The sequence below is a fragment of the Solea solea genome, chromosome 19 (assembly GCF_958295425.1).
Source record: "Solea solea chromosome 19, fSolSol10.1, whole genome shotgun sequence".
In the NCBI taxonomy this organism is placed as follows: Eukaryota; Metazoa; Chordata; class Actinopteri; order Pleuronectiformes; family Soleidae; genus Solea; species Solea solea.
Window position 1 is genome coordinate 7284468 of NC_081152.1, and position 72089 is coordinate 7356556.

The following is a 72089-nucleotide window of genomic DNA, read 5'->3' on the forward strand; positions in this document are numbered from 1 at the left end:
ATCGTACTATTCACACACAACTGCACCACATAAAGTGTCTACAGGGGAAATTGCGTTCATCAAATGAAAACTGCGGACATTTCATTGGGGTCAAAGTTGAATTTATTATTAACTTGTGCTCAATGATATTTTTGACACAGGAAAACTTAAATAAAAGCGTATAATCCTCCCCTGCACAGCAGCGCCCTCTGGTGGGGCTCCAAATGCAAAGACACCATTGGTCCTAATACATAAATGCTATCTTTTGTTGGGGGTTTTGTGACTCAATACTTATTATGACCTTTTTGAATCTTGCACCTGGCAAAAAAAACCTAACTAAACTAAAACTGATAAAAACTGAACTAACAGTAAGCAAACTAATGAAAAATCTAAAAATGAATTAAAACTAACTTATTTTAAAAATAAAAAGGTCAAAACTAAATTGAAACTAAAACTATTATAACCTACATTTTTTTATTATATTTTATTCTATTTTTATGTTTGCATTGTATGTAAGGTGACCTAGAGTGTCAAGAAAGGTGTCAACAAATAAAATGTATTGTTATTATTAGTTATTGTTATTATTATTCAACAAATTCAGTGTATTGATATTCATGTGAATGTAAAGCACCTGCAATTTAAATATATCAAAATATAACAAATGATTTAAAGAATAAAACATTTTAGCATTTCTTGGTGAAAATATAAGATAAGATAAGATAAGATAGCTTTATTTATCTCACAGTGGAGAGAAAACGGCGTTACATATTAGGTCATTACCACAGCTCCCAGCTCAAATCATTTTTAAATACATGTGAAAGCTAATGAAAAGGGTAAGAAACTGAATTTGGTTTTATATGTGATCAGTTACAAAGTATTTTGTGCAATTGTAAAATAATTCTGGCCTATAAAAGAGCAGAAAAGCGGAACATTTACAGCTGAAAGAAAAATCAAAGCAGATATTTGATTTACACATGTTCACTGAGTCATATTAAAATAGATTAACATAATTATACTGTACGATAAGTGTTTATAAATGACTTTCAACTTCATTTCTCATGTCTGTTTCTCCAAACTGCAGGTGCACTTGGGTCACACCCTCACTGTGTGCAATTTTCTGGTTCACCACATGAGGGTAGCCGTGAGTAAAAAAAATGTTCCAGTTTACTACAATAGCATCATTCATGGTGGTGGGACGCATGTGCGTGCAACAACAGGGAAGTGTGGATGATTCAGATTTCATATTAAGAGCTTATACTACTGTATGTTGCCACAAAAACACCAGTTGTTGACCATTTTTTGTTACATAATGTATTGTCCATGGTACATACTAATAATTCAGTGTGTCAAGGTAAAATGCTCAAGAATAAATTTGGCACAGCAGTGCTTACAAATACATTTAGTTCTCTCAGAAGTTCATTGCTTGGATAAAACTAGACGCAGAAAATAATTAATCATCAGAAGCAGCTTCCAACAATCCTATTGATGGTATTGTGGGTCGTGATTTGGATCTGTTCTGGACAAGTACAAGACAATGAGTACAGATGTTGCACTAGTTGTTTATGGTAATTATTTTGTATGTATTGTTTTTCTTTTTCTATTTTTTGTTTGTGGGGTTAGTCTGAAATGAAATGTATTCCAAAGCGCCATCTCACTGTTATTGTGAATAATGTGAACTTTTATTTTGAAAGGATTGACCGGAGGTTCCACTGTTAATTCTATCCGTCTTGACACCGGTGCTGAGTGCTACTGAGTGGCCCACTGCTGAGCCAACAGAGAACAGGAGTATCGCCCCGGCGGACAGTTGCAGCAGCCTGCTGGCTCTGATATTTTTTTCATTTTCTGGATTTAAACACTACAGAGAAATTCCGGGATGCCTTCAAGTCATAATGTCCAAGGTGATAAATAACTCGGCAGCGGACTGCCGTGTCTGTTGTGTGTCTATCGCTAACTAAATCTGAGAGTCTGTACAATAGAGCATCAGCAGGCCGACCAGCTATTTCACTACTCAAGCTAAGTCTGTGTCGATATTAACCAACTAGCCTCTAATTTTGCATTTCTTTTATTTCAGGGGGCAAAGCCTTTGGACTGTTGAAGGAGCAGCAAAGGCAAAAATTGGAAGAAATTAACAAGGTAGGCGTGCTGCTGTCTTTATTCGCCTTCAGTGTCTCTAACGGCACCTCAGGGAATTTGAATTTAATTAGCTCACACACACTTGACTTGGCATTGGCCTTATACTTAAACGTCAGCCACGTCGGTGATTCACGGACACCGCAATAAGAAGAACACTTTGATAATGCTGTAAATAACGTTATCCTTAAATGCACCGCGCCATTCTATTGTAGGTGGACATAGTGATGCTGCTGTTGATGCATTTTATTGATTTCACCCCCCGCTGTGTCGTGACACTACTTGTTGAATGGCTGCATGCTGTCACATTAGCACTGTTTCGACAATTAAAAGTGATATCAGTAAGGTTGCATAATTAATCACCAAATAATAAAGATTGCTATATGACCAATTGCAATATCCAAATCAAAAGAAATTACAATTATTTGATAATGATACAATTCTGCAGTGTCTACTCTTTAGATGAGAAAATATGCTTTCTTTGTTGATAGACTCAAAAACTTCATAGTGAAGATTCAAAACTGATTGAAGTCCTACCAATTTGTATCAGATTTCTTTAGGCATGGGAATCAGTATGGTCGGTAACGGTATGATACTGGTCAAAATCACTGCATTGGATAGACTTTAGATAAAAATGTAAAATCCAGTACTGTCCAAAAATCTTACATATCGCATGCTTCACTATGCACAGACTGTAAAAATATAAATTGGAGACAATTGGAGATTTATGTCTTTGAAATTACCTCGCGCAAATGGGTTGTTTACAGCTTCATTGTTCATAAATGGTCTATTGTCCCATCCCTAATCTTTTTATTTTTTTTACCTTGTCGTGCAGTTCTAGTAGCTATGCATCCCAAATTGAAAGAAAACATAGAATGACATGTGCACCTCACACCCCAACATAGATACCTGCAGCTTATCAAAATAGGCTATATATAACAGGAAGCCACATCTTCCAAATTAATTTTCAGAGCCTCTTAAAGTGCTCTTTATCTTTTAAAAACACGTGTGTGTGTGTGTGTGTGTGTGTGTGTGTGTGTGTGTGTGTGTGTGTGTTAAGACAGCTGGTGATCTGCCTGGGAAACAGGTGTCTCAATGAGTTCTTTGTCTGCCACCAGGCCCCTCTTGTCAGATAACACTGTAGTGGTTGCTACAGATAAATCTGACATCTGTTTAATTGCTGTTTTTCCTCCCTCACCTACTCTGGCTGTCTGTCATCAGCTGCCTACTGTGGCCGCATGAAAACCAGGTCACGGTCCGAGAGCAGCCGGGAGCACCTGTGACATCTCTGCGCTCACACTCCCTGTTCCCTCCGTGTAGTGTTTTGTGTTCTTCATTTGTGCTTTTGAAAAAGGGTGGAAATAAATGACCCCAGATCACCACAGAGACTGAAAGTAACAGCTGTACTGGGATTAAATCCACTGTCATCATACATTTTCATTAGTGGACCAATTTAGACTTCCAATCCTGGCATGTGTATGGCTGTGGTTGATCATCACATCATCACATCTTTAGGTCAATGCCAAAGATAAGATTTGATTTCTTGTTTACATAAAGGAGCGTCAGCAGGTAAAATGTCCTGATAATTTCACCGTCTATTTGTGGAAAAGAGGAAAAACAAAAACAAAGGAACATTATCCAAAAATGTTAATTTGTGTAATTACTTTTACACCTGTGACCTTAAAGTACTCTTTTATTGTTATTTGACATACAACTATTTGATCATCGATTTCCTTTGAACCAGAAAAAGCTGTACATTCCCTTGTCCTGTCCAGCAACTTAGGCAAGCAGTTTGACTGACTGGATGTCTTTGGAATGAAACTGTCTTTGTCCTTAACCCCTTAAATAGACATGAACTTTGACCTTTCAGCTATGCATAAACAGTATCTGATCTCTGACTCAGTGACACAGTGACTAAGAAAGGACATTTTTCTGTGTGTGCGTGTGTGGAAGCTGCAGCAGCAGTGATTCAGCACAGGCTGAGTCAGGTGTCCCTGACACATCTGGACATGCTGTTTATCCTTTTCACCCTTAATTAGGAGCTCGGGCAGATATTCAGAGGTCACCATCGAGAACGACTTCACACTCCGTTTTTCTGGAGACCAAAAGCTAAATCCCAAACGGCAGATTGCGTGATTAAATTTCCATTAGAATAACTCCCTGCAGGCCTTTTTCCTTTACACCACCCTTTTGCGAGGTGCTCCACTTAATGATCACAGTGAAAGGAAGTGACAGTCCGTGCAGGAAGAGTTTCTTATGATTGTGAGTCATCGCTCTCAAGTAGATGTTTGTCACTTCAGCTGAAGGTCCTTGGTGCTCCAATTTGTGTGTGGGCTGCTTTTGATGATGTATTCAACTGTAATTTGTCTGGGAAGTTTAGAAATGGGCTCAGGACTCTTGAGTCCTATTCACACACCTTGTATTAATATCTGTCCTCAGTGATCTGACTCACACCTGACATTAAAGGGTGTCCTGGAAGCATCTTCTATGACATACAGTATGATTGGATGCGGCTTCCCCACCCTTACTTTAAAGACATAATGGCTTCAAGTTTGTTTGTGTCAAACGTTAGTGTGTTTGTGTGTGAAGCTCCAGTGACTCAAAGCTCTACTCACACTGCTGTTACATGAAATTAGATTTTAATCATGAGAAGAAGGAATCGTGTGTCAATCAGTGTCTAAAAAAACTGTCAAACTATCGCTGGTCAGACAACGTCAGCTAAGGAGATGGCCTCTATTGCGTCCTGAGGACAGGTTGAGTTCATTCACACGCAGTACTGTGGACATATGTGTCCTCAAACCACTTGAATGTTTGAGGGTTTTTTGCAATCTGATCTGAGGGTGCGTTCAGGACGGATTTGGAGCATCAGACTTGTACTTGGCACAATCTGCATGTGATTGATCACTCAGAATGGATGTTAATACTGAGTCTGAACAGGATCAGAGGGTCTTGGTTCTTAGATCTAAAACCTGTAAAACCTGTTTATCTCATCGCCTTCACTTTATTCACCCTCCCCATCTCTGCTTCCCAGGAATACATGGAAGACCAGAAATACAGGGATGAAGAAGACCTGCCTGAAAAGTTGGAAAGTCTCAAAAGTAAGTTAATCCTGTCCTTCCTGTGTCTGTACTGTGTCAGTATCTGTTGTTTGTGGTTGTCTATTAAGGGCGTCCCTTTCTCCTGGCTTTTGTCATAACGTCAGTGTTTGTATGGTTCCTGACTGTCCACAAACACACAAGACTTCAGCATTTCGTTTTTCTCTCTCTATGGGAAAGACAGCTTGCTGTGATTTCAAAGAGATTTTCAAGGCCAAGTTCTCAGTGGCCTTGGAGGAATGTGCTGGGGCGTTTCTCAGCTTGTTGTTACAATATTCAGAACTTTGCAGGATAAACTAAAACCTCCTGGGAAAAGAAGAAACCCTGCTGGAGCTTATTACAGGAATGAAATTGCATCATTTACAAAGCGACTCCTCCTCATCCCTGGGTGCATGTAGACTAGATTTGTTTGTTTTTTCTGTGAATGTGAGTTCCATGTCTGCATTTTTCCATTCAGAATACCGTAAGGCTGTTTATTCTAAAAGGGGCCATAAAATGAGAGCTTTGTCTGCTGTCCTACTTACTGTCTTTGCTTGCTGGAGGAAATGGAGCAGTAATGAATCTAAAAGGGTACCCAGCACCCAAGTCCTGGGAGTATTTCATATTTTTTTTATTTATTTATCTTTTCCCTTCTGTTCCCGTTCTGTCCCAGTGACCCAGAAATCATATCTAAGGCATACAGTAAGCAAAGCAATGAATATATGCACATCTTAGTTGTAATTTCTTGTGTTATAGTTTATGACTTCACTTACCATACCTGTCATTAAAAATCACATTGTAAATGCATTAAACTGGCAAACTATCACAGATGTTACGGGATAGGGTTGCCCTGACTTACCTGGAAGAAAAATAAGCTTTCACAGAAGAAACTGTTAGATTTGTATGAAATATAATAATGTGACCTTTGCAGAATATTGGCGCATTATGCAGAGCAAGAAACAATGCAGTTTTGTTGCTAAGCATTTGGTTCTTGGTGCAAATGTTTTTGAGATTTATGGACGTTTTATTGTATTCTACTCTAGTTTGCTGTGCTGTAAAACTATATTATGTTCAACTGAGTAGTTTAGCGTATTGATGCTAAATGGAGAAAATATTCAAATCACTTCTCGGTATAGTCAAGTGCTCTACGTCTATATAGCTGAAAACGATGTATTAGTGTTGTTTTCAAACTGAGAGTAGATCCTGATGCAAAGGGTTACTTCCAATCTACTTTCTCATTTTCCTGTCCATATGATGTGAAAGTGTTGCAGGAACAGTGATGCTGCACTACACAGCAAACGATTGAATAACTATGCTGATTAATACCGGCTCTGATTCAGTGGTTTATTGATGGATCACGCTGTTCATTCATGTTGCAGTAATTCATCACAGGCAAACATTACAGTGCCAGGTAGAGAAGAACGTATGTGCAAGTTGGTAAAAGTAGAGACAAACAACTCCGTCATAAACATGTTTGATGTGGACATTTTGAAAACATGTGCAGATGATACTGATTTGAGTTTGCATTCAGTCACAGTGCTTTATAGCTAACTACAACTAGACAGCTTTTACATCACAAATGTTTACATCAGGGCTGAGAGAAGAGGGGAGGAGAGACTTGTAGCTTTTAGAGGGAATAGAAGAGATCAGTCAACAAAGCTTCTATCTGTCTTTATGGTCTGTTTATGTTTAGTCTTATCTCTGGCCAAGGTGGTAGAAGAGATAGTCATCCCCATTTAACCTTTTATCAGTATGTTTTTTCTTTTCTATTTACAATGCAAAAACACAAATGATAGTGTTGTTGCCAAAGTGGTGCATAGACAAACTCACGATCAGAACAAATCACTGACCTCTCTTTAGTGAATTGTGTTCATAATAATAATAATAGTTTAGTTGAAAGTATTCCTGTTAAACTATAAACTAAAAAACAGATATTTGACAATGTTTTCAATGTAATGGACATTCGTTCCTTACAAAGTTCACTTGCCTTTGTCTACACTCTTGACCTGGATCAGCAAGAAATGGCTGATGTTTTATAAGTCGATGGCACTGTCATCTTCAGTTGCTCATGGAATGTGGGTCAGGAGGAAAGACGAAAAGCTCGAGTTTTGTTTAGTTGAGACCTTTTCTGTGGCTGCAGATGATCAACAGGCTGCACGAAAAGTGGCCCACTCAAGATATGCTGTGTGTGTGTGTGTGTGTGTGTGTATGTGGAGACCCACTCTGAGTTTATGAACACTGTCAGCATTGTCCTGTCCTCCTCCCCATGGGTGCTCAAAGCTTCCACAGTTCCCTCTCTTTCTGCTTCCCAATACACACACACAGAACTGCCATTGTGGGACAGAAATAGCGAACGTAATCTGACTAAAGTGATCTGAAAAGAATAAAGACATTTCAGAGAAGCAGGAAAATGTCTGCTTCTGCCCTTCCTGTGATTTTAAAACAACTCTGATCAAACGGCACACCGCAAGTAACCTTTTGGACTCTTCCCACATACGTGTATTGTACGTGTGTGTGTGTATATATATATATATATATATTATAAAGAGAAGCTTTATAATTGGACATGTGGTTCAGGAGTTAAACATGATTTGAAATGCCCTCACCATTTTTGTGATGCTGATTGAATGTAGGGGTCAACACTGTATACCTATTTGCGTTCTCAAAAATTAGAGTTAAAGATCAATGCCTCTCACTTTTGAGCAGGCTAACGATTTTCCACTGCTCTCACTCTCCTCGCTCTCGCTGTATAATTACTGTATGAACACGAGAGTGTTATCGATCATCACTTAACTCTTGACAAGAAAGCAAATATGTCCATTTCCCAAAATCTATAAATACTACTCAAACTCTTAATTATAAATGACAGATCTGCATGTTCTCTGCAATGTGATAATGAAACGCTTAATTAAAAAATAAGCATGGCAGAAAACAGGTGACAGACATAAGCACATATACAGCAAATGACTGGTGTAAAGCTTTCTAATTGCGCTTGAATAATTTAACACATTACTTGCACCAGCTTGATTAACTTGTTCAAATGTGTTTTAATAAGCATCATTAGTCTGACCAATTAACAGCTGCGGTGTCTTTGTTTTTCTTCTTGATCTCTGTATTTGAGCCTGAATTCTCATCTGACTTTCCGACCCTCACTTTTCATTTCCCTCTCTCCTTTGAGCTCCACACAGCTGTTCTTTCCCTGCTTTCCACCAACAGACTTACAAAACACACCTGTCATTATCATCTGCTTGTCTTTTTTTCCTTCTGCCAGTGCAGCTGTCAGCAGTGAGTCAGTGTGTTTTAACATTTTGCTGACATGAGGCCAGCTGAGGACTGGTGTTAGGGTAAATGTTACACATGATGCTAGGTGTTGTGTTCATGAAAATGAATCACAGAGTTAGTAATCACCTCCTGTGTGTATTTGTTTTCCAGATAGATATGCTGAGTTTGACTTGAATGACCAAGGAGACATTGGTGAGTAAAAGCAGCACTGAAACAAAAACAACAACAACAACAACAACAACTGCACCCCGGATAACAACTGTCAGCTGACTTGTGTGCTGTGTTGACATGTGGGAACAGTAATTAATACTGTGGTGTATTGTCTGAGCAGTGTGAGCACAGGGTTCATGTGTCGCGTCTGTGTCCTGTATGTAAAGTGAGACAAACATGTGCCATGGCCTGAAAAGCTTTTAGCTCTTGAGCAGATGTGAGGTGAAGTGCAAGAGTCACACAGGAGATATGGCTTCTGTCTGCAGGCCCTGACAGAAACTCCTAAAAATACAATTTAAAATGTTTTAGCCAATTTAAACTTTGTTTTGCTAAACACATTGCCTACATGCCGATATGAGACCAGACAATATTGCGATACACTCAGTATTTGCAAAATCCTATATTGCGATATACTCTCACAACAGTGAGCACTTGGCACCATCTAGTGGACGAACACATCAATTGATTGATTTATGCTAATCCACAAAAAGATTAATGTTTATTTTTAACATCAGGTAAAAAAAATAAATCAATACTTTGTCTCTCAAAATCGTTATAATGCAAAATATCGCAATATTTCCACCACCACCCCTATGACGTACATATTTAACTGATAAAGCAAATTTTATTCATTAAAGGTCCCTTGTGTAACATCTTACTACACTTATTTTTGACCGAAATTGAATATACTACCCATGAGTGTGTTTGTATAAGTGTAAAATCGTTTTAACATTTAAAAAAGCCTCGAAATAAGCCTTTCATTTGTACATTTTGGAGGCTGCCATCATGCGCTGCCACGTTTCAAGAGCAGCTGTAACGGACAAACCATCCTAAGTGCGTGTCTTAAAGTTTGATGCAGAAATTCGCTACGCAAAACAAAGAATAAAAACATCCTTTCTAGTATGGGAGTAGAAGGCCATAGTTACCTGATGAGCACGTTGAGAAGAGTCCTCCGTTTGTTACAATCCGGAGTCTTACTCTGTGAGCCTTCAAGGATGATTTAGTTAAAAACTAGAAAAGCAGGGTCAATTATGTCTGATGTGTGTTTACTAAAGCCTTTGCTTGCATGTTCTTCAATGGTTTATTGTTGCACAAAAGAGGGACATTAAAAGAACAATGGTCCAAATTTATCCAGCAGATACAGAAATATTCCCATGGCCTTTAATCCCTAGTATGAATCATTCTCCAAAGCCAACGTTTCCCATAATGCAACTTAAAAACATATTTTATTATAGCTTTCTTGTCCTCCGCCTAAATGCCATCATCATTCAAATCCGACAAATTAGGGTTCATGCCCAAGATGAGAGATAACCCAGATGTCATTTTCAGATTAGAGGCCCAGAAAACGTTCCTTTCAGGGGTTGAGTACGACTGTGTTTGCTGTGAAAATTATGCACTTAATTTGTGGCGAATTAAGCATATAGACCATGTTCTGGTTACCTTTCAATCCGTTCATTTTTAACTAATACAGATAACAATAATATATTGATAGTACATAAAAATTATTTATGTTGGTCTGATGGTCTTCTGAAATGTGTCTCAGATCTGATGGGTCTGAAGAGGATGATGGAGAAGCTCGGGGTTCCCAAGACCCACTTAGAGTTGAAAAAAATGATCGTGGAGGTGACCGGCGGCAGCAGCAACACTATCAACTACAGGGACTTTGTCAAGATGATGCTGGGCAAGCGCTCAGCCGTGCTCAAACTGTAAGTACACGTCTGTGCAGGTTTATAGAATGACATGTATTTACAATACATCATGTTGGTGGTGTCTTTAAACCGTCGGCTAAATTACTGTGTGTTCACATGTGCAGAGAGAGAGAGAGAGAGAGAGGACATGAAGCAACTGTTGTGTCGGCCAATTGTTTCATCCACCAGCAGGGGGTTGGGAAGACTCGCTATGATGTCACCACCCACATGACGCTTTTGTGGTTAATCACCATGGCAACTAAATCCATCTATATGGCTTATCCATAGGCTACTCATCCTTAGCCGGGATAATGTCCTTAGATAACTGATTATAGCCTGATTTACCAACGTCACTCACATAGGGCTCACAAAAAAAACGCCTAAACGCATCAGTTTATTCCCTAATTTCTGGTGTAATATCGATCATGTCTTTTCAGTGAATAAGACGACATAAGAGTTGGTGTAGCCAGTAAATCTTTTAAACCATTCTCACTCTGGGTCAGACTGCAGGAGCCAGAGTGTATTGCCTGCTGTTTTTCAGATCTGCTGGATTAAGCTGGCTAGACCATTCAATTGATAAATCTCATAATCCCATAAAAACAACAAGCACAGAAAATACATAACTCTACCACCTTTGCCCTCCACCATTTCTCGAAAGTGTTGTAATCTCGCTACTGGTATTTTTAGATGTCTCATTCTGTCCCTATTTGACTTGTCCACTTGGTAATTTTCTTTATTACTAACAAATAGATCTATATGTCTATAATATTTATTGATGGTATGTTCAACTGTGCAGAAGATTTAAGAAATTACAAATTACAAATTACTTAACCTAAACTTGATTGTCACAATATAAGAACAAGTAACCAATTGTTGTTGTTCTAATGGAATAAAAAAACATAGCTCATAGTGTTTACTTTATCTTCCAAGAAAAGTGTACTTAAGAGAACTGTTATTTTTAAATGATAAAGTTTTTTACTTTTTTTATTTATTTTTTATGAAAATCCTTTTGCATTCCTCCTGGGTGAAGGTGGGCTTATGTGTATTTCGGTCGGACTTTCACTCAGTAACCAGATTTAGTCATCCAGTCACATTATCTGTTTACATATGTTAGATTGTCTTAAATTAGCAATGTGCTAAAATCAACCAACCAAGTTATCCACTTGAAAAAAAACTAGACATTTATTTGATTAGATGAAGCTGTCATGCTGTGGTAGTTGATTGATAACTGTCAGTGTTGACCTGACTGATTAGAGAAGGTCCCAGCCGTGTGAAGAGAGCAGTTGCCGTGGCAGAGTTTGAGTTGCTGAGTGCCAATTTCCACGCTGGGATCATTGCTCCTTATGGGCTTAGTGGAGCTTTGCTGACTTTTCCAAAAAAGGAAATTAAAGACAGGCATCCACTCTGAATAGCTTCTGTCAGATCCCTCACCCTAATGTGTACCGAGTAAATCACGATTCCCCTCACTATTCCTTTGTGGTTTCCTTTCACTGAGCTGTTCAGCTGTAGTTCATAGCAGACAGTAACTGTGGCTCTCTCTCTCTCTCTCTGTCTCTGTATCCGCCATGATCAGATTATCCCTCTCCACTCACACATCCTGTTTTTATTGCTTGCACTTCACTTCTCTTGCTCTAGTCCAACCTTTTGTCTTTTTAATGTATTTGCATTTTGGTTTTGTCATGTCTCCATTCATTGTTCTGAAATTGTCAGTCAGCTCTGCCCGTCTTCACTGTTGTCTGTTTAAATTCATTTAACTAAAGCTGTTGGGGTGAATTCACAAGATAATCAATCACTATTTCATTTCAATTTATTTCCAGACTTGACAGTAATGCAAGAACAAACATATAAAATCTGGATATACATACAGTAAATATATGTTAATGTCATTTATTTATCAAATTTTTTTTAAATGAAACTTAATGGTCTATTTTTAACTAATATAAAACACAATAATTGTGGGTATCAGATGAGCCAAATAAATTGTACACACTGTTCTATTAGTCAAAAGCATGAAAATGAGTTTTGTATCTAGTATTGTTTGCTATGTTGTAAATGTTAATATGATTGTGTTTTTCTACTTCTGTCCTCTCTGCAGAATCTTGGTTTTTGAAGACAAAGCCAATGGCTCCACCTGCAAACCAGAAGGACCTCCTCCAAAGCGGGACATTGCGAGTCTGCCTTAAGCGCAGATGTTGACCTCGGGACTGCTCGTGGAGCTGAGGGACCATCAGTGGATGCTTGGAACTGAACCGTTCTCGTCAAAAACATGTGCAGTGTTTGTATTAGTGTGGGACCAGTGATTGAGGATTTGAGGTTATTTTGTGAATATACGCTGTTTGAAAAGGTGTTTGCTATTTGGGAGACTGGGACCACGACTCACTAAATGATGTTCAACTGTGAATATGATTATTCATCATTTTTTTCTCTCCCTTGATTAAACTGTAGCATTGATAGTTGTACATGTAATCCACTTGATAAATTAAGTTTTGTAGGGTGTTTCATTGTTATATTTTAAGGGAAAATTCTGCAGATATTTTTTTCTCCCCACTCTTTCTTGTTTCTTTGTTTCACTTTTGTGGGGCATTGTGAGAGGACACTTTTGGAGCAGCACAAGGAAAAGAAGTAGTTCTTCCAACACATTTTTGCACTGTCCTTAGTGGTTTTGAATGAATTCCTGCCAGGCTAATCTTAGTCAGCGTTAGTCTTGCTTTAGATCAGCTGCCAGAGATTACAGACCAAACCCATTTCCTCTAAGTCATCGGCCTTTAGAGCCAAAATACCGATCTGTAATCAGTAACTAGGTTAACATGGCCACCTTATGATATGAAAAACATGTTTCCCTTTTCTACAGATGCACGTTGAATATCCATGTGCATGGGATAACGATGTTGAGATTCGTCCTATGTGGCTTGAAGTACGGGAAAGTCGACTCGCTTGTAGATCTGTTAGGTTAAGCACATGTTTAATTTGGAAGGAGTGTGATGTTTTTTCAGGCACATGAGCAGAACAAATGTACATAATAATCCACACACAGTACAATCATATTCTTTCCAAGTGCCTCAACATGCAGATTCTGCAGAGCTTCAATGCAGATTAAAAAACTTCATGCAGTCTTCTTGGCTTACTATATCCAGAAAAACCGTGAAATAACGTTCTTTGGTATTTGAGGAGACAATTTTAACGTGATTTGTTTAGTTATAATGTAACGGTGTTAATTATGGTTTTGAACGAGTGGTTTTGTGTGTCTCGTGGCTATTTTTTTCCAAACGTTGTCTTTTTTTATGTCACTGCATCATTTAACCTGCTTATCGGCTGATTTCACTTCAAGTTCGTCTATGTAATGTTTGTGTTGCGATTCATATACTGTAATTGAGTTTTCTTTGGGTTTTTATTAATACGTCTCCCATGTCTTCCATCAGCCAGCCATCTCTTTCTGTCGAAGTGAGTTCTATAATTTGTGCCTCAGTGTTCGTCTCCAGTTTAACAAGTTTCCTGTAACTCACACTATTTACTGTGACTTTGCTACTTGTAGTAGTTTTTAACACACATGACGTGTTTTTAAGTATTTTTGTCATTTTTGTTTTCAGTCTCTTGGGTAGATTTACACCTTTTAGTGTTGTTGAGGTGCACATTGTTTGCAGACACCAAAGGAATTAAACATTCTTGTGACACTGGCGTGTTACGTTTTGAATTGTTTATTGCATTAATGGAAAATTTTGTTCAAGTGAAGTAACGTGAAAAATGACAGGTAGTGAACTCATTGAGAGTAAGGTCTTGTTTTAATTAAAAGCTATCTACAGTATCAAGCTGAAGAGCTAAAAATTGACATTACACCGTGACACATTTGCCTTGTTGTAATGATAAATGTAAGGGGAAAACTTTCCATTATTGATTTTGCAGTTGAGAAACTCTGACATTTACTTTTTACACCGTTATCCTCCAGTTCTTTCACACACAAAAGATGGTGTGAGAGCATATTTGGTTGTAGCTGCTAGGTCTCTTTTTTAAGTTATATGATGTATGTGGAGCTGTGCAACTCTTAATTATTTCCGGAGTAATAGTTTGATCCATAAAATGTTGATCAGTCTTTCCCAAACCTGAAAATGAAAATGATCTCAAATGTCTTGTTTTCTCCACAAACCAAATTATTCAGTTCTAATGATGTCTTTGTTATATGGAGCAAAGAAAGCAGGAAATATTCACATTTAAGAAGCTTCAAACCGATTAATCAATTATCAAAGTAGTTGCTGATTGATTGAGTAACTGATTTATAATCGAGTAATTGTTTCAGCCCTAAGCTGTGCTATGCATCCGCTTGAGCAATATATATAAACAACTACTCCAACTTGACTGTGTCAGACAGATACTGATACCTTCCATGCGTAGCAACATAAAAACATTAGTTTTACACACTTTTTGTATCTCATCAAGTTGTGTGTCGGGCTTGTGAAAGAGTATGTTGATATTATTTGGTGGAGTTTGCGTGTTTCAGTTTAGTACAGTGTGTTCTAGTCAAAGACATTGTGATTTATCTTGATGGATTTTTCAGTTGCTGCATCGAGTCAAGACTTTATTCAACTACTGGCAGAGGCTGACAAAGAAATGATAGAGTGTAACACTATAAAGCATTGGCCTCCTGTTGCACAGACACTTCCATCTACTGGACAATCTAAGTCAATACATGAGTGAGATATTTTTTTTTTTTTTACATCAGAAATTTGGGCGTCTCAGCAAAGTAGAGAAGAACGGTGACCATAAACTAGATTCTTCCAAACTGATGAGGCACGTTTACATAATTTTAAGCAAGGGACGCTTCATTCACCTTCAATGGCTAGTTTTTCTTTTATAGTAATGATGGCATATGTATTATTTGTATTATGGAGCCATATAAACATGTAAAAGCACATTAAATATGGTTTTAAAATCCGCCTTTTGGATATAACAAACAGTCCAGTTTTAACAGGAGGTCTCCATCACAAACCAAACAATAGATTTTGGGGGATTTATGCAGATATGAAGGTGACAGGAAGTTCTATGAAAGACATTATTGTGCTGTATTGTGGGGAAATGTTCTGCCATAGCGCCACCTCTTTATGTATCTAATAGACATGTTTCCTCACACTATAAGATTTTAAAATATTTTTGTTGAAGTTGCCGCATTAAGTCTGATACTCACTGACCAAATGCAAGTAGTCCATGCATTAACACGTATTCAAGAATCAATATTCAGTATCAAAATGTCCATATTTTGGTGGCACCACCGATCTGAAATACTATGAATGGTGTAGGTGCCTTCTTTATCGTTAAACTGCTTCAGTTATTTTTACAGCCTGTTAACCTATTGCGCTTTGAATAATTGCACTACAATTACCCTTTATAACCCACACAGATATTTAATGGCCATTTTATGGGTTCATTTTATTGGAATCAAGCGACTAATGTGTTTATGAACTGAACACAACCATAACCATATTTTACAGGGGGCTCCAGAAAGACCCACAAGATGTCACCACTGAGACATCTTTGGTTGTCACATCTACTGGAGCTGTTGCTATGTGTCCATGACAAAGAAATGTACTTATAGATAGGACAGATAAACATCTACCATTAAATAAGAGCAAAAACACAATTAAGAATCCCCAGTGGAAAATGCCATGAATGAGGAGGCTGTGTATAAAATGTTCATCGTCCTTTTAACACAACAAACACACACATATGTATACAATGACAAGGACCTTTGGAACAAAATGTTAATTCCTATACGACCTCTAATGGGAGTCATGGCAACTATTGGCCGGGCCTCTTTTCTTTCATCATCACTCACTGACTGAGTGAATGTGTTTGTTCAGCCTGTACTTTGAGTTATATTTTGTGTTTGCAAAAAAGCTGTGGAGGATTTCCTCTGAGACTGAGATGTGTTAGATGGTGCTTTGAGAATGCTCAGTACCATTCATCACGGTGTATTCACTTGTGTAGTCATCTGTTACTGTCACTGAGTAGCTCTTCACACTCACTAAAGTGTCACTAAGGATTTCAAGCCACTCACGTCATGAGATTATGGTTAGATTGACCTCTCACTGAGGTTTCAAATTGAGCTCTGGCTGCTGTTGCTTTTCACCTAAAACCTTTGCTCTGATTTCAAAAAGTTAAACCACAGAGACCAACACCAGACACATTACACAAATTTGGGAGATCTGTTGGCTTTTCCACACAATCTGTTATGTACTGTATGTCTCAACAAGATGTTATTTAGACAGTAGAATGGCAATTAGCCAAAATATGACCCTGATAATTTATTACTAATCATAAGGCAATGATTTTTCATTTTATTAAAAACACTATTACATATACAGTCAGAAAAAATAATGTTTTGTACAAAAGCAGAGTAGATGGAATCAGCACATTAAGATAACTAAGAAATAATCTTTATGTGCTGTTTCTTTAATCTAACCTTAACCCTTACGATATGACCAACGTGAATTTTATATCTTGGATGTTTACATCTTATTTAGACATAAAAGTATCCACCGAACTCATTCCCTGATCGAAATCATTAATTCCAATATAAATCAGTGTGCTCCCGGGATCCCCATTCTCACATTGACTCCGCAGTCTTGATTTGAAAATGTTAACACATCTTTTAATTTACAAATACGTTTTGTGATAAGTATGAACCGGGCCAGATTTAAGCGTTTACTGACAGCACCTGAAAGCAACATCCTACGTCGCTTACGGCATTGACGAATCGCACCGGAGCCGGGGCGCCTCCCACCCGCCGCCGCCGCCGCCGCACGCAGATGAGGCGCCGAAGTACAGACGCTCACCCCCGAGTTTAGTCCATCCCTGCCCGCAGTTCGCTTAACCTAGCTGTAAGGCCACTGCGGGAAGATGGCGGCGGAAAAAACGAAACACGAAGGAAGAGTTAAAATTGGACATTACATTCTCGGAGACACACTCGGAGTAGGGACGTTTGGAAAGGTCAAAGGTATGTCTGGCTCCCAAGGCGTTTGTAGAAATATGGTGGCGGTTGGAACTGCTAGCCTAGCTAAATTAGCATGCTATCGAGGCTAACTTGTCGCAGCGCTCGGGAGGTTGCACACTTGTTGTCCCATTAGTGAGCCTGAGTTTGTTTTTGACAAACGTGACGGTTTCAGGTCGGCGCTGCAATAGTCACTGACTGAGTCGTAGTGTACGCTGTAAAGCACTAGCCTTTATTTAGCAATTATTCTCCAAGTTAACGACGATTGCGCTTGTGAGCTAGCTGTGGAGCCACAAGTCGCTTGTCATGACGGACACAGGGAAGTAAACCGTCTGCAGCTGTGTTGACACTCGGGTCTGTCTCCTTTCTATATCGTAACTCAGTATACGTCGGGGGTAATATTTTGTCTTAATTCACCTCATTAGAAGTTATAACTGTATTATCTTACAGCTTTTAAGTGTGTAGGGAGGAAGTCAATCAAACCTAGCTGAATTTCCACCCAGTGTTGTCAGCCGAGAGGGCGGCACTGTTCGCAAGTCAATAAATAGCTTTGCTTGAATCACCAATAAAATACCAGTTTTGTTTGTTAAGACGTCTATATGTACATAATTAAATCATCGTTCTGCTCCAATTGTAACACAATCACATTGAACACAGACTGCATTCTGTTTCACTTATCAGTCTATAATATTTTCAAATGTACAGTATTATGATTAAGTCCATAAACAGCCAAGATATATGACTTCTCCAAAGATTTGACTAACTGGTGTTGTTGTGTTTAGCCAGTTTCCAGTGAGTCACCCATGTTTCTTGTGTTATTGGACAGACACAATACACAGATTACAATCATTTTGAGACACTTGGTAAATAGTTTACTGCCAGTACAACTGGTAGAGCTGCAACTATTGTTTACTGACTTCAACAAGTGTCTTCTTGTGCCACCATCCACCTAGGTGTTATTGTTTATCTTCCGATGTCTGTGTTTGGGTTATGTTTGTAGACCTTTGTCCCAGCTGTCTTGTTCTGCTGTGCATTGCATCAACACAAGTGACAATTATTTTCAGTTCAGCCGACTTGCATCATTTGTTCAGATGTATAACAAAATCTCGGAATCCCCCACTATGTCCAAAAGGGAAGTATGTTTTCTTGATTATTTATTGGATTGAGTCGACATTCCTGGGTTTGAAGGATGTCATAGATGCATAGATTAGATATTTTATTGTTTGGCCGAGGCATTTGTAGCTTTTGCAAGCACACAAATTATTAACAGCATTTTAAGATGCCATTATAAATCTACTTATATCAGCAACAGATCTAATGGCTTACGGTATGTGAAGCATACCACTGTGGAGTCACTCAACTCTACAGATCCAGTCATTTCTACAGAGCATTAGCGTTTCATTTGATTTTTATGTCAACAAGCAAATATAAACTTTATGACGTAATGATTGTTTTGCTGCCTACAAGTTGTCAAGCTGTCCATTCCTGTTTAAACATACATTTATTTTGTTTCTAAAAGAAAGATGCATATCCTCCCTCATGTAGTTAAGCATTATTTTATTTTGTTAATCTTCTTTAGTTATGATGTTTTCCCAACTTTGTTGTGTCTCAAGTTGTAAATGGTTCACTCATATGCTCTGTTCTCTTTTATCATGCAGTGGGCCAACATGAGCTGACCAAACATCAAGTGGCAGTGAAGATCTTGAACAGGCAGAAGATCCGCAGTTTGGATGTGGTTGGAAAGATTCGCCGAGAGATCCAGAACCTCAAGCTCTTCAGGCATCCTCACATAATTAAACTGTAAGTCTTAGATTACATCCTGCTAGCTGCACCATAATCCCCCGCTGCCCTATCACTGCCACCCACTATGCTATTTCAAGGCCTTTAGTGGTGTGTTTTAGAATACATCCATTTAGGACAATATCTTTCTGAGACAGTCTCCCTTCCCATCAGTCCTCAAGCGAGTCTGCATTAATGGCTGTTTTGTTTATCTCCCTTTTAGGCTTTCATTTCACAATACTAAAGTGATTCATGGGTGTGATGTCATGTTGTACATATCTTTCTGTCAGGATCAGTAATTAATACATTTATTAATTACAAATTGCATATTGACTATATTTTGATATTGCTCCGTACAGTGCAGTGGCAGTTTTCAATCTAAATTAATTTTTTGATACACAAAAGCAGTGTTTTTCTTCTCTTTTTTTTTTACTTGTTGTTTATAGTGTTGCCAAAAACATCAGCACACCAGTAGATAACTAGGTGTAATTTTTTTAATGAGTCATTGTTTACAGTATGTGAAATGACTGAACCACTAATTGTTAGAGGCCAGCTTAGTACATTGTCACATTGTTTTAATGCACGGGCGCACACACCATTTATTGTCGAAATACTTCATCTGATAAACGTAAAATTGCTGTCTAAAAATATCGTTGAAAAATTGCCGTAGCACTTCCTGCCTGCTATGTGAAAGATTGCAAAACCATGATTAGGGGGTTGTGAAACTGACCAGCAGGGGTGGCTAATTGTTTGAAATACCAGCTCCGTGTCCTGCATGCACCCTGTCAGACACTAATCCTAAACATTGAGATTTTAGACTTTTCCCTGGTTATTGTTGGAGATTAACCCATGTTTTTAGGATTGTTCAGACACAGTTGCTGGAGAACGGCAGGGTTTCTTCCTGTGCCGTGGCGAGGCGAGTAGAGCCGATTGTTGTGTGTGACGTCAGAGAGGTGCGTAGGTTGAGCATGGAGTAATGTGTGCCGTGTGTTTACATTAGCGAGCCAGAGGTGAATATCTCTGTCACCCTGTATATTTCGAGTTATTTCTCTTATTGTTAGAGCCACACAATAACAAGAGAGGCTGTGTATCACCCTGCAGTGCTGTGAATGAAGTGCTGTTCAACGCAGACGAAGTCCCGTGGTTTAATGTGCTGTTGCCGTAACAAGCTAATCTGTGCTAAAGGTCTGCCGCCCCCCGATATCATCGTCCATCACGATGTTTTACTGTAAACATCGACTCTCAATTTATGGGACATCGCCCAACCCTAGTATCTTGTCATATCTGCTTAAACGTCGGTACTTAACCACTATTGCCTTTACTCCCAGGCAGAAAAATGCAATTGGTTTGTGATTTGTGGACTCATGCTAGTGAAGCATTGATAAAACAGACACGACATTGTCATTGCTGTGCTGCTGTTTTCAGATGTTTCTCAAAGAGAGTAGAGTGGCAGTGCAGTTTCTGTAAAGCCGACCAAAATTTCAGCTGTTGCATTGTATAGCTTATTCTGCTGTTTGATGTTGAAAATAACAATCATGAAGAGAGATGTGGCTTATGTTCAAGTTCAGCCACACCTCCACTGTAGTGTAAATAGATGTAGGCATGATGGATGACATTGTGGATACAAGAATAGCTCACAAAGCCTAGGACTCAGCGGTTAGGCATTGATCAACAAGACATAGATTGTGTAATTTAGTAAAAAAACCACATACGTGAGGATTAGCTCTTAATTGTGTGCCAAATATTATTCCTGAGGTCCTTGTTTCATTGCCTTGTCCATAACATAGTTTCATTTACAGATTCCACAAACCTGAGGAAACCATGAAAACAAAAACAACAAGGGTTGTTTTGAGTAAATAATATTAAATGATTGAGCTTCTCCTATCCAGGGTTGTGAGTTAAGAAATTATCTTGCTTCTGTGATTCAGCATTTGTTTAACATGTGTGCAACATTTATGCAATATGAAAAAACGGAGGTATTAATGAAATGAAAGACAGTTATGTAAACTCTATCATGCAGTGTTTTTATTAAAATTAGTTTTTTAATACCATGGCTTCCATCAGGCTGTACAGTTTGGCTCGGCTAGTTATGTCACACAATTATTTGCATTTTCACTGTCAAATGTTTAGAAGTGTTTAGAAGTGTGGAGCAAGCAAGGTATTCCTGGTCCTACGGGGCGGCTAGACACACTGCAGTTTATGTTAACAAAGAATCGTCATGTATGTGCAACAGCAGGGAAGATTCCTGTGTTTCTGTGCAGCCTTCTCTCAAACAGAGCCTGACTTCTTCTTGTGATAAATGGCAACATACCAAAAAGAAAGAACGTGGGATATGGTGGCTGTCCTCCATTGTTGCACTTTGATTACGATGTTGTGTTCTTCTTCTTTATGGATTTATTGGAGAGCTACACTGTGTCATGCTGGTATGAGGTCACACTATTTACATGGTTAGGTGCACTTGCATCAATATCGTCATAATGTACGTTTCTGGCTCACACAACAAACAGTCGATAGACAAGTCAGATCAGAGGTTAACCATTCCAAACTGCACTGTGGTGAGCTGAACTGCACTGTACCACTTTGCTTTTTTTCTATGAATTATTGCTAATACCTGTACATGATCATTGATGAACCCCCCATAATTTCACATTTTGTGCTGAATACTACAGGTATCAGGTTATTAGCACCCCGACAGATATCTTCATGGTGATGGAATATGTCTCGGGAGGAGAGCTGTTTGACTACATCTGCAAAAATGGAAAGGTAATACAAAATGTCTTGTCTGGTTTAATTATATCCCTCCCTTTTTTTTCAGGCTTTCTGTCTTATCAAATTCTTTTACACTTTGTGAGGGGGAGCAGTAGATATAAATGTATTATATGTTTGGTTTTATTGCCAGACTCTTTGAACTGTGGGAAAAGATCTCAAAGTGCTGCTTAGTCATCTGCAAAGTGCTGAATCGCAAAGACAGTCACACACCTAATATGTAATTTGTGCTTCGACAGTTGGATGAAAAGGAGAGTCGTCGGCTGTTCCAGCAGATTATTTCAGCGGTAGATTACTGCCATAGGCACATGGTGGTGCACCGAGACCTCAAGCCTGAAAATGTGCTACTTGACGCACACATGAATGCCAAGATCGCAGACTTTGGTAAGTAAGCCGCGAGGAGTCGCGACATGTTACACATGTATGTGAGTATGAATGGATGTGTGCTGCTGACCTGTCCATAGTGAGTGTACCCTGCCTCTCAATGTCAGCTGGAATGGGCACCAGCTCTCTGCAGCCCCCAAAGGATTAGCAGTATCAAGATGTGTTTTTTCCCACTGAGTTTTAATTTAATATACAAAGTGGAGTGTTTGAACTCTCATATGATCTTTCTTCACTTTATTAGTCTGTATAATTGACAGACTACGTGCAAACACACTTTTTTTCTTTCTTTCTTGAAGAAAACTTGCCAGGTTACTTTGAAGCACAACTTTCTATAATTACTTGTGCAGACCGTATTATCCTACTCATACATTCACTTGAGAGGAGTCATGGAAACGTAATACAAAACTGAAATGTTTGCAAATTCATTTGAAGATGACGATTTTGGATTTATTCAGCTAATCATACTTTGTCAGAGCAGTGTTCTTTCTTTTCTTGTGAGAGGAGATCATAGCAAATGAAAAAAGAAAAATCCCACAGTTGAAGTAATGCTCATAGTAAATCTTTGAAGTACATGTGTGTGCTGTAATAGTTTTAAATGCTGTGCAGGTTTATCAAACATGATGTCAGACGGAGAGTTCCTGCGAACAAGCTGTGGTTCTCCAAACTATGCTGCTCCAGAAGTCATCTCAGGAAGGTAATGTTTTTGTTTTTATCATTGAGCTCTCTCCTATCATAATGCAAGTAAATAACAGATCTAGTAAAACAGCTTTTCGTCCTCAGGTTATATGCTGGTCCAGAGGTGGATATCTGGAGCAGTGGTGTCATTCTCTATGCCTTGTTGTGTGGGACACTTCCCTTTGATGATGACCATGTGCCAACACTCTTTAAGAAGATCTGTGATGGTATCTTCTTCACCCCACAGTATCTGAACCCTGCAGTAATAAGCCTCCTTAAACACATGCTGCAGGTGGACCCCATGAAAAGAGCAACCATCAGAGAAATCAGGTGAGCAGGCTTAGATCCAGGCTAAAGCCGGGAAAACATTGCTAACATCCGTTTTTTGTCCATTAGTTAAGAAATTGGTTATCTGAAGATGAGTGATGTTCAACTAGTATGATACGTTATAATGTCTCCTCCTCTGACAGAGAGGATGACTGGTTTAAACAGGACCTTCCCAAGTACCTGTTCCCTGAGGACCCCTCTTACAGCAACAACATGATTGACGACGAGGCCCTGAAGGAGGTATGTGATAAGTTTGAGTGCACTGAGGAGGAGGTCCTGACCTGCCTATACAGTCACAACCATCAAGATCCACTGGCCGTCGCCTATCACCTCATCATTGACAATCGCCGCATTATGAGTGAAGCCAAGGATTTCTACCTGGCATCCAGCCCCCCCGACTCTTTTCTGGACGACCAGCACCTGACCTCATCCGGTGCGGCTGTGGCCAGTGTTACGAAGCCTCACCCTGAGCGGGTACCATTTCTTGTGATGGAGACTCCGCCCAGGCCTCGCCACACGCTTGACGAATTAAACCCCCAGAAGTCCAAGCACCAAGGTGTTAGGAGGGCAAAATGGCACCTGGGTATCCGCAGTCAAAGTAGACCCAATGATATCATGTCAGAAGTGTGCCGGGCCATGAAACAGCTGGATTACGAGTGGAAGGTATGGAAGAAACAAGAGTGTATAATAAAGTGGGCTTTTTTATAATCTGTAGCTATCATTTACCCTTCATATTTTGTTTTAGGTAGTGAATCCATATTATTTACGTGTGAAAAGGAAGAATCCTGTTACTGGGATGCAAACCAAGATGAGCCTTCAACTCTACCAGGTGGACAGCAGAACCTACCTCCTTGACTTCCGTAGCATAGACGGTAAGCTTCAATTGTATGATAATAAAATGTATTGATTTCAGTTACTGGCAGGTTATCAGAAATCTGCTTTGAAAAGCAGCTGAGGCAATCTTCTGTCCTCATATATAGAAACACAGTTAATTACCTGTTAATATTGACAAGATATTCTGCCTTAAATTCATCTCCTTGTATTGCGGTGGTGTTTTCCTGGTTTCTGTCCTGTAGTACATTGTGTCAGTGCGACTTCATAAATGATTGACTCAGTTTTGAGTGCTGAGGCTTTTTGCACGTCTGTGTAGGTACCTCAAAGGAAAATATGAGATAAGAGTGTCGTTATGTACCTTTTAATGTAGCTCAGGAATGCTCCATAGAAGGTGCATTGCAAAATCTTCCCTGTGGCTTATAGCAAAGTCATTTAATGTAGAAATATAAACAATCTCAGCCTGATTCTGAGAATATTCATCATATTAATAATTATCACATAAAATAAGATCTAATACATTTTACGTGGTAGTTGCATACACATTTAGGAATTCAGTGGGGGCCTGCAGTCTTTTTATACGTAAATATAATCACATTTATATTGAGGCCTGTAGGTCTCTTAACTTCTAAGAGGGTTTTTTTGTTTGGAAATTTTGTAGAAAACATTTTGTCTCTTGTGTTTTACAGATGATATGTTGGAGACAAAATCTGGAACTGCTACCCCTCACCGCTCTGGGTCCGTGGGAAATTACCGCACCACTGTTAAAAGTGATGTAGATGGTGGGGACACTCCACTGACACCTAGTATTGTGCACCCCACAAAGGCTGGAGAAGGCTCCTTAGCGTCATCGCTAACCTCGTCTATCGACTCAACTGGAGGGGGTGACAGTGCCACTGTCCCTCGACCAGGAAGCCACACCATCGAGTTCTTTGAGATGTGCGCAAATCTTATTAAACTACTTGCACGATAACTTGCAAAAACAATCGCTAGCCTTTTATCCTCTCTGAGTGTCTTTATAGCAATAAGCATGCAACCGACTCATGGCTCAGTTTGTCCCAGCTGAGAATGAAGTGATAGTTCCATGGCACTGATGCAGGTTGGTGATCCCTAACCTGAAGGGATGTATACTGAGCTGACAGGGGATGTAAGGGGTTATTGGAAAAGATGAATGACAAGCTACATAATAGCTAGGACAGAGCAACACATGTGGGTTATACGATTTCCTGATCAGTTTAATAGTAGATTTCCACATCCCACCAACACACATATGAGCAAGTGATTACACTGAATTTTCTGTACCATAGACAGTGATCATTTCAGTACAGAGAACTAGACCAAGTTTTTACCTGCAGAGAAAGAAGCCTCAAATTAAGGGTTGAGGAGCTGGCTGATGCAGGAAGCACTTTTGCACAAGGTTCTTTAATTTCCTGCTGCTCTTGTTTTTCTCTCAGTAGGGATCAGAGAAGTAGTGTGTGCTGCACTGCCTATGACTAGGGTTGACATGCCCATCATTCATTGGACTATAAGAAGTGCAGTGATCCCTGTGTTTCAGTCATTTGTCGGGGATTAAAGAATGCTTCAGATCATGTTTGGTTTTCTTTTCTGTGAATCTGATACTAAATTGTCACCGTATTGTCCATGATGTCAAAATTTGCTTGAAAATGATCTGTCCCCGACATTTTTTTTAATCTAAAGACGTAAATATATTTATCAGTAGAAAGAGTGTTGGTTCTATTGGAAATGGCCTTTTTTTCTTTCTTGTGTTAAGATCTATTGCTGGATGGTATATATCTTCTTTTTTTACTGTCTTTTTTTTTTTTTTTTGTAAATCTATCACAGTTTTATTTTCCTTCAATCACACTTATTCAGTCAGATACTTGATTGTTTCTTGATGAATTATAACCTGCTTTTACCATTTAAGATATATTTTGCCATGACAGTCAAAATCTAGAAATATCACATTATTTGACATATTACAATGAAAATTTCATGTAGACTTTTTATGTATCTTTTTTTTAAGTGAATTATTAGAATTTGTGAATGATTACGACATGCGTGTGTGACATGCCTTTGCCTACCTTTAATTCTTAAATGCCAATCCACAAGTGTATAGGCCTCAGGGCTCAATTTGAAAATAAGTAGCAACAATTACATGCAATGCATGGACAGTGTCATCCAAAATATATAATGTATTTTTTTTGGGATATTTTTCCATTTTGAATGCCCACACATTCCCTTGCAGGTTGACCTTGGAAAGGAAGTTGGCATATGTTTAAACCTAAAACAGACATTTAAGACTGTAATTATTAACTCTTGCTGGGTAGGTCAGAATTTTGACCTACAGGAAAAAAATCTCGCTTGGCTAATTTAGTAAAATGAGTAAAATGTCCAACAGAATCTGTTGCTTACAATCTCTTATAATCATAAGTATCTTGTGTCTCCCTCTATTTCTGGTCCAGAGTCTTGAAGTTTTAAGTGGTGTCAGGTTGGCTCCCTTACCATTATCACAAACATTTGTTTTATGTGGGTAAAAGTTGGAATTTATACTGCTTATCAAAATGATTGGAACCTAATAAAAACAAAATATTAATAGGTGTTGACATTTTGGGGTAAAAATGACAAAACTCTTAACTGCACAAAGTTTTGGTGCTTCTTGTCAAACTTCTGTAGATGTCAATAACTGCTTCCAATTTTAAATAATGGCACTAGAAAAACTAGATTTAAATTATGGTCTTTTGATAAGTTAAAAACTGGGTATCAAAAAGAAGTTTGCATGTTCTCAACATTACCTCAGCATTAAAAATCTAATATATCTCATTTACATAAACCGTTTTATATTTCATTTCACAGATGTACTACGTCTATAAAAAAAAAAATTACAAAATTATATTATGTTGTCTTCTTGTCCAGCAAAGTTATTATTTACATCCAAGTTAATGTTTGACCTTTATGTCTCACCTTTAAACTAGAGAGTATGACTTATAGAGGTCATGGAAAAGCAATGCACTATGGTCATGGAAAAAATATAATTGAACTGTTTTAGTTTGGAGGGGCAGTTGCAAGTCCTGGTGACAGAACTGTTATCATGTCTTACATGATTGGTTTTGTGGGAAAGATGAATGTGTGAAGCTGTGACCTTTTTGACAGCTCATGGAATACTTACCTTACAGACTGTAAGCAGTTGAATTCAGTTGGTCTGTCTACAGCTTAAAATGTTCTATTTTTCTGTGGCGTGTAAAGGGACCCCACCAGATTGAAGTGTAAATCTGAATGAACAGTGTTTGAATCATTTGTATACACAACTGCCTAATAAACTGCTAAACCGCACACTGTTCCGTTGACTTGTTTTTCACTGGTTCTTGTATTTTAGCAGACTTACTAGACAATAAAGATTTATTTAATTTATTAGGAATAACACAGACATAGAATAGTTGTGCAACTCTAAAGAAACTGAACATGGCATAGTTGTGACTGTTTTTAATTATTTATTTACAACGTCCAACTGCAACAAAATAAGTTGTAGTGTTCTTTAACCAGATTAATGGGGAACAGTTGTATTATAGTGTATGTCTTTAACACCACACTAATGTAATGTAATTGGTGATTTATAAGGTCCAGATTTTCTGCCTTAAAACTATGGGTTAGTGTTTCTTTAAGCATTAATAGAAACATCCACAGTTTCCGGGTCATGCTGCATTCAGGTAACATTGGAAATTTTGGAATTTTGGAAGAAAATGGAAAACCATCAGAGTTGTCAGTTCTTATGCGTTATTTTAACCATGTGTTGTCACATTGTTATTAGAAGAGGCATGCGTTACAATGTGGTTTGCTCTTTGATCTATTACAAGCGTTTACCTTCTTTATGATTTGAGTAGTAGAAATTTCGATTTAAACGAGAGGACTTGAACGTATCACCAAGGGTCGTCACAAATAAGGCTATTTTTTTAGCTTATGCTAGCTTGTTTTTGTTGCCCACGGAAACCTGTAAGTCACTTTTATTTTACTTACCTTCACATAACAATATGTATTTTGTCCTTGACAAAATTAAATAGAATGCAGTTTTATTAGCGTGTATTGTGCAAGTATAAGTAAGACAAGCGACCACTGCTAACATTAGTTAGCTTTGTTTTGACATTGTTTGTTATTGTTTTTGGCTTAATTTATCACAGTTCTTGAGTTGTGGTTTTAAAATTACCATTCATATGTTATTTACTACTGGAAAACACCAAACTGTGCTGAGTGATATACGCGACTATCCGATGAAAAACAAAAAAATGCTGCGACTTTTCTTGTAGCCTACATTTCAAACTAAATCTTCATCACATAGACATTTTCAAAACATTTTATTAACGGACTCAGTAACTTGAGGGACTTCAAAGATAGCAGACATCACGACCCAACTCTCCATATAAATTATGAAAACAGCGAATGGTTGATTACCTTGTTTTGTTTGGTTTAAAAAAAAAAATCTTACTGCCTTTTCTGTAAAACTTAATATTTTAAAAAGGTAAATCAGCTATTTCAAAAACGTACCAATATGTTTGCTTAATAAATCACATTTTAATGTTACACAAGTTTTATTTAATGTTTAGTGAAGGGTGACAAATCTGTATCTGCGGCCAGAAGGCAGCAACCTGAATTCATCTGCCATAGCATGGCTGGGGTCCGCAAGAATTGCCCTGGCCTTCTTTAATACCCTGGACTTTCAAATGTGAGAGTGATTATTCAAGGTTGAGCACACCTTTACAATGCCATGCATACAGGTCCTGTTCTTCTGGTTCCCTGCAGATTAAGTAAAAGTAAAACTGATTCAATAAAACATGAATAAAACATTTTCATAAAACTGTTAACTACCTGTTGTGAAGATGTGAGGTACATTTTGCAGCCTGTGACTCCACACTTATCTTCACAGAATGGCTTCATTTAACTGGAAGAGGAAAGTTGGTGAGAAGGTGTCAAAGTCAGTTTTGCAGCAATTCGAGGCCGAGGCAGAGAAGACCGAAGACAGCAGACCAGGTCAAGTTGAGGAAGCGGAGGATGTGGACTGGCTGCATGTTATTAAGCGGCGACGGGAGGTCCTGCTGGAGGACTGTGCTGCCAAGAGCAAGAGACTGAAGGAAGAGGGTGCTCTTCTGGCAGAAGAAGGCAGGTGAGGGAAGGTTGCTGTTTACACATTATTCCAGTGGCAGCTTTAAAAACAGCATACACATAACTAAAAACATGCGTGACTATATCTGTTTAGCAACTTCTGACTTTGATTGCCTGCATATATTGACATAGCACCATTAGTAGTTGTGATGCTCGTGGGATGAGTGAGGATTTTTTCTGATGATATTTCAATAAATAGAAAAACACACAGTGTACTCTAAAATCCTGGACAGTTAATATAGCCAATATAACCAATGCTGAACATATAAGCTCAATATGTAATCTGACTATTCTTTTAAGAGTCAATTTTCATATTCTGTCCCAGATTTGTAGCAGTTAATTATTATTCTGAGGGTTATATTGGTTTGATATATTGGTTTGATATTAATACCTCCTGTCTGCTGTGAGGCTGGAGTATTTATTTGTGTACTAATAGATAATAGTGTCCAGAGATGTTTGTATTTATTTATTTATTTTAGAGAAGTTAAACAAAGCTCAGCTTTGCCAATAATTATATGTGATATTGACGTTTCTCCAGAAGGTGGCACTATTGCACAGAGAATACATTATGTCCAACCCAGCTAGAATTCTCCTGACTCACCTCACCAGTAAAAATTACCATCAAACAAACAAACAATTATTTATGTAATATGTGTGCCACCTTAGCTTGACTTGTCCTATATTTATTTAAAAATTTTTTTTTTAAAGGACAAGGTAATATGTAATCATCATTCTTGCATAGATTTAAAATTAAAAACCCATGCAGCTTTTACTCTAAATATTGAAATCCTAAATATTTTTGGGGCATATTTAGATTGTAGTAAATCACATTTTCAATAGAAAAATGTATAACTAAATATTATATACATGATGCATGTCAAAAAGCAATTTTTAGTAATTACAGATTAGTAAATAATAATGAGCCAGTGCTGATTATTTAAGAAGAAAAAGGCAAATATTTTCCCGATAAATCAGTCTACCTCTAGTGGAGAGTTTGCATTTTGGTGAACAATGCTAAATATTGCTTCGCGTTTACTTATATCGCTCCACTTTTGAAATTTAAAAATCCATTTAGTGCGTCATTGACAATTATGCTGTGTGAAAATGTAATTATAGCATATGTGCTTTTGATAGAAGCCAATGTTAGAAAACAGAGCAAACATCCAATAATGAGATTGTTACCTGATATTTCTTTCATGGCAATTGGCCATTTAGCCAAATAACTTTCACTTTGTGAAAAACCCTGCAGTCCAGAAGATGTAATGCTGTTGCCTTCATTGACAGCCTGTAATTGTATTTGTGAGGAGAAAGTGGATCTTGCTGGGGAAATGATGTCTTGCTTGCTGCTCCATAATGACCGTTCAGAGGTTTGAGATGGTGTCTGGCAAGGGATGTCTTGGTGAGGTTTTTTTTCTCTCCTCTAACAACATTGACTTCTGATGTCATTCACTTTTTTTTTTTTTTTTAAACCAAAGTTTAGATGTTTCTGAACCAAAAACAAAGATGTTTCTGAACCTGTTTGTGATCTTAGCGTCCTGAGTCACATCATGTCTTATGTAACTTTTGGCTGTTTTTAAGGTCAGCCAGTGTTGTTTTATGTGAATTAATCAGGTCGGCAGTCGGGCACGATTTCCTGCTCTCCCACAATTTGTTAACCCTTTTTTGAAATCTGGATTTTTGAAACATGCAGATACACTCTTTGTCCTCCAGCACACTAAAAATACTTTCTTTAATCACAGTTTTGGTATGAATAGGCTGACTGACACTTTTATTGATCAACAGTACCTGAGTAATGACAGTCCATTGTCTGTCTGATTGACACATGTTTTTGAATAAAGAAAACAAAACAAAACAAAAAAATGACTGCATGTTCACTCATAAATTTTCTTTTTGAAAGGAGGGTTGAAAGCTCATTCAGAGTCTTCAGACACTACAACATTTGTAAAACAGCCTCACAAAGACTTTGGCAAGGCTCAACAGGCATTTGTAGGTAGCCTAAAAGATGATTGACAGTTTCCACCTTCACAAAGACATCACACGGGAAGAAAAAAAAAAATGAGGGCATACAGTCGTAGTATTATGTCTCATTTTATATCTTGAATAGCAACTTGTTGGGAGGTGTGGGATATTTGTGAGACAGCATTCAACAGCATTCAAATACTACACATAGTTTCCTGATTTGTTCGGCTCCCAGCCTCCGCGCTGCATCAGTTTTTTCTTTTTTCAAAGAAAAAATTGAGCTTTCGAATTCAAGTCTGGCATTCATAGTATATTTCAAATACTCTGCATTTTCAGTTTTGTGGTTTAGATTAGCCTGTCAGTTTATTGGTTGAGTTTTGATACACATGGTTACAAAACCATGTGTTGGGGATATTTCATTCTTTTGGACTGCACTGTGGCATGGTCACGATGTCCTTGCACTCTTTTTTTTTTTTTTTTTTATTCAGCTCAAAAATGTGATTCTGATCCCAGTTAGTTTCATATTTGTTCACTCTGTCTTCAAACTAAACATGAATGTGTACTGTTGTGCAGATATTTCTTTTAAACCTTCTTAATTTGTCTCTTGCTGTTTCTGTCCTGCCTTTGATTTATCTATTGTTGTAACAATAGAGGAGACATTTTATCTTTCATGCTTCATGTGGTGCATGGCTTTATTGCCAAATATTTTTTTTTTAGTGTCATTTGCTTCATCTGGTGATGAGATTTCCTCACCCCGGTCCCATTTCCTCACTCTCTGCCTGTGATATATATTTCCTCATGCTTTGGTCCTAGTGTGGCTGTAATTTGTATATTGATAACAAAGTGATGTTTCTGGTCTCAATGTGTGATTTTAATTGCTTTTGAGTGTGCCCGGATATTCATCTCAATAACGCTGTAAAAGATATAGACAAGACAGACGCAATGTCACATCCAGGATTTAAATTTATAACCTAGTTTATGAGGAGGAAGTGATTGTTGAGTCAATATTGACTTGAACAGGTGAGGCAAAGGGGTGAGCATGAACATTTGCATTGTGTCCATTCCCCATGTTACAACAAGGAAGATTTATTTACCAAATTTAAACCTTCAACCTTCAAACTAATCTATGCAAAAACAGACTAGGAGATATAGAGGGATGACGACTGAGTGGATTGAGGCGGCAGTGACCTTTAAGACTAATGCATCAGTGGACCTGTGTGTGTTGGTTTAACTTGCAGTCGCCTTTGTGCACTCTGTGTTACTACTGCCAGTCAGGTGGATGGTTGTGCTGTGGAGTAAGTTTGAAATCACCCGTTCCCTAATCTCTCTCTCTCTGCAAGCCGCTTGAACAGAAATCATTCTATGTCTTATTAGATATCTTTTAGCCCAGCAAAAATGAAATGTACACTAGTGCAGAAACGGCACAGGAACAGTAAGAGTAAACCCCAAACTGCATTCTCTAGGTCTAGATGAAGTCACACCAACAACAGGTGGCAGCCAGTCAAATCACATTTTTGTGTCTATGCTTAAACACTTCACCAGACAAGACTGTTCTCCATGTTGCTGGTGTTTTTTGTCAGTCATAAACACAGCAGACATTTGGGGTGGGTCATAATATCCGTCTGGTGATATATTGTCCTGCTTCCTCGTGCAATACAGTAATAGATACACCAGAGCAATAATTTTTTTTATTAACAAATGAAAGTGTTTAAATAAACAGTCCCTGCCAGTTTCACACGCTGGACGTCGCTACTTGATGACACTGTTCAAATGAATGAGGGAAACTTTGGCAGAAGTTACCTGACCAAAAGATCACAGCGGAATAATGGCTGAGAAAGCTACGTTAAGAGATGCCTCGTCCATGTTCAATTCATAGACTTTATGCACTTTGCTCTCTATGTTGTGAATAAATAGAGAAATCCGTCACTTTTAACTTTTCACGGACGTTTTGTTTCCTTCAGTTAGACAGATATCAAAATGTGATTGTCTTGCTATATTGATTATCACAGTATCGTTGTATCGTGATATTATTAGTATCAGAGACCATGTATTGAGAGCAATACTGTATCGTGAGGTACCCTGCGATTCCCATCCCTAGTGGACATCACATTGTTATCACTTAAGCAACATTAGCATCTCTTGCTTTGAACACAGCTTTAACAGATACACTGTCGCTAACTACCAATAGCTGCCTCCAGCATTGAGCACGGCCACCAACAAGCATTAAAGTGACACATGCATGTGAGTCTGCATTTGCTCACATGAAATAAGCTGCAGGGTCATTTGTGTTTATTCGCCATCCATGTTAAAGGGAAAAGAGGAAAGGGAAGGGTGTTTCCACCTATTTTCCACATTTTATCTCCAAATCTTAACGCTGATTGGTAAAGATATTTGCATCTATTCATGTCTTTTCTTTTACTGTGTGTAATGTCATCAGGCAAAACCTTGCCGCGTGACCCTTAGATCAGCATTACTCCTGAATTTGCTGAGCCTGATTCTGGCAGTTTGAGTCACTGTCTGTCATTTAGTTTACACTTTTCACAGTTTTCCCACCCACTCAACAAACTGACATCGTGCCAGAGTAGAGGTTCAGGTGCAGAGAGGGAATGAAAGTGCCTCCATTCTCCTGATTACAAATCAGTAACCTGTCAAAACCTGTTACTTTGAGGTAAAAAAAAAAAAGAAAAAAGAAAAAAGTTGCATAGTGTTGCTTAAAGTTCCACTCTTACTTTACTCGGACTGTTGTTGCTGATGGTAGGTCGTCCTATATCTGAAATGGGTGGTCCACAAGGGTCTATCCTTCGTCGTATATGGTTTATAGCATAATTATGATAAATAAAAACTTCTGGTCCTGACTCATCTTGAGTCTGGCTTTCATCACTTATGATTATTTTGACTTATTATAATGACAGAGAAGTGTTAAAGGCAGAAAGAGCCAAGTATCTTGTTTTCTCCTCTTCCTCAAGTGACTCTGAATCTGGCACACACGTAGCTCGTGTTGAGTCATACAAATGCTTAGGTATTTGGCTTGACAGTAGACTTTAATTCAAGACTCATTATGATTCAAAAATTAAAAATCAAACTAGTTGGTCTACTTCCAGTCATGAAGCTATAATGAAATCCACTTTCATGTCTGTCCCCATTACTGTGCTTTGTATTGTATGTTGGGTTGGACCTCCCTACAGTCAAGATGAAATAGACATCTCATGTTATTCATTTATAAAGTTCTGCTGTTGAAATGTACTAAACTACCTCACTTCTCTTCTCTCATTCAAATCTGTTATCCACAGTACATGACCTAGCAGCCATTTAACCTCAGTAGCCCCTCATGTAGGCACTAACGCTGACAGAACCTGTTTCAGGTACCATGTACCATTTAAATAAAATTAAGTTCAAACTGCCTTCAATTAAACAGTGTCTTAGATCTTTGTACTGCGTATTTCTGCTGTCCTTTTTTTGTCAATTTGTGTTTTTGTGATTGGGTCTTGAACTTGCATCTATAGTCTCTGCTTCTGAGAATAATTATATGCAAGAAATGGAAACAAGCGTGAGGACATACCGTATGTTATGTTACATAACGTCACATTTCAGGGTGGAGGCCATGGAGTGGCTTCCCAGTTAACTGCTTGTTTGTTTTACTCGTGTTTGTGTTGATAATGTAGTCTGTAACAGTATGGTCTATAAATAACCCATATGACAAGTCATTTAGTAGTGCAACACATTGCTTTTTCGATACTCATGGTAAATGTGTGATTAATATGTGTTTGAACCCTGTGTATTTTATGTAGGCACTGGGAGGCCATTAAGAAGTGGGATGAAGCCATTCAGCTAACTCCAGACAACCCACTACTGTATGAGATGAAGTCTCAGGTTCAGTATACTTTTATTTTTTTATTTACTCTTTTGCTTTTTTGCATGATAATGTTCTTCTACTTGCTTTCATCACCATGTCACCATTCTTGTCCACTATTGGTGGTCTTATAGGACCATTGTGCCAGTTTTAGTGACATCTAGTGGTGAAACTAAAGATTGTATCAAACATCGGACATCTCTGCCCACCCATTTCCTTTATAAAGTGGGTCAGGAAACAATGAAAATCTGCTTAACACTCTTATTGTATGGTCTTTAGTACAATAAGAGTAGTTATACAGTAGTTGTAATATAAAACCACATATTATATTATATTTCCAATGATATTTGGGAACTCCCCCGAACTCCCCATGATTTATTATTCTCCTAAAATGAAGAAGTAAACAGCCCAAACATGATTTTTCTTTCCATTTCTTTTCCATACGGTCTGTGCATTGTGAAAATACCAATACCAAAACTGACCGATACACATTCCCATCCCTACTCATTTTTAGGCTGGGGGGGTGGGGGGGGGCATTCAAAGTGGATTTAAGACCCAGCTGCGCTCATAGCACCCTCTGACAGTTTGATGTGTTCTAGACTGCATATTTTGAACTCGAATGGGGGTTTTTAAAGTTTGAGTTTGCACTTTCCCACCCAGGTTAGAACAGATATCTTCATTTCAGATATAGAGTGACTGTCCTCGTATGCTTCCACTTCAAAGCGTGAAAGGCATGCACAATTTTGTTCGTCTTGGCTGCTGTAGAAACATGACAGCGTCAGACGGCAGCCTCTGTAAAGCTATACTCTTGCCTGAAGTTCATATAAAAGGTTTATTCTAAGGCTTATTACTGTAAAGCACACTTTTGCTTTTACAAACCTATTCATGGGTGGTATATGCAGTATAAATAGGAATAAGGGTTTTGCAAACAAAGACTCATAAATGTCACACTTTTTTTATTATTCTTTTTTCCATTTGCGTATGTTTTTTTATGTTCAAGCAACGATGTAAACAAACCACATGTTTTTTTATGTTTTTCAATCTCCCGGAACTTTTGTATAAATCATTAATCAAAGTAGTATCTGATTATTTTTCCATTGATAGGTTACTCGATTAATACTTTTAACTCTATAATCAATAAAATATGTTCGGTGTCCAAAGGGTTACTCCAAACCTGCAAGAAGTCCTTACAGCAGCCAGACTATGGGTAATGTGGATAAAATGGACTATGACCTCATGGTTAACACATAGTATGTTTCTGCCGTTTCCTGGTACAAGTGTGTCTAAAACATGATGCGGTCCAACAGCTGCCTGCAGAGTTTGGAAGTGTAGCTTTACATCTGGACAGAGCCTTTCTTTATATCTGATAGGGACGTTTTGTGTTCAGGATATTCCAAGGAAATAATAGCCAGCAGTTCTGTGTATGTGATTTATTAATCAGGCATCATGGCCACATTGTCCCTCTTTAAGCTGCCACGTTGGTATGCTTTGAGTCAGATAAGTGATATCAGCATGGTGATCACATTGCTGAAAGTCTGCAGTATATTTCCAGCAGATTTATTGTTTTTCCTTTTTTTTTTATTTTCTCTTGTTCCTTTCACTCGTTTTCATTGATACCTTTGTGCCTGTTTTTCTCTTTCATTTCTCAGCTGCCGCTTTTCTGTGTCCCTTAACATGCGCAAGGCGTTCTATCCAAAGATAGTCCACATATGTGGGAAGAGTGTACAAGCCAGAGGAGTTAGTGAGAGTTAGTGAGAGGAACAGAGCTCACTTCATTATTTCTTATTCATTTACTCCTACTAACACAATAAAATTCCTCATAGCCATCTGTATCCACGTCACACAGAGTATTGTATGCCTAATATAACATTAGCCACTGTAGGATTTTTTTGCATTATGCCATGACTAACTTGAAATTTGACATATGCACTGACATCTGTTTTTGCTAAGCTTCAGCTCCATGTGTGTGACTACAACACATCCAACCCCTATTGTCCATTATCAGCGTTGATGTTGTTCTTAATCATTAGGCTGAAATTATGCCGGACCACGTCACGTCCCCATTACTTGGCTGGATGACGAGGGTGGTTACAGTGACGCTGGCCATTCACTTCCCTGCATCACGGTCTCTGAATCCGTCTGCTTTTGTCCGTCTTCTCCAGCAGCACATTGGCCCCAGTGTAAAAATGTCACCACCTCCCTCCGGAATGATTTCAATGTTAAGGGGATCTTGCAGATTGTGAGAACCAATTCCTGTGGTCGTAAAATGTGTTGCGGGTTTTGTGGTAAAGTCACAAGTTTAATTATGTCCTATTTGGGATGTTCTGGTTATCGTTTGTTATATTTCAGAATGAATATTCTCCTTCATTATCTGTAGAGAGACACTCCTTATTTTGTATTTAGTGTAGTTTAATAGTCTCGGAGCTTCTCGGAGATAGTTGAATGAATAGTGGCACATTATTGGACATGCTTGTGTATCAAGAGTTTTAAAAGATAAAGCTAAACCATATCATCAATGGGAAAATACTGAATGGTTTTGCATCTTAATTTTTCCTTGTTATTTTCTGGGGATGGCACTAATGACATAAGATCACATAAGCGCTGCTTCTCCTTATTTGGTCAGAAGTGTACAGACAACACATTACAGTACAGTTACAACATCATAATAGTATCATTTTTCTGAAGAGGTAAAAATGTAAGGCCGTCTTATGTGTTATGCAATTTCCAGCTTGGTTATCAAGTGGTAAGAGTCTGGATATAACATGGTATTACTGAAATTTCAATATTTTCAAAGTAATGAGTGAATGAATGAATGAATGAACTATCAGTGTAATAAGTTCACTTGAAAATGTTTGAGAATCACAATTGATAATTCTTCTATCTCAGTGCTCTCAACACATTTTCCATTGTTATTGTTGATTACTGTTACTATTACTTCTCTATTGCAGAATTATTGTCATACTTTTACAGTATTGTTATAGTATTCTGCATAACAGTAAGACCTGGTTCCCACTGGGTGTGTAGCAACTGTGCTGCGTCTTGCTCACTTCGAGCTCACCCTTCAGACTTTATTTTTTGATTTATTGCTGACAGAATGCGTGACATAAGTTTTGTTTACTCAGATGCGGAGAGAGAGAATCTGCACAGCTGCTAAAATAGTTTGCAAAATATAATATTTATGTTTTTCATGTATTTTCAGATTCAACTTAGACACTAAAATTACTATATTCGTTAACTGGTTTTCCTATTGTAGTAGATCTGTCTTTTTTTTTTTTTTACTTATTCAGGCTGTAAAATATAGAAAGAATAACTGAACTTTCAAAATAATGTTCACAATACATGGTCAAGGGTGCATAATGCACTCTTTCATAATAGGACACAGAGATCCACAGACAACTCGCAGTTGCTCTGCAGTGTCAAAGTAGCTTAACAACAACTTGTGTGTAACCACATACGTATATGATCTTCATAGCTGACATAGCAGCACTGAGGAGGGTTTTAGGCACTTATGTTACAGCCACAGTCCCAGACAGAAAATTGCACCGTAGTGGAAAATAAAACCCTTCCAATGCTCGAGTCCAAGAGTTAACAATAAGAATCTATAAAAATATTGACCGTTCTGCAGATCTATGCAGTGGTATCAGCTCTTAGAAGATTGACTTCCACGTGACTGTAAAGCAGAAACGTGTCCTTTTACTCCTTTCCTTTAATAATCTATTTAGCATCTCTATTAATGATGATTCAGAAGACTACGGTTAATGAGGGTAGTAATGAGTTCAGCGTGACGCTGTTGAATGTAAGCATATGTATCATTGAGAAACTAAGTCAATTACAGGGAGTAATCTTGTGATCATGACTGCAGCTGTTCTACAGTTGCATCTCTAAGGCTAAAGGCATTTACATGAAACAAGAATTTGGTCAATAATTTCTCAGTTGAAAGTATGGTCTGTATAATATTACAAGTTACAAGTTACCAAATGTCATGTCCAATAGGGCAATTTTCTGTGTATTTGTTTCCAGAACCCACAGAGACATCTAAATTACATTTTGATTTGGTAAAAAAACCCCACCACTTTCAAAACACATTAACCAATCATTTCAGCCTTAATTTGTTTGTATGTTGTCTTTTTGTTGAACAATCCAAAGCTCAGACAATCAAAAAAAAACCTAATTTTACATTAGGTTTAAAATATGAAATCTTATTTCTACCACTGTTGCCCACAATTGCCTTTGTCTTTTCTTTCTTTACCATTTAACATGCTGGATTATTTTGGATATTTTGAGACCTGCAGCAAGTTATCAATACGTTTTGGTGAAAATTATAACAATTAAAGGTTCAGGTCACTCACATCTCATTCAAAAAGTACACTAAGCATTGTCTCTAGCAGCTGCATTCACGGTTTACTCCTTAAGCAGTGGTTTAGTTCATGCTATTTGATTCATGCATTTTATGTTACACATTTTAAGTAGAGTAGATATTATTTTTGCTGTGGCAGTTCTTAAATGATCTTGTGATCATCCTTTTGAGAGGAAGCCAAAGGTCAGATGCAGACTGATGCTGTGGGGTTTTACTTCCTCTTTCATAACTACATGTTGAGCAAAGCAACTTTCCATCCTGAATCAAAAAAGATATAATGTTGCTGATTAAACATTAAACTCTTCTGTTACAAGAACACCCCGTACATCAGCACATCAAAAGGAGATCACATGCTGAAACCACAGATCGTCTAAAGATCACTGTCCTGTGTCTCAATAGGTGTTGACCATCCTGCAGGAAGTGTTCCCAGCAGTGAAGGCTGCGGAGATGGCAGTCAAGTTCCGCCCCCTGTGGTGGGAGGGCTGGCAGACACTAGGCCGAGCACAGCTCAACCTTGGTGAGGTGGATTTGGTGAGTAATGCTGGCAACACACTGCATGACAACAACGCAGAACGTTGGATGCACTCAACAGTCGTTTGGAAGCAGTGGTTTGCTCCTTGTTTTCCTTTGCACACTGTGTGGCAAACAAAGCACAACAAAGCTGCAATTCCCCCATACTTAAAAATGAGGTGGGCAGTGAAATTGGAGCCATTAATGGCCTGCACTGGAATGTTCACATTTCAGTGTTTGATTTTTGTATTAAACCACTTGTTTCTCTTTCTGTCTATAAGTTAGTCGTGTTCTCGTTTGTTTTGTTTTTTTTAAGAGCCGTTATGATATGTCAGTCTGTTTACTACTTTTCACCGTCTCTTCTTCGAAGTGCCACTTACAAAGCACACCCAGGTGCCTGGGGCTTGGACGATTGCTTAAATTGCCCCTGAACATGCCGGGACCTGTGGGTGTATGAAACATTGGGATCACAGTTGCGCTTGTTCGCACCTTCAGAACCAAGCGAGCGAGGCTGAACTCATGAAACCTTTCATCCAGTGGTGCTGTGTCACTCCTACATGTCCTAGAGAAAAGAGACCTGTCCTGCGGCACCAAAAACAATAGGAAGTGTTGAAAGTTAGTCAAGCTTTTAACTAAACCAAACATAGACACACCTCCTTGTGTAATAGCGCTATTGGGAAGTGAGGGGGGAAAAACACAGGTCTATTTTTAGCAAGGCTTGTTCAGTCCAGTTTTAAAGTTTTGTATGCATCGACATGTTTAAGTGCTTGTTAGTGCAACTGTAAGTGCACTGATTCCCTATTATCTTTTTTCAAGAGTCTCCTCTTTGTCCTTGTCTTCCCAAGTCTTCAGTCATCTCTGTCCCCTCAAGAAGAATAGAATCTACCCAAGTCAGGAAAAAAACTAATTGACTGATTTGGTGTTTGTCCCTTCTCTTACTGTTTTAAAAATGTTGGAAGCCGACATTGACAGCATGACAGCTCTGTACCCATATATCATCTTATTATTATTACACTGTTCTTTGCCCTGAGGCCAGTTTTCTGCCTGTAGTGGCATTTCGTCTTTTGAAGGATAACATACTTTCGAAAGAAACACTTAATGATAGTCTATCGTCTGTTCAAGATCAAACATGATGCGTTGTGTTTGGGCACAAACAGTTTCATTTGTTAGAAATCTGTAATCATTGTTCATGTGTCAAAAACCAATTTAGTCGCCTTTGACTGCACCTGAAGTTGTCAGCAGTGTTGGCTCTGTGTGAGATTCCCATTGAGAGGTGAACAAAAAGTCTTTTGCCCCGAGAAAACAAACAACCATTAGTTTCTTGCTTATTTATTTATTATTTACTTTGATTAATAAGGGAAATCATCAGAGCAGAAAATAAAGTAAATTACTTGTTGAATAAATCATCCGTTGTTTATGGCTTTGACGTGCAAATTGAGAAAAAAAACGGACATTGTTTTTTATTCTGCTTAATGTTTGGTGCTCTTGTGACATGACCTCACCATGCCTTTAACCTCAGACCAAGCACAAAGCTCTGTTCTTGGGTTGACGTTGAATTCATAGGAGTGACTCACTGTATCACTGGTGACAGGTGCAACTGAAAAGCTGAGCTTCAGTTCCCGCGTGAACATATGAACTCATCTCAGATGCATCTTCTTGTCTGTAGTTTCCTATGTGGTCTGTTAAAAATGTTCTGGAAGGACCACATGAATTATAACGTACTTTTTTATATCCATTGCATCACTGTAGCTTCAGTTTAATTCTACCCAGTAAAATAGGCAAAAATCCAGGAAAGAAAGACGCAGGAAAGCCAATGACAGTCTTGTCCTTGTGAAATTTGAAAACAGGCGGACAAGCTTTTCAAATTGCCAAGATAAATAGTGTAACCGTGACCACGCCACCCATTTTCTAAACTGTGTAGATTATAGCAACAGCATCATCAGATGTTTAAATAACATCGTTGAGGGAAAAAAAATGCTTTATCCTCATTTCCTTTAAGGCGAGAAGGATTTGTAGAGACCGACAGACGTGGGATTATTACTTCCCTACATATTTAACGTAATTGGCTCAATCAACATTCTGCATGAATTATACACATTACACAGCAATCGTGCAGTTTTTACACATGCTTAATAGGTGTTGCCTATCTGACCTGATCTGTTGGTGTGTAAGAGTGAATTTATCTCACTTTCACAGACAGATTATGGCTGATGTCACTTCTAATACTTCAAGGTTGTAAACAATCATTTTCCAATCACTGTAAAAGTGCACAGTGGACTGCGGAATATTGATGGCTTCTTAATGAAAAGATAAATCTGCCTGAATGCGTCTGATTAAATGCTGCATGAGGAACATTACGATCTGGATAGTTGACATGCTGATAAAACAAGCTTCCTGCTTACTCAGCTACACGGATGCCAGTGTTTTACTGTTCATCATCAGCGTTACAATCATCCCACAAATAAACCTGAAAGACCTGGAGCTAATTATTCAGCTTGCTGATGACTGTAAGCGTTTCTGACAGATTAAGTGCTCCAACTTTTCGCCACCTCTGAAAAAACATGTTTGAATCCTAAAGCTGATCACAGCACTGTCCCTACAGGCTGTGAGGTCTTTCCAGGTTGCAATCCACCTGTGCCCATCGGAGCGTCCGCTGTGGCAAGAAGACCTGGCATGGGCGCTGAGTTTACAGAAGCAAAATCTAGCAACCAAGGAGAAGACTCAGCAAGAGGAGGAAACCAAAAAACAGATCCTCAATGCCCCCGAGCTCGAGCAGGACTATGACTTTGAATCTGACGAGGTGCTGGCCGCCTGCGTGGCAGTAGCTGAGCGACAGACACGGTATGAGGAGCTGAAGAGGTCAGCGGTGGTTGTAGATTCAGAGGGAAATGTACAAAATGTACACAGTGGGGACGGAGGATCAGAGGACACAGCCGCACCATCAAAGGAAACGTTTGTCAAAGCGAGAGGACTTTAAACTGGTCTCAGCATGAGTCCGTCATCCTGGTTCCATCTTTCTTTCCTTTTTTTTTTGAGGACTGAATTGGATTATTTCTGAAACTGCTCTGAGTGCATGAAGCCATTACATAGATGGGCAACATGAGAAGCGAAAAATTCTTGTGAAGGGGTATGCAGCAAATTTTAGACAACGGCGCTTTGCTGTTTTCCATTTTCCATTTCACTGTGTTAAAATGGATGTCAAGTGTTTACATGCACACGCAAAGGATTGAAGACATTTAAACATCTATCCATCACCAAAAGGGAGGCATCTACTCACATGTCGCAAAACATGCTACTAATGCCAAGCTACAAACTTAAACATCTGTTTCATCTTAATGTGGACATTTATTATAGAATTACACAGCAGAGTGTTTCTTTGGAGTAGCCCAGAAACAGCTAATGTACTCTGTGGTTACATCAGAATCTACTTTCCGATGCTCTAAAATAACAGACGTCCACTTGAGCTGTCTCCAGCATTTAAAGAAAAATAAAAACAGGATTTAAAACAGTGCCTGCTTGAAATTGGCAGCTTTTTCATTTTGTGGTGATAGCCTAAAATCAATAAAACTTCTGGATGAAGGCCTTTATCAAGCAAGCTGCATCTAATCAGATGGCTGGATGTTAACTACCTGTGAGGAGTCGGTGGCTATAACTGTATTGTCGACCATACTGCTCCAAAAGAGCAGACTGCTGACGCTTGACAAATAATCTGTGTGTGAATAAATAGTTACGTGTGATGATTGTTTAGGTTTATTGTTTATTTTGTACTAATGATTTCTTCAAGTAAGTTGCACACACACACACACACACACACACACACGCACACGCACACGCACACACAACACACACCAACAACAATCCTTAGCCAGTGATAAGGCAAGGTAAGACAACTGCTCCCAGTCTTGTGGTGAGGTTAGAGGAAAATTTCAGAGGATTATAAAGTACCCCAGAAAGCGTTTGTGTGTGTGTGTGTGTGTGTTTGGGAAAAATTCCATTTCGGTCTAACCAATGCTGTCCTCGGAAGCATGCCGATAGCTCTTTTCAGAACAAACTTATTAAGTGTTTCCCAGTGACACCATTTAAGTGAAAGTTATTGTGACATCTCTTGTCACACTTCAGAAGAACTCCTACTAAAACAAACCAAATGCAGCGCTTCAAGCCAAAACACAAATACATGCACACTTAAGTAGATTCATGTGTTGGGCACATTGTGCAAGTATGCCGTTTCCTCAACGGCCACTTTATTAGGTACAGAGGACACCTAATTAAGTTGCAGGAGTGACACCCGTGTTATCATCTGCTGTTTGAGTTCATCTGCTTCAAGTTGTGACATGTGTTTTCAGAGATGTTTGTTTATGTGGGATCAATGAGTGGTTATTTGAGTTACTGTTGCTTTTGTATCATTTTGAACCAGTTTTTGGCCATTTTCCCCACACCTTTGGAATCAACAAGGCATTTTTGCCCAGTGAATTGCTGCTCACTGGATATTTTCTCCTTTCCAGACCATTGCCTGTAAACTTCAGAGATGGTTGTGTGTGAAAATCCCAGTAGATAATCAGTTTCTGAAATAGTCAGACCAGCCCATCTGGCACCAACAACCATGCTACATTCAAAGCCAATTTAAGCACATTTCTTCCCCGTTCCGATGCTCAGTTTGAACTACAGCAGTTTGTCTTGGCCATGTCTTTTTTCCCCTAAATGCCGTGAGTTACTGCCATGTGACTGGCTGATTAGATATATGTGTTTAAGCAGTTGAGCAGGTGTACCTGATAAAGTCGCTGGCGAGTGTATGAATAGTTTCAAATGAAGATCAAATATCAAAGTAAACACACATGATTACTTACAATCACACCCTTGTCTGTGACACACCCAAAATCATAGCCGGTGCAGTTGTTGCTTTTGGATGTTGCATAATATAATAGGTGAGAGGCATCTGTTTAATCAGGGCGTGCCAAGTAAATTTAGGTTAAATACACATGTATCTGGATGCACCACTGCTACTTTAGACAGTCAAAATATGTGAAAACTCCGAGGAGAAAGTAAAATAATTTAACCGATTATAATATCATTCATACGTCCAAATCTACCCCATCTACCTTAGAGCTCCATTTATGTTTAACAAGCCGACGTGCCCCATGTTAGTGTAATATTTATGTTAGTGTAATATTTACCCGTACATGTTCTTCTAACTGTGACAATATCAGCGTCCGTCCTGGCTTGTGTCGGTTCAGTGGTGTGGTTTAATATTTACACTGAGGTTGGTCATTATTTCAATAACATTCGCATGGATAGCCACGAAACTTGGCAGAGACGTTCATGTTTCGCAGACGATAAAATCTAAATACAGTATCAGAATCACTATCAGCTGGCCCTGCCTCTTCCAGAAGGTTGGCATTGCTTATAGAGAAATTCTCCTGAAGGCTGGCAAACGCTTTTTTTTTTCCCCACTTACATCATCATCTTTTTTATACCAACATCAGGTATCGCAGATGTTGAATCCTTCTGAATTTTGTGATCTCTTCAATTTTCCTTTTAACACCACCATGAACTTCACATGTGGTTTTGATGGAAATGTTTTGGCGCCCATTGAAACTAATGACATTCCCTTGAGCTTAACTTTATGTCTTCTGCTACACGAGCATGCTAACCGCTTAAAGCTTAAATATACCTGCTTTTTTGAACATTACAAAGTGTTTTAGTGTGTCTTATTTGTTATGTTTTTGTTGTTTTGCTGTAATGGTGGAAAGATTTAGTCACTAGCAGTACTTGATGTGTTAGCATTAAAGGTAAGGAGTTTATTTGCTACCAGTAATCATACTACCCTACGTACTGTGTGTTTGTATCAGTGTACAACAATCGCTTTAAATAAAGATTGTTTGGCTTTTAAGACAAGGGCGGCCATCTTGCGTCCCCATGTTGCTACAGCAGCCCGAAAAGGACAAAACAGTGAGAGTGAGAATGATAGTCTTTTTTGTATGCAAGGCCTCTGTAGTTGCGGGCTTGAGCAGAGTAGCCGTCTGTTTCTTGCACTCCGCTGTTTCAACATGAGATGTCACTAATTCTTACATACCGGACCTTCAAAATTGCTGTGCCATAAGGTCACAGTTTGAACACTGACTATTTTTTTGAGAGGCACCTTCTAATTCCTTTCACAGGCTTCTCCTGCGAGGAGTTCAGATGTCTAAAACGGCCTGTTTGATACACTGTTATGTATTCCTTTCGTGCGCTGATGAGGTAGGGAAAGCAGGGAAGTTTCCAAGAAGAATCAGTTTTCTTTTTTACCCTCTGTTAAAATCCTGTCACCACTGTTTTGTCAATCATTATTTCCTGCCTCCCGAGAGACTCGGCAGTTTCAACGGATTCCTCAGTCTACGGTCTTTTAATGGCTTATTCTCGTAGGGAGGGTTTCACTGCTCTGGGAAGGCCCTGGACACCAGCCACGTGGGACCTGGAAAAGGGTCGAAGAAAGCTGTCTGCAGGTGAGCGGCGACATGCCATCTGAACTCTCCACTGCTTAGACATGTTTTAGCCATCAGCACTGCTGTAGGAAGAGATGAAAGGGAGGGATTGCATTTTCTGAGCAGATAAATGGCACAGACGGTGACATGCTGGCAGAAGCAAATGTCATTGTGCATGTATTTAAAGATGGGCTTGAATTTCTGCCGGGATCTGTTTTTGCTATATATTGAGATCTATATTTGTACAGACATGAATCAAATAGTCAATTATAACAATTAGTGTGCTCTTCATTTGGTCTCCAGTAGTTTTGATATAGGCAAGAATGATTTATGAAGATGGGACTGCCATGGTTTATCCTCAATGAATGAGTGTTTAATCAGTTTCTCCATCTCTAAAGTCATTTAACTGAGGAATGATCAGTTGAGCAGGTGTACTGTATATAACTTAAAGTAAGGATTATCTCAATTACTTAAAACCTACATTCATTTTTTTTGATCAACCATATAATTATCCATCAAATGACAGAAATGTATGTAAATAAGTCCATCACCACTGTTTTCAGAATCTTTTTTTTTTTTATCCAACCAAGAATCACTTGTTGCAGCTACTCGTCAATCAACATCATCTCATTAGTACATACATACACTTTAATACAAACAACACTAAGTTGGCACTTCACTTTGGCATTTCTCTTTAAAAAGTACTGATGGAAATTCTTGATTTATGTATTAATATTTCTCAACTTTTATTTTCAGTTTATGGCTTTGGTACAACATTGCTTTGTTCACAAAAAGGTCAACATTTCATGTTGATGATCATGTTGCTATAAAAAAAACATGACGTGTTTAAACACGTTCTGATGTTTATCTAAATCTCTATAGCAACAATATTTAGACAATTAACTTCGAGTTAAACCATTAATACAAAAACACCATAAGGAAGCTCAGTGTCTTCAATTGTATTCACTGGTAAACTTGTCAACAAAAAACTGATTAGATTAGAGGTATATGGTAAAAAAAAAAAATGTATATGGCTGAATAAAGTAAATAAACATTTAATATTTAACATACAACTTTATAGGAGGCATCCTAACATCCTCCAGTATGTAAGCTGTGAGTAATCCACAGTATAGCTGCCTTTTGTTATGGAATACAGGGGCTGGTACCATTTTAGCTTTGATGTTTGAGCTGCTCTGTCAACCAGTATGACCCAATTTTTTGCAAATGTTCCTACACATAAAAGAAAAAAGATTATGAACACATCCATCTTGTACCAATTTAAAGTGACTCCAAACTATCTGGACCTTCTCACAGAGAAGACGATTCATACTCGGAATAAATAAACATCACATTTTTAGCATTAATGCTTTACAGTCACTGCATGTGCAAGATCTAAAAATGCTACAAAACAAATGTTACTAACGGCCCATAGCAGTGGATTTAGAATTCAAAAAAGTGCAACAACGGAGCTTCTCTATAATGTCATGTTGATATGGTTTTGTTCATATAGCTATATTGTGACTGTGGTGCATGACATATGTTCATTGGTATGGAGATTGTGGAGGAGTAATTCATCGATAATGCTAAGCTTGGCAATACATTTTGTCACATTGTCGCACATCGTTTTATTTTGGAGTCCACTCGCTATCGACAGAGTGATGTATGATTATTCAGTCTTCAGAAGCTTCTGCTTCGTGATCGTGTCTTTGCAGAGCTCTCAGTAGTTCTCATATTCTGTCCCAAGTGGAGAATACTGGTTGAGCTAATGCCGACATTTTATATACATTTCTCCTGCATGTTTGCAGTCTCGTCTGTGAAGGTCACATGTAGAGCTGGGTCCTTGAGGCACACTGCAACCTCTTTCAGGGGCCTGTCTGGTGCAGTGTCCTCTAAATTAGTCTGTGAAACCCCCCTTGATGGCCCCACAACGTCCTGGAGGCACTGTAATGTCTGTGTCACCACTGGACTGGATTCAGCCTGTGGCCCCACTTGTAAAGACCCCGACCGCTCACTGTTTCCCTCCGATGGGTACAGGAAAGTCTGCGAAGTGCTGCTCATCATTTCCCTCGCATCGTGTGACAACAGCGATGGGGAATCCCGGGAGATGATGGAGGAGGAGCGGTGGTCGTTGTCACAGCGGAACTGCCCACCATCCCTCCGACCCCGCCTGCCCATTTTGCAGAATAGACACTTAATCTTTTCCATCAGCTTGAGGAACACCGTCTTTCTGAGCAGGATGTAGATCCAAGGGTCTAAGATGGGGTTGATAGAAGCCATGCGGATGGCGAGCAGGTCTTTATTCAGTCCAAAAAGCTCTTCTTTCTGGGTTCTGTACAGCTGGTTCTCAAAGATCCTCAGCTGTCAGTAAAGAGGAAAAACAGAAACATTTAGCATCCTCAAAAGTCAAATAGAGCATGTGGTTTTTTTGCATTATAAATGTATGTGTGTGTGTGTATGTATGTCGTTTACATCTTCCAAACACATGGCATGTTAACATCTAAATAGACATTTAACTGAAAGGGTCTTCTTTTCTGCCTAAGCACGACAGTGTGGAGGTGGCAATGGGCCAATAAAAGCAAGTGCTCTCACTGTCATTCATCATATGACAGGAGGCCCTTGGGTTTCCCTCAGAGGCACAAACTAGTTGATGTTTGAATTTTTGGCAAAAATAAATGTGAAGCTGTTTGTGAACAGTTGATTTAGATAGGTCTATAAATTCATTGATGTGCAAGAATTGGAATTTATTTCAAGTAAATGTGAAGCTTTGGCATATTTTTTTTTAAAACACAGACACCATTCAAACCCATCCTATCTATAATATATTTGAGGAATTCCAGCGTGCCATTGCGCGCTGAAATCTAAAGTTTCCACTGAATCTCTGCTGCGCTGTGGCTCGCTGGCTGCACAAGTTTGCGCAGATCATTCACAGGACATGACATTTCCCATCACGTTAAGATCAAAAAAGGTGTGAATGCTATTTATGTATGCAGCCAAAAACGATATGCTGTGAACCATCTCATTAATGCGTGTGAGAGATGTGTCATCAAACCACATAGAGTTGAACCTGGAACACAAAGTTCAAGTTGCTGGTTGTTGTTTATTATTAATCAGGCCCTTCCAGTTTGCTTGTCATCCATAATTACCCTAATTAAAAACTAGACAGAACTAACAGTACAACTTAACTGTTGTTTCCCGTTACAAATGCGCACACTTTTCTTGATTGAAATTATTCTTATTATTATTATTCTTATTTCTAATTTGTGCTTTCTATTGCATTTCATGTCACACCGTGGCTTCTTTGAATGCGTTCCCTTCTCACACATTGACAAACCTTTGCGCACACACCGCCTGCGTAAAATGTGAATGGTGCATATTTTTTTCCCTCCAATACTCACGACTAAAGGTATGGAGCAGATGAGAACCACAACTGATGTAGCTATAAGCAGAATCACCATCTGGATCTCTGCTCCAGCTAATCGTCCAAAACTCCGTCTGCGCCGGAGCTCCGCGATGCGCCGCTGGTCAGTGCCCAGAGACGTGCGCCGGATGAACCTCTTGTGCATCAGGATGAGCGCCCCGCACACCATCACGTTGCATATGACAGTGGCCAGCACGATGACAGAGTTCACACCTGCGTACATCAGATTAAAAGTCGCCACTGTTGTGTGGTTGTTCTGCCAGTCGATGAAGCACCAAGTCCCCGGCAGCTGCAGCTTCACCTGCCCGAGCCCCAGACTGGGCAGCGCGCAAAACACGATGTTGGAGAAGTAAATGACCAACAGGGTCAGCGCGGCGAGTTTTTGGTTGACGTACTGGTTGTAGAAGTACGCGTGGTTGATTGCCAAGTATCTCTCCACTGACATTGCGAACACAATGCAGAGCTGCGCCAAGAAGAAGAAGAGCAGGATGAAGCCGGAGTACTGGCACAGTGGCTCACCCCCGGGCCATGTGCCCTTCATGTAGGTGGCGATGGTGACGGGACTGGCCAGCAGGGTGCCCAGCAGGTCCGTCACCGCCAGACCGCACACGAGCGTGTAAAAAGTCGTCTCCTTTTGTTCCTTGCGTGATATTCGCAGAACCACAATGGCGATGACGTTCCCCACCACCCCGAAAATGAACATGATCGATGGGATGGTGGGCGGCTTAAATCCCCCCACCGCTGCCGAGGTGTTGTTCATGGCTGCAGGAGAGTCTTTCACTGATTCACACTGAGCAATGACTCTCCTCTCACTTCCGAAGCGGTGACACTTTCCATTAATGCGCGTTTGCCAAGTTTTCCAAATACAAACAAACCCATCGTCTCCAAAAAATGTTACTTTTTTTTTTCTTAGTAAAGTACTCCAAAAGTCATGGAAACCAGGAGCTCTTCACTCTGTCGGTCGGTTCAGGTTTGCATGTGATGTGATGCTCCGACACCACGAGCTGCACCTCACCTTGTTATCACACTCACAACTGAGAGGGAAGTTTCTTCTCGGGCCGCTGAGTGCAGCTCCTCCTCTGTGTTGCGTCGTTGGCGCAGTCGAGCTGCACATGCACATGCAGCAGCAGCAGCCGCAGGAGAAAGAGGAGCAGGGAGTGAGTGAGAGAGAGGAGGCGCAGGCAGCCACACAGCTCCACTTTCAGCTCCTCATCATCACCATGATTTTCCCCTCACTCTGTCCAGCGACGTGAATCAGTCACTGTCCTCATCATCTGCCTGTCAATCATCAGTGAATGCACTGTGTTCATGGAAAGAACAGTAATATTAATAGTTAAGGACATTTACAATAACAGATTTAAACGGAAATCTAATTTGGAGGTTGATTAGACAGGAAATTGCAATGTTTATTAAATAGCTCAAGGCAATTAAGATATTTCAAACCAAACATCACTTTTTTCAATTATGATATGTTCATTTCCTTTGAAATGATATTTTTAGTTATTTTATTGGCTGTTCTGGAGGAAGAAAAAGCCTTAACAGAGTTAACAAGTAATGTTGTTAGAATTAAAGTACATAAAAGCATGAAATGGATGAATAAAACACTTTTTTCTGCCCCTTACAATCAAGTTGAGAGTTATATTAAAGATATGTTGAAACATTAAAGTATATCAGAATCAGAATCAGCTTTATTGGCCAAGTATGTGAACACATACAAGGAATTTGACTCCGGTTTTATCCAGCACACGCTGGTAAGGACAACATTAAGGGCAGTTTTGAAATACTGTATTTGTCTTCAGCTGAAGTAACATTTAATTTGCAGAGCCTTGACTTGTCATTACTAATACTTTGCACCACTGAGTCATTTCAAGACTAATGCTCCACAGTTTTACCAATACATTAATTCAATCATATCGTTCACAACAAAACTCAATCAATATTTAACTCAATTAAAGTGTGAAAATACAACAAAAAAAGTGACTTTGTTGATTTATCCCCTCATTCGGTTTTACTCTCTGTTTACTTGGATTGTGGTGAAACCAAAACAGCTGCATCAGATAAATATCTGTGTTTGTTAGAACCCGAACAACAAGGAAGTATAGACAGCGTTCGCTGAATCAAACAAACTGACTGACGAATCAGTGATGTCATTTGAGGTTTGTAATCACGTGGCTTCAGAGCAACAGGATGTTATTTCTGTGAGGTGGAGGACCCTGTGGTATCCTGTGTTCACAGAACAAGGTGGAGGTGTGAACCAGCAGAGACGTTCTGTCCATATCAGACCAGATCAGGAGACATTGTGTCAGTTCTCTTCAACAACAACCGAGTATAAATCCATTTGGGCTACAATGACGAATGGATTGTTAATCGATTTCTAAATTAATAGCAAAGTGTTTTGATTTGTTTTATTTTCTCATAAATAAGTGAAACATGCTGTCTGATTTTTCTTAAATGTGAATATTTTCTGGTTTCTTTGCAACAAAGAACTCATTAAACCTGAGTAATTTTGGTTTTTGGACAAAACAAGACATTTGAGAACATCACAGTTTTGCGGTTTGGGGAGAAAAACAATGACGTTTTCTGACATTTTACGGACCAAACATGGACCAGTTCATCAAGGAACTAATCAATAGATTCATTTATTGTGAAAATAACTGTTAGTCGCTGCCCCAAAATCCATTACAAAAAACAATAACGAAAAAAAAAATGCCTTTGTAAAATGTCAAATCCAGCCTCATTTTCTTTCTTTTTTTTTTCGTTTTACTGCTTTTTAGGATAACGCAGTGCATGTGCCACATAACACAGTCCTCACTGAAATATCATCTTCATTACAGTCCTTAGGGCCACAAGTTCCTGCCAAGCCACACCAAAGAGAAAAAACTCTGATTTAAATCTAGATTCAGGATAATCACAATAATGACCTCCAGCCCCTAAATACACTCAGTAAGTACTTTTCTACGGTTTGTAGCTCAACGACGTCATTTAATTGCACTGCTTTCTTGTCCAGAGATACAAACACTAGCGGGGGAATCGATTCATTAAATAAAGTGTGTCCTGCTCTGCTCAGCTTGGTGATGATATGTCTTTAGGCATTTTTACCTATTTGACCTATTACATCACAGACATAACAGTGGTCAGTGCCCGATCTGTACCCGGAAGCACGATTTGAGCCACCACGCATGCGTTACGGCAAAAACTGTAACTTTATTGACGAAATACCAACAATACAATTTAGTTTTTTGAGAAACAACAGTGAACAATAACAAGATGGCACCCTGTAGATGAGTCATTCTGAGAGACTGGGTCAGGACCCACAGATGAGTTAAGTTAATTTTTTGGACGGCCAATAAATGTCTAGATTTTTTTTCCCCCATCTTTTACTTCAGATTTATTCAATGACACCTGCATAAAATGTGTGATTTATGGTGTATATTTGATGCATGTTCTCCCAGTGTGTGCGTGGGTTTCCTCCCACAGTCCAAAAACATGCAGATTTGGGGATTAGACCAATTGGACACTCTAAATTGACTGAAGGTGTGAGAGTGAATGGTTGTTTGTCTCTGTGGCCCTGTGATGGACTGGCAACGGGCCCAGGGTGTACCTCGCCTTTCGACCGATGTCAGCTGGGATTGGCACCAGCAACCATCATGTGGAGGATGGTAGAACATTTATTTATCCTTTATTTAGCCAGGAAAGTCCCATTAAGATACAAGATCTCTTCTTCCAGGGAGTCCCGGTCAAGACGACGGATAGTATATCTTAGAAATGTTTTACCTGTTCAGTATAATATTAGGTGGTACAGAAAATTTGGTCAGAGGCATTTTATTGCGCACAGATTTGCTTTTGTCACGATTTATATTGACTTTGGTTGCAACAGTTTGTCATTTTTAAAAATGGGTCCACAAATAAAAAGATGAGGAAAAACAGCTGTAGAGTAATTTGCTAATGAGTCTGTAAATCTGGCAGTTGTGACCACCAGTCAACATTTCTTAATGCCCCGCAGTCAACACAGTCTCAAAACAGAGTCTGCTTTGAATACACAGAGGCATTTTAAAGCTAACTCATGATGACACACTTTTATTCTGTTTGGTTTTCACTTGATAGAAGGAAGTGAATATTTTCTATTCGAATGCTGCTGCGGCCTCTCCATGCAGCATGATGTAATACTCTCTCTCTCTCTCTCGAGGACCATTTGAGTTTGTTATGACAAAATGTGGCTTTGCCACCCCTGTAGTTCTTCCTAGGTGTATGTAAAAGATATTTACCAAGTGTAACCAAAAACAATACACACATGTGCACAAATATACAATGTGCACACCCGTGTTTTTGGTTGATGTAATTGTTCCCTCAGTCCAAACTGGCTGCAAAGACATGGCTTCTTAATGTGATTTTAATTATAGGGGAAAAAAACATCACATTTATTGCTTGGTATAAATATAGACTCAGTGCAGTGGACTCTGATACAAGCCATTAGCAGCTGGAGTCAGACATAATTCTTTGCTCATTAAATTGCATGAACCTCATGTCACTTTAGTCTGATGGCAGATCTGTTGCACTGTTTCAGTTTAAGTGAATATTTACATTATATATGTATATATACATATATATGATGTTCTCAAATGTCTTTTGTCGTGGTCACAAACCAAAAGGATTCAGTTTTAATGATTTATTTGTTATATCGAGTAAAGAAACCAGGGAATATTCACATTTAAGAAGCGGAAAAATCAGAGAACTCAAACCCAATCTGCAAATGTCAAAATATTTGACGATTCATTTAGTAATCAAGTAATCATTGCAGCCCTTGTATGTAATGTTTAAACATGTCGTGAATACATTTGGCATATTAAACCTTTTTTCCCAGTAGATATCTCGCTAAATAAATCTTAGTATTCTATTTCTTCAATCATGTGTCACACTTAACATTTTATATATGTATACACATAGTAAATATATATTTTTTTGTTTTTGAATATAAAGAATGATTGTTACACCACATTGAGAGAAAGTCCACCTCATCCTTATTGCGAGACTTTCCCCAAACTGATGCCTGGACGTGGAACTGACTGTTTAAAAAGTAATTAAAAAGCAAAACCCCTCTGCTTGTTAATGGCAGTTTTTAGTTTGTGAAGTACACATGGTTGTCCCCTCTGGCTGCAGCAGGAGCAGCAGCAGCTCCCTGACTCCCCACACACACAGTGACCAAGTAGGTGCAACAATCTGATTTCCACAGTACTTGATGTGGCTTTGGCACAACGTTAAGCAGCAGCACAACTTTTAACTGTTGAGAGACGAGACACAGACAGTAATTGCGATAACAGCCAGGGGTGTAAAGCCTAAATGCAACACATAAAGTAAAATATATTCTCTGATGTGGCTCAAACAAATTAGTCTCATGTCTGAGTTGCTGTCAAATCATCACATACTGTAGACGTAGCAAACTGTGCAGTTACACTTATGGATCAACAGAATCGGAACACCAAGGTTGTTTTTGTTTTTCTTTGTGTGTTCTGCATAAAAAAAGAGAGACAGAGGCAACATTGAGCTAGAATAGTGAGACAGCTGCAAACAGGTGAGAGCAGAGGTCTCAAACTTGCGGCCCAGGAGCCACATGCAGCCCTCCGATCGATTCCATGTAGCCACTACTTAATATTAAGCTATAATGGAGTCATTTCTGTATGTTTTTAATGTATAGATATATTTTGCATCTTGAATGCATTTTCATTGTGAACTATATAGCATTCCATATTAACACAGACACTTTTATTTTGAAATTCTGTGAAACACGGATCACCATAAATATTTCTATTGTGATATCATGATGGAATATTGTGATATGATTGAATAGTTGCTTTTTTTCCAAAAAAAACAAAAAAAAAACGCCCCCTCCTGACCAAACGCCCCAAAAACTTGCTGTGAACACAATACAAACAAATACCATCACTGTTTTAGTGGATTGATTATCAGTGTCAGTGAAATTCCACAGTGCTGTGAGTTGTTGCAGCTTTTTTGGACAGTGAGAGAGAATTGGAACAAAGTTGTGAAGCTGAACAGCGACACAATGAGCTGGAACTTATTGTAAAGCTGTGTAATGTACAATGGAGATGAGAAGGTTATAAATTTGCTCTCTCTCCCAGGGTTGCGAGAAAAGAATGATCTCATTGTTTTCTCGCAGCCTTGATTTGGGAGTTCTCGCAGCTTGTTCTCGATCATCTGGCCCGAACGTTTTTCTAGTGTGGTGTCCGACAATTTTGTGCGAGCGGTCAGATATTTGAAGTGGGTGTGGTTAATGCAAAAAAAAAAAAAAAAAAAGGAAACTTCCCAGGAGTTGAGATGTCCTGGCCAGAACTTTGTTACTCTTCTTGCCATCCCAAGAAAACAAACACATTTCTCTGTCCCTGTGGAGTATCTTTTGGATTTGATGCAATGAAGAGCATGGATACAGGAATTTTCAATTCGTGAAGCGAATTAATATTTGGCCGGTTATAGCTCACCCATTCCTTTTTACTTGTTTGAATAACTTTAAATATGCTAGTAACCCATAAAATGCCCATTTGCACTTGCGGAAAAAAAGTGACTGCACCTCAAAATCACTTGATTTCATTCAAGAGGCTAATATTTGACAGATTCTACCTCACCCAGTCCTTTCTAGTTGTTAGAATACACTTAAAGGGTCAGTACAACTCATAAAATGTACATTCCCACATTGCCAAAAAGTGATTGCAGCTCCGATCTTGTTACCTAAACATTTTTTCTGCCCTAAAATCACTTGATTTTAATCATGAGGCTGATATTTGTCATATTATAGCTCACCTATTCCTTTTTATTTGTTTGAATCACTTTAAATATGTCAGTACAGCCCATAAAATGCTCATTTGCACTTGCCATAAAGTGATTGCAGCGCCTACCTCCTACCTTGGATGTAAGATGCTTGCCTTTACAAATGCAAACCATCAATCTGATCTGTAATGAATCAGGTTTGAGTCATGTTTGAACAGTGTGGCTGGTAATCTAAACACAGCCTTAGTGTTGGTGGATGTCCGCGCTCTCTGAGCACTCTGTGTTTCTTTTTAATTCCACCACTACAAGGTCATCGGGCCCCCCAATCTGAATTGGTCGAGGTTCAACTCACTTTTCTTGTCCATGTCCAGTAACTGGACACGGCGAATTGTATCCTACATGCTTGTGAATGACTTCTTTGCAGTTCTGTTCCCAGAAGTGAGTCATAGCGAGTGAAGACATCCATCTGTTTGAATGAGGCATCTTCGAGAAAAATGGAATTTAAATGGCATTGTTGCACTTATTGTTTTTTTTAAAAGGAAATCCAGGGAACATCTAGACATCAACAAGCCAGTTTAGGATTAATTAACACATGGAATCAGTTTCATATATTTACAACGGGCTACAGGGTGAGAGAGAAATTAGTAAAAAAAAAGAAAACCAGACTGGAGCTGGGAAGGAAAAATAAGCTGCTGTAATCATTAGCTTATAAAAAAGGAGAATTTAGTGCAGTGTTGACAAGTGCAGACAATAAAGATGCATGGGAAAGTGATTGCAAACAAAACAAATAAAACATTTATTTGCGCCGCACCGATGATACATCTTTAAACGAAGATTTATTTCATATTCAAATACTACATTTATGCCTGAATTTAAAAGACAAGTGACTCACAAAACAAAGCAGAAGGCCTGTGTGCGTGGAGAGGAGTTCAACACTGGTGAGAAATCATGCCCCTTTCTGGGAAAAGCAGAGATGTTTTTTGAGTTCCCCAGGGAGGTGTGGGTAATTCAGGTTCACTGCAAATTCAGAAAGTCAGATTCCCCGGTAGTTTGGTCTTCCCTGTGGACCGAGTCTAATAATTTACCATGAAGACAATTTACTGGCTCCTGAAGTCTATACGATATCACTTCACTGGTTTTCCTGAGTAACATTCATTAACTTGGCATTCTTTTGTTGCACATACATGTGCAGGTGCCTCTATTTATGTTACAGCGAGCATTGCATTCTGATTTTCTATCCCACGAGTGCGCACAATCTGTTTCTTGTGTTTCTTTGTTTGTTTATTTTAATGTTGCAGTTCATGACTGTGCACGCTTCGCTCTCACACCTTCTTGAGTGCCAGCAGTTTGAGCACCTTATTAAAAAACTGAGGGATCTAAATAAGGGAGCAGATCACTGAAAGGCAAGTACGGATTTGTCCACATTCCCCTGTCAATTCTCAAATTCCTCCGTCAAATCCAGTAGTATTACTGCACCTAAAAAAAAAAATGAGACGTCGTAATTATGATACCACCAATAAAGCCAGAGGAAGCCAGCTGAAAATATGGTCGCGGCCGCTTTATCACACATCCCACACAATCTTCCCATGTCAATAAGGACTAAACCTTTCCCCAGGGGGAGTTGGGTTACTCCCCCATTTCTGTAAAACAGCATGGGTTAAAGGTGGAACTCTTTGGACAAGAACACAGTCTGTACTTAATCCCTATAAACATTCCACTAATTATGTCAGAGTAGTTGTAAAAAAAAAGAAAAAAAAAAGTTGAAAAGAGTCGATAAACACAACATAAATTCAAACAAATACTTGACACGTTTCACAATGTCGGATTCTTTGTTCAACTACCAGGAGTTGCTTCACTATGTGTCCTCCAATTAACCTCAGAACATGCTTATAAATACCTCCGTTCCTTTTTTTTATGCCTTGTTTACGTGTAGCACTAAAACATGTCTGAAATGAATCTGAACATGTCAACGTTTAACCGTGGCTGCAGGAAAATATGCAGCGCGGATAGCAGTCAGATCGACCGAGTGCCTCGAGCAAAGTGCTCTGTGACTACAATTATAACGCAGCATCATTTTACATGGTAGTGTGCAAGATGTACACTCACAGACCACTTTATTAGGTACACGGGCTGAAGGATTCTGGGAAAAATCTCTACTTTAGCAGGTTTTGTGTCTGACAGATACTGCAGTTGTGATTCGATTTGTGATATTGTTGCAGTCAGCCGTATATTTAGTGTTATACATTTATAGTTTATAAAGGATTAGTGCATACTATAATGCAAGAATGAAAGAGGATATAAATTGTTTGTAAGATGCACTGTATGTATTAATTTTTTTTATTAATATGATGCAGTGTTGTAATTGAACAAAGTCCAAATACTTTAAGTACATTACTTTACTTAAGTACACAATTCATGTATCTGTAATTCACTTTTTTATTTATATTTCTAGCAACTTTTACTCCACTACATTTCCTCTAACTGTCTTTGTTACTCGTTACTACCAAATAACATTAGAAGAAGAAGAGTTGGTAATGGTCTGTATTTATATAGAGCTTTTCTAGTCGTGAAAATCTGCTTTACACAATAGTTTTCACACATCTTTCATATTAAGTCACATGCTGCAACATGGGGTTAAGTGTCTTGCTCAAGGACACACATAGACTAGCAGAGCCAGGAATTGAACTCACAGCCTACCTCTGAGCTACCATGGCTCAATCCAAACTCTTTACTTCTTTGATACTTTTACTCTTAAAACTTAAGTACATTTTATATCAGAAAATTAATTTTGATACTTAAGTACAGTTAATGTCATATACTTTAAGACTTTTACTTAAGTGATTAATTTGTTTTATATTATAAAAAGTGACTTCAATTTCTACCACAGTCATTTTCATAGAACATTAAAAAATAGAACAACTAAATTGTAGTCTTTGGTATTTGCGATCAGTTGTTCAGTCCTGTATCATACATTCATACATTGATAGTAGTGGCATCTGTTTCTTGTTCAATTTTCAAAGTGTTTTTCATTCAGAGTTTGTCCTCTGCATCTTAAACATCTGTGGACATTCTCCTCTGGCATTGAAGAACTGAACCAAAATTGGCACACAAAAAAATAAATGCAGTAGTTGGTGTTTGACTGGAGAGAGAGAGGGAGGCAGAAATGAAGCTGATTCTTTATCACAACATGTATAAATTGTATACTTTACACTACATTGTGAGAATTTGTTACCCATATACACTGATTTTCACCTGAAAAAAAGTGGTTTAGGGGTTGAGTTACTATTTTAACAAGGTATGTTCTGCAAATCTCACTGGATATCATGTATTTCCGGGCCATTCTCTGTAAACCATAGAGGTAGTTGTATGTAAAAAGCTACTCTTGTGTGATTGGCTGAGTAGATATTTGCAGCAAGAAACAGTGAAACAGGTGTACCTAATAAAGTGGCTTTGTATTTGCACTAGTCGGAGTTCTAAATCCAGCATCTTTACATCAACTTATGTTCATGCATTTCTCACATTTTGTTGTCGAATTGAGAAACATGTCACAGCAACATCGCTCTGTATCTTATTGAGCAACAACATAGCAATACTTCCGTTATCCATAAATGTCTAACTCACAGTCGTGTCATGTTTTACAGGTTGTGTGTGTGTGTGTGTGTGTGTTTGTGTGTTCAGGAGCTTGGGAACCTCAGGTCAATTTTGAGCACCCATGGGAAAATCACGCTGTGACCTTATCAGAAGGTTTTTAACATTGTCCAAACAAAATGGCAGCTTATTTATAGTGCATGTTGTCAGTCTTTAGTGTGATTAATGGTGGATAAAAATGGATTCAAAAGGAGACTGGGAGTCAGTGTGATTGGAGCCAAGATTGTAGTGGAATAAATGTTTGGTTCTGTTCAGTGAATCGGGCATTGGGTTGTTTTTTTTGTTGTTTTTTTAAAGCGTTTCCAATTTTCTACATGCAGAAATGAATACATTAATTATATTATTCCTCAGATGATAAAAAACACACATTTCTTTGATTTACTTGTGGCTATCTTGAATTTAGAAGGGAACGAGGCCAAAGATTGGCTACGTTTTGTACTGAGATGTGTTCAAGGCCGGTGTTCATAATGTTTTTGTTGTCAAGAGTAACGGCAACAAAAAAAGGCAATTTTTGGACCGTAAGAGAAGCTAATGAGAGTCATTTTAACTGTCAGTTATAGTTGTGTATCTGTTTGAGAATATAGAGGATGTTGCGGTGAATATTTTCCAAGAATGACAGGGTAAACAGGTCCAATGGTGGTGAAGTGGATTTAGGGTGAAAGCAGTGATTTTTTTTTATTTTTTTTTTTGCTGTAAACCAAACCTGTTTCTGTCGGAGACGGTCTGCAACTTTTTTACTTGGGATTAACCTGTAAAGCAGCTCTTTGAGCTGACTTTTAGTATGCCTATAAAAATATATCCACAAGAACCTCCAAATGAGGCTTTTGTCAAGTGAGTTATGCAGTTTATAACACATGACAACACTCACGCTGCTCATTTCCACCATGTTGTTTGTGCTGTAACACTGTGTGTGAAGCGACTGTATACTGTATCTAAACTGTCACTTTGATTCAGGTTGAGGAAAGTTTATGGTTTTTGTTAAATGTAAGTAAACATGTCGTGTCTGAAGTCACTGTGAGCTCTTTTTTTTTTTTTTTTTTTTTCTTTTCCTCTTCTAATCCAAACCAGATCTTACCCTCATTTCAGAGGAGTGCAGTGAGTTTGTGTTTCATAGCGTGGAAAACACAGCGGGAGCATTTTTAATGCATATAACTATAAAATTCCTGTAATCCCGTGCATTAAGGACTACCACCTTTTAAAGGATTAGCTGAAAGATTTTTTGAATAAAATCAAATTCAAGTGTTGTGCGTTGTCAGGGTCTCGTGGCGCTGGCAACACTAATTGAATTTGTAACTTCATGAGCATTACAGTGTCTAGATCAAAACATCTACGACTCCTTTGCTTGAAGTTATTATTGCGATGGTAGAACTGATTGCGCAGTGTAATAGCGATGGAAAAACGACACCATCCGAGTTTATATTGATCCCTAAAGCCTTGTCTTTCGCTGTGTTTCTCTCTTGGCAACAACGGGTTCTTTTGCAGGGAAAAACTGCAAATCTATTTACAACATCTACTTACAAACACACCGTGTTATTCCACAAACAATGAAGAGCAAAGTGTTCCCCCCATATCTACATGCAGAAGTCATAAATATGTCTTTTTTTTTGCTGATGCTGCATTTTTACAACAGCCAAACAGGAACTCCCCGGACACAAAAGTTGCCTCTAGTATAGTATAGTGTGTGTAGTGGCCTGGATGTACAGACATGTTTAATTCTATTTAATTTAGTCACTTCATAGTATAATTATCATTTGAGTGGCAGGTCAATTTTTAAATTAATGTATCGTTTACGGATGAGCAAGCCGCAACGTAGACACATGTTTGTCATAGATGATGTGAGATGACGTCATCTTCCTGATATTGCTGTTCTTCGAGTACGAGGTTAAAGGTCTGGTTCAATAAATGTGAATGATTAATCCGTAAAAGTGTGACAACCAAGCGCAACTATATAACCAAGTTTTCATCATATAACCAATGGTGATCACCTGGTGCCTGGAAGAACTGTTACTGTTTAACCAATGTTAAACAGAGGATGCTTGTTATTTTACCAATAAGTCACCAGAGGAGCTGGACTCACATAAAAGAGCAACTCTGATTAAAACATAGTGGTCACAAATGTAAAAACATTTCCAAGCTTATTTTGAGATTATTTATTTGGTTAGTAGAAGAATGCAGAGGGATGAGAAACTGCAAAACAAAGAGCTTAAAATGAAGCCAGATGACTCGTCTTTACTGACTGATTTGTTTACTGTTGGTTTTCGTCTCGACGATGCTGCAGAGAGCGGTCGCAACCTGTAGTTTTGATAAAGTGCGAAATGTGAGATTTTCCAGTTTTTCCTCGACAGAAAGTGCACACATCTGGTCATTTTGATATAAAAGTGATTTTTGTTTTTGCAGACACCAGAAAACATGTAATTACTAATACCCCCCGCACAAAAAGGGATGCAATGTTTCTATGTCATGGCTCAGAACGTACAGATTGTTCTCTGTTATCTTGACAACACTGCTTGAAAGGGAGACCGCTGAGTTTAGTCGTAGCCAGCTGCAGAATGAAGAAGTCGTGCATGTGTGTGTGTGTGTGTGTGTGTGTGTGTGTGTTTGTGCGTGTACAAAGATAAATACCCAGCGGTCATGGAAGAGATGGGCCAGACTGTCACACATCTGACCTGCCACTTGTGTTTTCTTGGACAGAGATGAGTCCTCCCCGCACTTCCTGGTTGTGTGGGAAATATGGGGCTGCAGCGCTGAGCTTTCCTCTGGTGTTTATGTCAAAGTGAGCACGTCTCCATTTCTTCTTGCTTTTAGACACTGTTTTTTTTTTTTAATCTTCCCCCCCGAAAAATTTCCTTCTCAATCACAGCACATTCATAGAGAACATCAGACACTTGTGGCTATAATTATGTTCATCAGCTCGACAATCAGGTGCGGTTTTAACATAAGCTTTAGAGGAACAAGTCTCGACAGTTGCAAACTATTCCCCTCCGGCAACTTGTAGAGCAAACATCGAGTACTTCACGTCCCTCGTCTTTCACCCTATTTTTGTGAGTGAGGGAGACAGAGGAGGGGAGATACATGTGTACTGTATAATTGCCAAATAAAGCTTTCATGAAACCATGTAGTATACACAAACGACACAAATACGGGTTATATGTCTGGACCTGACCTCTGTTGACCCACAATGCAACAGGCCTCAGCAGACGCCAAGTATGTGATCGTTAACCCTGTCTGACCTTGTCTGTTTACACCGCTGGAGCGTGCCCATCCCCGTGCATGTGTTGGTGAATGTGTGATGAAGCAAATTGCTTTGGGCAAATATTTTGATAGAAAATGCAGCCTAATATAGCCTGTATAAAATAGCCTAATATATATATATATATATAAGATATATTGTCTCTTCCTTCAATTAAACTGCTTGAGGTCCAGGTTTTGGAGATTGCAGGATAAGTGTGATGACCTATGAGTCTTTGCAGGTGGCTTCAGGTGGCTTCATGAGTCTGCCGATTGCCCTCATCCAGTGTTTGTTTCCCAATCCTGGTCCTCAGGGACCCCTGCCCTGCATGTTGTAGATCAGGGGTCTCATACTCAAATGACCTGGAAGCCACTGGGTGTCTAGTTTGGTCAGTAGGGGGCCAGTCAAGTCCAACTATTTGAGAAAGAAGACATAAAAATAATAAAAAGGGTATGTTTTCATATGGAACAATAAATAGTTCACAATATAAACATATTTACGATGCATTTATTTATAAAGCACTTTAAAAACAACAACAAGAGCTGAAACAAAGTGCTGTACATCAGAGATAAATAAAACAAATAAAATATAGACACATAAGACCTAATAGACCTAAAAACAAACAGACAGTAAAATACTGTAGAAAGTATAATAACAACACAAGTAGAAACCAACATCATAGTGAGTCGAACATCACAGGGTTAAAATGGGTATAAAAAAATCTATTAATTATGAATTAAAGAATTTTTTTTTTTTTAAAAACAACAACATACAGAAGTAAGTCATTATAACTTGATATTAACCTCTGTTTAACCTCTGTAACGCACCTGATTCTAATGAAAGGCTCGTCATCAGGCTTTTGCAGAGCTTGATGACGAGCGGACCAGTTGAATCAGGAAAACCTCTAAAACGGGGTTCCCGAGGACCAGGATTGGGAAACATTGCCCTAGTCTTTATAAGGACAGACCTGACCAGACTTCTTTCTCTCTCTGACCCCTAATGGCTGACACCTACACCTGACCCCACATACATTTTCCTCTCTTAATTCTGTCTCATCCATAGTTTCCACCACACCACTGATATACTGATTACACACACGCATTTTGAAGCATTTAAAAGCCACTTGTAACAAATGGGGGCTCGTGCACGATTTAAAGCCAGAACTCCCTGCAGTTGATGTTCTCGCCATGATTGTGTGAGTGGTTCTATAGTTCAAAGATGTGCTAATTGGTACTTAACAGGGGATTGTAAATTATCCTTAAGTGTGGATGACAGTGTTTGTCTCTGTTTGCCTCTCAGGTAACACTCAAATGTGCATTACTTATCTCAACAGCAGCAGCAATTACTTGCAGTACTTGTGTATATTTAAGCGTCCAAGTATGGCATTGTGCTTTTATAAGCTAAAATTGGCTTAACCATAGTCACAGAGAAGAAGAAAGCTGACAAAGCTGCAGGAGCCTTCAGCCCTCATTTCAGCCATGTTGCACAACAATGCTCTCAATCATGCTTCTATTCAGCCTGTTGTGGTTTACAAATATAAGAGACAAAAGCCTCATTTGAATTAGTAATAGTCCGATTTAAGTCGGACTAAGACAATAATTTGGATTTAATGTCATGTTAGTCTGTCTAAAATCGAGCCAGTCTTTATCAGACTGACATACCTGGATAGTGCGATTCATAGTCTGATTACTCCTGCATGTATGGGCGTTCTGCTTCTTCAGACAACACAGCAACCATGAGCCGTGCTCACTCTACTTTATATCACGATTAACATGCACACCGCATGTATGGAACATTTGCATGTATACTCTGTAGGCTCAGCAAGTTGTCCGATTGCCTGTCTTAGTTGGACTACGGCCTTAGCTTGATGAAACTGTGCATGTAAATGTACTGACTGACCATCTAGAAAAGAAAGTGAGATTATATTTCTACAAGTCTTGTTTCTCAATGGCTCCTAGAAAGCATTTGTTTTCTGCAGGCCTCTCGGCTCAAATTGTCCACCTTGTTGAAACTTCATGCAACCATGTGGTTAGTCACTGTACTTTATAAAGCGCTGGATAATTTAGGACATTAGGCAACTGATAAACGAGTGCCTTTCACTTATTGCTTTGTTCTTTGTCGATACTTTCATACCTACTTTTTCGGATGTTATTTGTTGTTAACGTGGTTGTCCACCTGATACTGGATATTGGTCTTAGTTGAGTAAGTTGTGTCATATCAGAGGCAAAGTGTGAGGCAATGATTAGTTTTCCGCAGCTAGTGCTGGCATCTGCAGTGATACCACAGTGCCACACCTGTCCTCTTGCGCATTCCTTGGCATGAAATGTTTTGATAAATGATGATGATGAAGATGATGATGGCTGTGCAGCCAATGCAAGTTCCTTTTTTTTTTTTTCTGACAAAGGTTTCATGGACAGTGTACATGTGAGCATGTCTGCCCACTTGCATATTGTTTCATATTCTTGGGTCATTTTGCTTCATGTGGTGAGCTTCTACATCTTGTCTAGAATTGCAAACACACACTCTCATTTGTGGAAATATGTTTTTATTGGTGCTTTTCACTATTTTAGTCCTCAGGCATGCTGTAGCTCAAAAAAACAACACTAAATAACTACTGCTACCTTCAGGGACACAAAAGAACCTTTGTCTAAATAAACTGGCACTCCTACTCATCACCATGCCAAGCGATATCGTGGAAAGATAATCATTTTAATTTCAGATCACTCCACAGTTTTCTCCAGCGCTTGTCTTTTCACACATTCATTAACAAAGAAAAGTAAAAGGAAACGCCTTTTATATGTGTACAAGTCGCATAAAAGTAATGGCATCAAGCTTTGCCAATTTATTTGGCTGTTTCACTTTGTTTTATTTTGGGCATTTTTGTGGTTTTCCTGCAACGAGTGTGGACTGTGGTTATCATCGTCTGTATAAGTAAATGCACTCATGCAAGTCTAAGGAGGAATGATGAACCATAGATGTTCAAAATAAAACAAAACGAAAAACAAAACAACCTAAACCAACCAAGATTAGCAATTCTGCTGTGTTTGAGTCCACAAACTAGATTTTCTTGCTTGATGCCCGCAGGGTGAACACATGTTTGAGTCCTGTTGATCCCTTATCGACTGCCAAGTTACCGTTATATTATTAAATTAAGAAAACAAAGACATTATTTGTTAGAGTTGTCAGAATTTTTGGCACTTTAATATCTGACATTTGAGCCAAAGTTGAAGACGAGCTTCGCTTGTGTTTAAAAAGACCCTCTTGTCTTTCACTCGGAATTGAATTTGGTTGAGAAATCTGAACCTGCAGGGATACAAAAAAAGACATCACACAGACAAACATACTATAAATATTTATGCTGTGGACATAGACAAACTGGAGACTGCAGCCTGATGGTGGCACTGGCTGAAGCGTCAGGGTTCATCCCCTGAGGAGCATCAACATGCAGTGCAAATTTAATGGAATCTGCTCATAAATGTTTAAAATATCTCTTAGACGCTAAAGTGTTTATTTAACACATATAGCCACAGTATACTATTACTGCTATATAAATAGTAATGAGGTCCTCGCACGTAGACTCTTTACCTATTCATTGCAGCCTCCATTGGGACTTTGGTGTTTGAAAACCTTTGTTTGGATTTAAGTGACACAAAATCTTAACAAAGTGGACCAGCAACTCTTGTATCCCCCTGAGCTAAAAATGCTGATATAATTAAAAATTGGTGCGGGAGAGTGAGCCATTCACAAAGCCACAAACTTCTGTTTCCAGTCAGAAAAGGCTGACATAATGCAGCGAATATATTCTTAGTACAGCACATGTAAACTGACATAGATGTTATTTGGTGAGCCTTTTGTTTTCTATAATCTTTGTTTCCATGTGACAACAGAGAGCATACCTGCCTGTCTTTGAAAGTCAAATCAAATCAAATAAACAGTTTAATAAAAAATTAAAGGAAAAGTATTCTGCAGCAAGAGAAACAACTGTTATGTCATATTTCTTTCTGAAAACGGTTGACAATGTCAACTAACTTGTTTGTTTTTGGCCCTCATCAACACCTGAGGGAAACACAGTAGCTTTTTAGTGTAGACAAAAATCGCTAACATTATTTTGTAGTGTTTGATGCAGGTTTACAATCACTTTAATCAGAGGCTTTTTCACATTAAGACAAACCTTCCTGCTGTGGATGGGAACTGGGCTGAAAAGAGTGGTGAACCTCAACCAGTTACAGGCCACAAACAAGAAACACGAGATGAAGGACACTACCACAGCTGAAGAGAATTGCAGGGAGGGAAGGAGGGAAGGAAGGAGGGAAGGAGGGAGGGTGAAACACCTGGCACATCGCACACAGCGCTGTCCACATCCTTTTTAATTAAAACAATGTGGTGTAATGCAGCTTTAGATTTTAGATTAGTCATCGTTTGCGTGATTATTTACACTTTGGCTTTCCTTCTTGTGACCTGTCAGAATGTTTACCATGTCAAAGGCCCGTACAAAAAAAACCCTATTAACTGTAACGGACATGAATTAAAGTGTAAGTGTGCAGCAGTATGAGTGTGTGTCTCTCTTCTTAGTGTATTTTATTATTAAATGAGCAAAATTGAGTTCCTTGAAAATGTTCCGCCGCTCATCCAATTCCATATTTTATCTGAAAACCAGATTAACATAAATCTGTGATTGATTTTACCTTTGAAAATATCATGTTATTGTACGATTTTGTGTGTGTTTTGCCCTGCAGGGTCATTGTTGAAATGAGGAGGACACACTGGGACAATCCCTGTCCATCTGTCCAAAATATAAAACCTCTGGACTGACATCCACGTTTGACACTCCATCAAATAAAAGAAAAGGGATATATGTAATAACAAAATGACCTAACCTGAACCCTCATTATTTTGCAGTTGCTCCAGTATGAGTATCCTTACAGCAGATTTCAGACATTCAAAGCGCTGATGACTGCTTTAACAGTCTATTTAGGATGAAATACGATAAGATAGCAAAGCGAAACAGAGATGGTTTATGCCGCGTTATATGAATTTATTTTGCAAGCTGTCAAATCTGGCACTATTATTAGTGAAAAGTGAGAGGGGAAACTGGACCGGGGAGAGTAGGAGATGGATCAAAGTTAGAATGAAAACACAGGAAGGCGTGAGACGTGTCACTCTTTTGCCAACATCTGTCTGAATTGAACTGATGTTTGCAGGGAAAGACAACAAGCATGATTTTGGAACCGCTGGTGCTGAGCAGGTAGTGAATTCATTCCGAGCCATTTGCTGAGAACAGATGTCTGTGGCGAGCAATGCGAGCAAAATCCAGAAGACAGGTATGTTTACATGTACCATGGCATATGTCCAGCCCATTAAAGTGTCAGGCCACATGCGGTCCAGCTCATGGTCCTAACCAGAAAACTGATTTCACTAAAAAATTCCTTTATAATTTCCTACAGTTGTCCTGACCATGAAAGTAACATTCAAAAAGCTAGCTGTGTGTGTGTCTAGCAGTGGTGGTAGCCGTCCAGGTTACGTCCTAACATGTCTCTGTCATCCTGGAAATGTGAAATTGAAAGACATGACTTGTTTTTCAGTGCATTAGTTTGTGCCGGGTTCATATTTGTCACCACCTGCTGCTAACGGACTGCTGGAAACGTCTGGTCCAGCTCAATTTCTTGGTTTGAAAATGCTGCCCAACTGAGTTTGTAACTGAATAGCTGTGGCATATGTGTACCCCTGCATGACAGAAAAGAAAGAAAAAAAAAGCTTTGACCCCCCCCCTTTAGATCTACATTTAAAAGCCAGTTAATTTAAATCAGAACTGAAATAAGATGGAAAAAGCATAACACACCACAAACTAGAGGAAGTAGTCAGAGAACGCAAACCTCCACCAAGGCCACTCAGTTTTCCACATCATCAATATACCCCCCTGTTTTGCAAGGTTAACACATTTTTTTAATTTCATTTTATTTTTTCTTAATCTTGAATCCTTATTCACATCACCACCAAAATCAGATAGTTTCCTCCTTGGGCCATAACCTACATTCCCGTACAAACGTTTGTCCAAATCTGTCCTTCTCTACTTTTTGAGTTATACCGCTCACAGTTAGACAGACAGACAAACATGGCCAAAAACATAACGTCCTTGGCGGATGTAATTAGGTCAGGCAGAAGACATGGGCAGAACATCAGCTGAACCTTGGCTCATCCTATACGAAGCACAAATTATATTGGCTACAAGGCTATTATTATTATTTATTATATTTTCTGAAGTAGACCAATCCTCTATCCCTGAGTCTATGTGAGCGTTTGTGCCAGACGTAATGAAGATATCTCCTGAGATGTCAGGTTCATAAGAATGGGTTGGATGGATAGACCAGAAAACATAATGCCTCCAGCCACGACTGTCACCGGTGTAGAGGCATAAAAGCAGTATTTAAAGGCAGAAAACCAACCGACCTGTAATCCAGATTCCTAATATTCACCTTGTATTACCCCAGCAAAAATAAGCCTGTGAAAGAGCTACATCATATAAGACAGATGTGTGTGTATATTTTTATAATGGTAGGGGGCCGTTGGGGCCTGCAAGCAGAGTGAGGAAATATTTGTAGAGACAAAAAACCCAGCACTTCCTGTTGAGTCAGGCAGCCTTCACAGACGGCTTCCTGAGTGTCAGACCAGCTAAGCCACGTTGTGCTTAAAAACTGACAGCAACACAAGACGAAAAGGTTTGGCAAAATGTCATCCATCTTCATCACGGCGCTGTAAGGAGTAACAAAAACAAGCACGGGATTCATGAAAACAAAAGGGGAGTCTGGTCTTGCCCCGACGAAAGTGCACTTGCGTGACTGGCATCCATGTGTGTCCCATGCTGGCGGCAAAGCGGCGCGCTGCATGAGCATCCAAACGCTCACTTAGCTGCGACTGCGACATTAATACTGTATCTGCTGTTCGAAAACACACCGACGCGCACATCTGCCAACTGTGCCAACAGATGGACGTGCATTTGTGTGAATAATTGCATCTGATTTGACCGAAAAAGAAAACTGTGGCACTTGGCTAACCTCTTGCCATTGAAGTGAAAGAGCCCACCTACTTGCTCTCTTATAGTCATTTGGAGTTAACTCCAAGTTTAACACATGCTGAACACATTTGCCTGGTCGAACTGCAGCCATGAGGTTATTTTTATGTCGATTAATAAATTTCAAATTGATATTTGCTTTTTAATTACATCGAATATTTTTATGACTCAATGTAACAGGGTTTTTTTTTTTTATTCTCTTGTGCAATAATTAAATCATGCACAAGTAATCCAGCACAACAGGGAATGTTCAGATTAAGCCAGACTTTAGCCCCAGATGGTAGCCACAGACTCATTTTGGAATTGGACCGAACTACTGCAATATCAGCTGTCATCTGATTGGCAGTTTGAGGGAAGATGTGTAACCCGAATGATTAAGGGTCAGTGAAAATCCCTTAGAAATCTGAAGTCTGACATTTTAATCGCCTGTCTTGCAGTTTGAGTTGGCCAGTGGTGCAACACAAGGCTGCAATGTGGGTGTACTTGCAGTTAAAGCCAGGGTCCCTAACTTCTTTCTATAATGTATTTGTTTTAATCCTCTCATGTCCTGCTACATTGCATTTCTGACACTAATTTTATAATGCGATATGGAACGACTGGCCAGAGGTGCTACTTCAGAATCAAATATACTAAAACTGAAAGAATACAACAAGCCGGAGTTGACACTCAGACATTAGTAAGCAAGTTGAGGCATGACATTTAGTGTTTTGGAAGCAGAGCTTTGACAGGGGGTGGGATGTATTGGTTGTATTTTTGCCAAAGTGCAGCCTAATAATGCCAGTTTTTTCCGTACAGACTGTGGATTATTATTATCCTCTCTTGTTGGACGGAGAGCAGACGAGACTGGATGCCTCTATCATGATTCAAAGTTGTCTTAGCAGACAAGACGAGCTGGATAGAATGCTAGCCTCTGTGCATTTCTGCAGCAAAACACACGACCAAAACAGTCATTTCTCCCCCAATCTGTTTGTAACATTAGCTTTTTATAATGTCTTTAAAGGTGCAGTGAATAATTAGTAACATCTAATGACTGAACAAATGGACATCAGGTGACCTTTGTTTACTTTTGCATCTCTTCCACTCTCTCTCTGTTGTTTCCTCGTTCTTCATGTATTAGGTTATGTGGGTGCCACTGTTCTATTTTGTTAGCACAGTAAACTTCTCCTTTAAAATGCGAATCACACTCTCTGGCTGGTATGTACGTCTGGGCTGCTTCACAAAATGTCACAGTGCACGATGCTCACTCCGTAAAGCAATAAAAACACTTTTTTATTTTAAAACCATTTTCACACTTTACACATTTTACAGTCAGTTGTGAGAATGACTTTGTCAAGTCTTGTGCATTTAAACAATGTGTATTGTCCCTAGGGTTGCCAACTTTCTGATATGAAAGTTTTACAATTTTACTATCAACCAAATGAGTTCGGAAATTGGAAAACAAAACTAAACAAATTCACCTGAGCAGTATCTTCTTGTAGCCATATGACCTTTACACCTTGCTGTGTCTCTGTTGCTATGATACATAGGGCTCACAGTGACTCAGATGACCAATTAAAAGT

At 38.9% G+C, this 72089-nt stretch overlaps 4 protein-coding genes across 4 annotated transcripts; 3 read left to right on the forward strand and 1 right to left on the reverse strand.

Moving 5' to 3' along the window:
* Nucleotides 1-1711: 1711 nt before the first annotated feature.
* aif1l (allograft inflammatory factor 1-like) lies at nt 1712-14034 on the forward strand. Its single transcript, XM_058617960.1, has 6 exons — nt 1712-1877; nt 2051-2112; nt 5141-5207; nt 8616-8657; nt 10219-10381; nt 12459-14034. The coding sequence occupies exons 1-6, from the start codon at nt 1853-1855 to the stop codon at nt 12544-12546; spliced, it is 447 nt and encodes a 148-aa protein (XP_058473943.1). The 5' UTR covers nt 1712-1852; the 3' UTR covers nt 12547-14034.
* A 3094-nt stretch (nt 14035-17128) lies between these two features.
* On the forward strand, nt 17129-26495 carry prkaa1 (protein kinase, AMP-activated, alpha 1 catalytic subunit). Its single transcript, XM_058617587.1, has 9 exons — nt 17129-17348; nt 19001-19142; nt 21791-21884; nt 22127-22271; nt 22878-22965; nt 23052-23276; nt 23417-23936; nt 24019-24145; nt 24794-26495. Exons 1-9 carry the CDS (start codon nt 17252-17254, stop codon nt 25075-25077), a joined length of 1722 nt encoding a protein of 573 aa, XP_058473570.1. The 5' UTR covers nt 17129-17251; the 3' UTR covers nt 25078-26495.
* Nucleotides 26496-27913: 1418 nt separating this feature from the next.
* ttc33 (tetratricopeptide repeat domain 33) lies at nt 27914-43668 on the forward strand. The gene is made up of 5 exons (XM_058618227.1): nt 27914-28091; nt 29020-29256; nt 35003-35084; nt 39821-39952; nt 42534-43668. Exons 2-5 carry the CDS (start codon nt 29021-29023, stop codon nt 42906-42908), a joined length of 825 nt encoding a protein of 274 aa, XP_058474210.1. The 5' UTR covers nt 27914-28091; nt 29020; the 3' UTR covers nt 42909-43668.
* A 3164-nt stretch (nt 43669-46832) lies between these two features.
* On the reverse strand, nt 46833-50875 carry ptger4b (prostaglandin E receptor 4 (subtype EP4) b). The gene is made up of 2 exons (XM_058618264.1): nt 49785-50875; nt 46833-48747 (listed from the first exon to the last, which is right to left on the reverse strand). The coding sequence occupies exons 1-2, from the start codon at nt 50565-50567 to the stop codon at nt 48166-48168; spliced, it is 1365 nt and encodes a 454-aa protein (XP_058474247.1). The 5' UTR covers nt 50568-50875; the 3' UTR covers nt 46833-48165.
* Nucleotides 50876-72089: the final 21214 nt, after the last annotated feature.

Bases quoted from the DNA above. Each gene is read 5' to 3' on its own strand.
- prkaa1 (XM_058617587.1), top strand. From the start codon at position 17,252: ATGGCGGCGGAAAAAACGAAACACGAAGGAAGAGTTAAAATTGGACAT. The intron at 19,143-21,790 runs GTAAGTCTTAGA...TGAATACTACAG, and splicing joins CATCCTCACATAATTAAACT to GTATCAGGTTATTAGCACCC. The intron at 21,885-22,126 runs GTAATACAAAAT...GTGCTTCGACAG, and splicing joins ACATCTGCAAAAATGGAAAG to TTGGATGAAAAGGAGAGTCG.
- ttc33 (XM_058618227.1), top strand. From the start codon at position 29,021: ATGGCTTCATTTAACTGGAAGAGGAAAGTTGGTGAGAAGGTGTCAAAG. The intron at 29,257-35,002 runs GTGAGGGAAGGT...TATTTTATGTAG, and splicing joins CTTCTGGCAGAAGAAGGCAG to GCACTGGGAGGCCATTAAGA. The intron at 39,953-42,533 runs GTGAGTAATGCT...CTGTCCCTACAG, and splicing joins ACCTTGGTGAGGTGGATTTG to GCTGTGAGGTCTTTCCAGGT.
- aif1l (XM_058617960.1), top strand. From the start codon at position 1,853: ATGCCTTCAAGTCATAATGTCCAAG. The intron at 5,208-8,615 runs GTAAGTTAATCC...TTTGTTTTCCAG, and splicing joins AAAGTTGGAAAGTCTCAAAA to ATAGATATGCTGAGTTTGAC. The intron at 8,658-10,218 runs GTGAGTAAAAGC...AATGTGTCTCAG, and splicing joins GAATGACCAAGGAGACATTG to ATCTGATGGGTCTGAAGAGG.
- ptger4b (XM_058618264.1), bottom strand. From the start codon at position 50,567: ATGAACAACACCTCGGCAGCGGTGGGGGGATTTAAGCCGCCCACCATC. The intron at 48,748-49,784 runs GTGAGTATTGGA...CTTTACTGACAG, and splicing joins TCTGCTCCATACCTTTAGTC to CTGAGGATCTTTGAGAACCA.